This window comes from Chelon labrosus (assembly GCF_963514085.1).
Source record: "Chelon labrosus genome assembly, chromosome: 20".
Lineage (NCBI taxonomy): Eukaryota > Metazoa > Chordata > Actinopteri > Mugiliformes > Mugilidae > Chelon > Chelon labrosus.
This window is the reverse complement of record NC_140353.1, coordinates 8,696,565-8,752,068: the sequence shown is the minus strand read 5'-3', so window position 1 is coordinate 8,752,068 and position 55,504 is coordinate 8,696,565. Positions and strand designations below refer to the sequence as shown.

The following is a 55,504-nucleotide window of genomic DNA, read 5'->3' as shown; positions in this document are numbered from 1 at the left end:
ATGTGGTCGGAAAAAAATCCTGATTGACCGTGATCGGCAATCGCTTAAACGTTTGGTGAAATCAAATCGAAGAAAAACAACAGTAGAACTCAGGGCTGTGTTTATAGTGAAAGTTAGAGCATTTTCTACGCGTACAATGCGAAGGGAACTCAAGGGAATTAGCCTCACTATTCAGTGAGGCTAACTGGAAAAAAAGGCTTTCAATTTGCTAGGGAGCATAAAGATTGGACTCTGGAGCAATGGAAGAAGGTCATGTGGTCTGATGAGTCCAGATTTACCCTGTTACAGAGTGATGGGGGCATCAGGGTAAGAAGAGAGGCAGATGAAGTGATGCACCCACCATGCCTAGTGTCCACTGTACAAGCCTGTGGAGGCAGTGCTATGATCTGGGGTTGCTGCAGTTGCTCAGGTCTAGGTTCAGCAACATTATGTGACCAAAGAATGAGGTCAGCTGACTACCTGAATTTTTCAATGCCAGGATTTATTGGGCTCAAATTGTGAAAGAGTGGTTCAGGGAGCATGAGACATCATTTTCGCTCATGAGTCCAGATCTTAACCCCACTGAGAATCTTTGGGATGTGCTGGAGAAGGCTTCATCAATACATCATCAATACAAGATCTTGGTGAAAAATGAATGCAACACTGGATGGAAATATAGTGTGTGACCTTTTTTTTGGGTGTGTATATATACTTCACTATGTGAATAAGGGACTATGTATACAAATATTACTTCACTTGCATACATTTCCTGAACTAAACTCATGATAAAGCCATATATTCAAATTTCTTGTTTGACTTTGTTGACACGTTTAAGTCAAAGGTTTTACTGGGGCCATTTTAGAGGATTGTAAAATGCTTTATAAATTACTGAATGACATAAAGTATGAACAGATCCTAACAATATGAAACTTTCCCATTTTATCACTTACTTTAAGGGAATTATATCTATATTTTTATGGATAATATTTGTGTTATGTATGCCATATCTCATTAATGTCTGTATTTGCACGTTAAGCTGCTCACTTGTGCCTTTAATTGCACCCCGGGGGACAAATAAAGTTTTCTGAATCCGAATGAATTAAATATATAAAAGAAACACTGAAATATGTACCTTGGAGGTTTCCAAACCGACCTGTGCACTAAAAAGTTTATTATTATAAAAATAAAAATGTGTCCTGCAATTGACGGTATATAAAAAGGTTGTTGAATTTAAATAGAAGTTAAACGTGTCCTTCTTCATCTGCTCTCTGGTTGTCATTGCTGGGTTTCTCTCAACAGCGCCCCCTGGTGTCCGCGGGGGGGAATCGGCCCAGACAACACTGTACACCACCAGTGTGAAGATGGCGGAGGGTGAATTGAACGTGGACAGCCTCATCTCTCGACTCCTGGAAGGTGAACGATTCTAACACTGTCTATGATATGAATCAGAGACGGATATTTGCGCTGGTTGTGATGAACTCTAAGCGTTATCCTATAAGTGTTACCGTCGCCTCTCTTAAGTGCACACAAAGTGTTAGCTAGCTCGGCTAATGTCAGTGTATCGTAACGGTGGTTTGCCCGGCTAGCTGTGGCTAACGTTACCGTTAGCTGGCCGTGTTTATAAACACTGTTAGCAGTGAAACGCCTACATGTCTCCGTTTGCGCAGTAATGTGTGCGCTCCTCTGGGGAACTAATACAGCAAAGCGCGGTGTTTAATTCAACAAATTTTAATTAAACTTTCTGTCTGGTGTGTTTGCGGTATTCTGGCTCATTTATTTGCCAAATTGTGTGCGGCTGGTTTCGAGAAGAAGGAGCAGGGACGTTTGTTTTTTTTTTTGTTTTTTTTCGTGTGCGTTAAAATAATTTGTAACGGTTATAACGGTTATAAGTTAATATGTATTAACGTAAAATGCGTAAAATATTAGCAGCCTTTGCGTTTACAGGGATATGTCCGTATATTTATTTTAATACGGTTCACTTTCTACTGGTGACCCGTTTAATGTCACTTAACTGAGAAAATAAATCTGTTGACAGCAGCTATCCATTTTTTTTTTTTTTTTTTAATCTATTATGAGCTGCTAAATAATTTTATTTTTTGCGACAATTTAATCTGTTTGGGGGCAGATTGCTGAGATTCAGGGGACACTCATGCACACATTGTCAAATAAACGTCTCTGTGTTATACATAAAATAAAAAATGTACACCACAATGTTTATATATGCAGCTTAAAGCCATGCTTAGTGCTTTTGTACTTGGACCAAGTTGTCTACCATAGGGAGAGAGATGGATGTGCAAAAGTGATTTATTTTATTTATTTATTTATTTATTTAATGTGCTGGCTGCCCACCTGCTCCCGAGAAGCTTTCTGTTCCCCCCCGTGACATCTCCTTTTGAGTCAGACTGGACCACTACGGCAAAAATTCAGCTGTCCTTGGCATACTTTCCACCAGTGTCTCATCTGTGGCTCTGTTGCAGGGCCGATGAGACGCGGTGTTACGCTGGGATTGGTTATTTATAATTATTGCTGGTAAATGTTGTCACTCTGCAGCTGCTCTGCGTTTGTTACCGCTTTGGGTCATTGAAAACAGTGTAATATAATTGCGCCGCGGCCTGTTATTTATTGTGAGACTGAATCTCATCTGTAGTGTTTGTCATATCAGTCATCAGGAAATTGGGGTTTTCGACAGCTAAGGACAGTGACTTGTGGGTTGCCGTTTTTCTCACCCAGACATCTCTCATTCAGTTTTCTGTGGCACTTAGCTCAGACTGTGACTTGTTGATTATGTTGCTCATATCTTGATCTCAAGTTGGACTTTGCATCTTTCATAAGTGGTCAGTTTTATTGTGATCTTGTTGTCTGATTGACTATCATCACGTTGGCTTGTAACAAAACGTTTTTTAGTTGGATATTAAAGCTTCTTTTTACTACAAAACATCTTTAATGAGGTATCATAACCGCCGGCGACCTGTAAAGCGCGAAAAGGAACCCAACTTAGTTCCTTCTCGGTTAAGTCTTGAAATTACTACTTGTGAAGTACCACAGCAAAAGTATTTTTCAGCTCATTGCTATGCTAGGCTGTGATATTTGTTGATAAAATGAGTCTAGATCCAAAGAAAAGAAACGCAGGAATATAAGTTCTGGCGCCTGGTCTGAATACTATAAAAAAACAAAACCACAAGATGTGTTTAGATGCAAGATTACGTTAGAAGTTTGTCAGCCCCAAATTAATCCACAACTCTTTTAATAATTAAATAATTTTTTTATTATTATTTTATTCCAAAACTATATTTTTGAGAGGTCGGCGCTCTGGACAAAACAATCTGTTTGAAAACGTCAACTAAACTTTAGCCTTATGATAGTGTAATGCGTATTTTGCCTATTCTTTGACAACATTTATCAAAAAAATAAAAAATAATGGCCATGTGAATTAATAACCCTTGCATAATATATGTAGCATATAACATAAACCAAAATCAGGCTTTGTTGCACTGTTGTCTTGGTGGTAAAAATGTTTTATTAGCTGCGCACAGCTTTGCACAAAGTTGATGCCTTTGCTGCTTTTTTTAATGTTCAGCACAAATGTACAACAATCAGGCATAACATTAAAACCACTGACAGAAGAAGTAGATAGTCCTACACAATATTAGGAAGGTGGTGGTAATGTTATGCTGAGTGCTTTATCAAGAGATTAATATTTGTCTAAGCTTTTAAATGAGATGCTCTAAAATGCTTTGAGCCTTCAAGTTGCTTTCCGACATCACACAATAGCTCGCTGTGTTTTATGGCCTTGAGGGAAACCCAAGTCTCGGCGAGAGTGCTTACGTATTCATTAATGTTAAAACTTACAGTACACAGTGTTACTTTATCTAGGCACGTACAGTCACAACACACACATAAAGAGTGATTTGGTTTATGACGGCTGCAAATCCTTGCCATTGCTTCATTTTAGCCTTTGCCCCCATCAGTGTCCTTAAGAACGTAATCTCCTTTAAAGTGCCGGCCCGTAGCGCGTGAACAGTGAAAGGTCCGGCGTTAAAGCTGAGCGGGCTCAGCGTCCGAGCTTAACTCACTCTGCCCTGATGAGGCCGGCCTGTTGAGTAAAGAGCACTACTTCTGCAATTTCATGCTTCGTGTCGCTCGTGTGTGTGTGGAGCTGTGGGCGGTAGATGGAGTAGATGGAGTAATAAGGAAAATTGATGGCGTAAAACAGTTTAGCTTGGTGGAGCTCGAGTTGTTTTTGGCACTCACATTCACCATCTGTGAGGATCCATATTGCTCTGGTTTGCTTACTACTTTAATATTTGGTCAGATCACATGACTGATGAGCCTGTGAATGCCAGAGGGTTTTAATACATTATGTGAATCGCATGTGTAGCACGTGTGTATATATATATATATGTGCAGAAATGCATGCTCTTAGCTTTGGGAATTCCTCACCAGTATATCAGTTCTGTACAACTCTTTGTTTTTTATATATATAAAAAAAAATAATTGTCACCCTGTAGTGTAAGCCAATAAAAAAGTAAATAAACAACTTCCTCTCCTGACTAACACCCATTCGTTTCACCAAACTCCTTTTAGATGACTCTTTAGTGGGTGTCTCGCTTTAGCTTTAGGGCAATACCAGAATGGCTGGTTCTGACATAATTCTTCAGTTGTGGATTTTTTTTTTTCCTCACTTTTGTTTTCATCTTGAACTTTTCTTCTCCCCACAGCGCTTTGAATTGCTTTTTATGGCGTCAGACTAGGACTTAATTTAAATGCACCATGTAAATGTATTTCAGTGACCATTTCCTGTTTGTGTTGCGTATACCATAAATAGAGTGACACTGCTTAATTCACCTTTGGCTAAGCCACACCCTACAATGTAGATTGACCAATCACAGCCAAGAGAGCTCCCACAGGGGTCCGACACTTTTTCCACAGCGCTCCATTGACTTTAACGCAGACGTCTCATATTTTCGGTCTCGGCAGGCTATACTGTCGGTATATAGGCTATCCAGGGTGTGGATAAGCCCAATGATGTGCGCGCAAAACCCCGTGGAGCTAACCAAAACATCACCGTTACAGCTTAAGTTGCATAGTTGTTGATACGCTAGCACACGCTGAAGAAATACAACGTTATACGTGCGTAACGTTAGTCCGTTTGCTTCGTAATAACGATTATAGAAGTGAATAGAGACGTACCCAGCTTCGCATGAACAGTGTTGCTCCTTGATATTGTCAGTCCCAGCCTCCGTCTCGATTAATAGGATATGCGGTGGTTCATTTTTTGACTGTATGCTTTTGCCTCTGTTTGGATGCCTTGTTGTTCGTTGCGTTTCACTTGTATGTCCTGAATATAGCCTTCGAACGCATATTGCAGCCCCCTTTTGCCTACTTCTATCGGACACTTTATTTGCTGCTTTATAAAAGTTTGACAAAAGTTCAGCAGGAAGAGCTGTCACAGCATAAGCCATGTTGATACCAGAGCCTTATAGATAACCAGAAAACCACAGCCCAGAAGAGAATGTCGGACGTAGCAACAGTAACTAAGGGGGGCGGGGCTTAGCCAAAGGCGAATTGTTCATATCAGTATTATAAGACATACTTCAGCCTATTATTTATTTATTTGCATCTTGACATACTAAGCTTTCCACACCTGAAATAAAATCAAGTATATTAGATGTTTTTAAACAGCATAATATTTAACTTCCCCCCCAGTTGACATGACAAGGAAGCAGATTTTTTTTTTTATGTATGATCACCGTCTTCATATCTCTTGACTATTTCAGCTGCTGACTGTACGCCAACGTTTGCAATTCTCAGTCCTCTTTTCATCGTTCTAAGATAAATCTGCACCCAGAGCTGTGGCAGAACGCCTGAAAGTAGGCTTAAGCTAACAGTGCAACTACACAGCCAATAAAACCCACACCACCACTGCTGAAGATGCAAGCTGCTCTCATGTCCTAAGCAGTGGGTTTCTAAAGTATGCCTGAGACTAAGCCGCTTTAAGCTACAGAACCATTACACCCACAGTTCATCAGCTTTTAAGATAGCCTTTGTCAGTGTTAAAACATTGTTCTGTTAAGATGTAGTGTTGGGGGTTCCCCATGCTATTTTATGAAACGATAAGATTTGTTAAACGCGCTGACGTTGTGTTTTCTCTCTCTCTCTCTCTCTCCAGTGCGAGGATGTCGTCCAGGGAAGATAGTCCAGATGACAGAGGCAGAGGTGCGGGGCCTCTGCATCAAGTCCAGGGAGATCTTCCTCAGCCAGCCCATCCTACTGGAGCTTGAGGCGCCCTTGAAGATCTGTGGTCAGTGTTTTTCATTCTGCCTTTACACTTTCTAAACATCTCAGGCTTATTTATTTTCGATTACTTGGTTGTCGTTCTCTTGTTTTTCTCTCCTATAACCCTTCTCTGCTGTGTCACATATTCTGATGTAACATTTCCCATTTAATGTGTTTTTGAACTGAATGGTTTTATAAGCCCAGGAAGGAAAATACCCATTTCAGTTATTTTGCCTTCTAAATAGTTGACTCCTGAGATTGAGTGCTGTGCCACTGTGTGATTCCCCCACTGCCTGACATACACACACATTGCAAATGAGTAATCATATAAAATCTGAAATAAAAGGATCCATGCCTACAAACTGTGCAAAGAAAAATGTCAGCATTTTCTCTGTTTTCAGTGTAGTCACTAATTGAATTTACAATTTTCATATGGCCTTTCACAAATGACAAATAAACTGAAGACTCTGAAGGGCTGGGTGCACCGAAGGCAAATTCCCTCTCTGCAGAGCACAGACCACAGAGGCTGGTCTGCACAGCCCAGAGCTGCAATCAGTGTGTTTGATACAGCTCAGAGTTTACTTATGTAACCATGGTGGATAACACTGCCTCAGCCCGGGTCATATATTAAGTCACGACTTTGCTCTCTTGACTCAGCTGCCCTGCGTATATTGCCCAGCGGCACATATATCCACACATGCATGTACACAGGCTGTGCATCACCATTTTACGCTCATTTTTACATGGACAGGTTGGAGATGAGCGAAGAAGCACACAGTCACAAGTGAGCTCCTTCTCTCAGCAGCCAAAATAGCTACCGCTGTCACTATCTCTAGCCGGCTCCTGCATATCTCGGCACACTCCCACGTGCCTTATCTCGTCCCTACAGTGCAGCACTGAAACTGCAAACAACTCTGAACCTTCCAATATATGGGCCAGTTCTTGAAAACACAGCACACAAGCTCATACACTGTACACAGCTTCCCTCCTACACACCTTTACTGTGTGAAGTTGTTGTTTTATACGGTAGATCTCATACTGTATCTGAGATCGTTTGTATTTTAAGTGATTATTGCAGAGCAGCAGTTTGATCTCCAACTGTTGAGTGATGGTATCCATGTCTCATGTCTGTGAAGATTCTCTGTTATCCAGGACTAAAAAAAAATAACTGGACTTGTTTTGAGTTTTCTTGTTTCCCTTCCAAGTAGCTTCTTCAGTTTTCAAATGACCGGTGAGGAGCTTATGGTTGTTATTTGGAACAGCTGTGCGTGTTACCTGCCTGAAATTTACTTCACTTAGGTCAACAACCCGATACCTACCTGCAATTATATGATGTTGTTCAGATTAACCTGGGCGGTATCCTCTTTTTTTCCACAGTTACTGATTCTCTAATGTCCTATTAATGTCTAGAAAGCTCTCTTTGCTTTGTTGCCGAACTTCTAACCTCAGGCCGATTAGTTGCCTTGAACCCACAGCTCCAGTGGCAGAGTTTCTAAGCACCAGTGGTGACTATAAAGACCAAACCATGAACGTCTTTAATTATTTACTAAGGCCGCATGGATCGGGTTCAGCCCTCAGTCCCTCTCACATATTAACCTTTATGTCACTTGTGTTAGCTTGGCTATCATTTATTTATTCATATACATCATGAATGTTTTTATTCAGTGCTGTTGGTGTTCTTTGTGCAACTGTCATTTTTATGATGTGCTAAATGGTAATTTTATTGGGCGCATGATAATAATAGCACCATGCAATTACAGTTGCACAATTACAAACACGTGAACCTTTACAGGACCTTTGTAATTCAGAGCATAATGTAGTTGATTGGTTGACGTGTTGAGCTGAAAAAAAAAAAAAACACATGCATGCAAGCTATTCTGTTGGTCTGAGTTGAAAAAGATTCCTTAATTACTTTCTTGGGACTGACTGAGATGTAGCCCAAACCGTTGACAGTCTTTTTAGACTACACTTCCATCTGTTTTGAATGTAAAATTTTAAGGACAAGTGCCCCTTGCCAGGTGTCCATATGAACTTTCAGATGGGTTTTACTTGCGGTGACTATCCCTCCTGTTCACACTGGCCCTTAAGAGAGTCTGCATGTATGTGCTTCAGTGGAAGTGACAGGGGTGAGAAGAGTTTATCTTTTAATATGAACCATTTTGCATTAGTCTGAATTAAAGAAATTAAGTAGTTATCTTCCACCTGGTCTTTTCAGTCCTTCATGTTGAGCCCCATGTTGACTTAACACTGCAGCTCAGCTTGAGAGCGCTGTCCAGGGAAACATCAAGAGGAGTTTTGCCCAAAAAAAAATTGAAGCTTTAACAAGGACTGCGAAGTTTGTCTCCGGTTGAAAACGCCTTCAAAAAAAAGATCTCTTAATAGCCAGTATGAACAGAACAAATGATTACAGCACAAAACCAGTCTGGATGTTGTTAATTGTCTGTTGTTTTGAGGCTGAATTGAAAAGTGGAGAACCTTTCCTTTAATTAACAAGTCTGTTATTTTCTTGATTAAAGAGGCTGGAATAAGTTGATTGCAAGTCTGTTGGAGAGACTGAAAATAGATTATTTTCATGCATTCACCGTTATTAAATCACAGAGTTCAGCAGCAAGCTCTCATGGGGGTGACCTCAGCAAGACCTAGGAGAAAACTTTGCCGTATTATAACTAACATCACTTAGCTCAGCATTAGCAAATTAAAGCTGATATAATGTGTTGCTACATCTCTGAAATAAATTTCTGTTAATTCTTTATGGTTTCCTCATGGTTAAATCAGGTCCCTGAGTACAAGTCCTCGTTTATTTATATTGTTTACATTTTTTTTTCTTTCCATTTTGATGTGTATCATGACGTGTTACATGGATCCCTGTGGTGCTACATCTTGTAAATAACAGAGAGCACAATCTCTACTATAGTTATAAAAGATAACCCTGTTATTATGTGTTTCTGCTGTTACAAATGTTTCTTTGAGCGGTACTATTGCATGTTCCTCATACCTGTGTTCTACTTTCATGTGGGGTACTCTTTTACTAATTTCTTCTTGACACTAGATCGTGTGACATTGCACTTGATTATGAATTCATTACTGTCTAAGTACAAGTGCCCAAATTGAGTTTGCTTAACAATATGAATATCCATTTATATACCACATGGTGTAACAGGATGGACCTCTGTGCACTTTTATTCCCATAGAGCTACATAACGTGTTATGTTGTGTAGTCTTGTACATGCTCATTCGTAACACTGACCTCAGGGTCAGCATTAATTTGTGTGTTGTTGGTTTTGCCCCACTTTTTAAACCCTAAACGTCTGGGCTGTTTTTCCTCAGACATTTTTGATGCTGCAGAACAGGGAATTTAAATAATTCGCAACAATACCGTTCAGCGAGCTATAACTTGCGTAATGTTTCATGCAGCACCTCTTAGTGTGGAGCTGAGGGTAGCTGGTGTGAAACTAACGGTGCAGGTGGGCATGTTCAAACAAACGGTCTACAGCAAACTACTGATAGAATTTCAGCCTTGTTTAATTTTTCCGATAAAACCAGGATCAGTCAGCATCACCTGTGTGAAAGAGGAATTAAAAAACAATGTTAAAGCTGAATGAAAGAGTATCATTATATAATCCGAATTATCCAGGTTTTACTTACAAGACCACAGCTGAGCTGAAGTTAAACCTGCTCTTACAGAGATTACGGTCCGTGTTGCAGTGCCTGTGCACCCGTTTATCCAAATGCGGTTTTGTTACCGCACTCGCTTTCCTTTTCTGAGCAGACAATGCAACACAAATGAGCAATGCTAATTGTTTATTTTCTAGTATCCATTTCTGTTCTCGCGCTGGCACAAGCAGTAATCGTTATTCTCTCTGTGATGTCCTCTGTATTTACTCGGCCGTCTGTATTTAATGTGTTGTCCAGTATGTTCTGCTTTTTGACTGCCAAACTAAAAATATCTGTTGGTCAGAGTAGTTTTTTTTAAGTTTTATTGTCTAGTGTTTATGGATGTGAACTGTTTTGTCTGTGCTTCATCAAGTAAACAACAACAGAAACTTGACTAAGCTTAGTCTTGGGGCCCGTCCACACGGAAACGCAAAAACGCCGAAACGCATAAGTTTTTCATCGTTTTGGCCTTTCGTCCACACGTATCCTGTAAACGCATTGCCCTAAAACGCACTTTTCTGAAAACGGGTCCCAGGGTGGAGAAATTCGAAAACGCAGCTCTTCTTGAAACGATGATCGAAAACGGAGAGGGAAAAGATCGTTTTCGTACGTGTGGACGGGCCCTTAGTCTTTAAGCAAAGTCAGTGACGAAGCTTGAAGAAATTATCAATAGGTGTGGCAGGGTAACTTTCAAATAATATTGAGTGGAACACAAAATGTGTTTAGTAGGGCTGCAGCTATCGATTATTTTTGTCATCGATTAATCTAGCACTTTATCGATCGATTAATCGATTAATCGGATATTTTTTTTACGTTTTTAAACAACCAAAACAAATGATGCATAACGAAAATTATGTGGCTGTAAAATGATCAAGCATTTGCCTTTTATTTCTCAAAAAAACAGAGAACTCCAACTCCAACATTTGGCTCCAAAACTAAGCCCATGTATTGCAATTTACCCATTAAAAGTGCCAGTGCCAACAATTACATAACAATACAGTTAAGCGAACTTACTGTAAAACAAAAAGCAATTTGATTTATTAATATGCACAACAAGTTTCATGTTGTAATCTAGCCCTGAAATCAAAGTAAATATCCGTTTTATGTAGATTTCTACACCTGCAGCATTTACCATTAGGCTACTAACAAATAAAACATAATTTCTGGGGTGAGCCTATTTGCTATGGTAACCTAGCAACCTGTGTTTTTTTGTGAACGCGTGCTGTGCGTGAGGAAGAGTGAGAGAGATGAGGGTGCAGAGAATTTAGTAACGTCAATGATTCTGATAAGCTCAGGCCGGTCGCGTTCGCCTCGCGGCCGCTCAATTTGTGATCCGCTGCGTAAATCCTTCGGCCGGCCCGGTCGTCCCGATTGCCACTCCGCCCCTGAAGCTAAACATCATATCTAGTCAAACCGCATCATGACATCGCTACATACAGTATGCGATTAAAATCAGCGAACATTAATGTATAGGTTTAGGTTACGTTACCTTGTTTCAGCGACGCTTGGTGAAACAGCATGTGGATGTTTTCTGTTAATTTAGATGCTGGATCATTTGAGCTTGTCCTGCTGTGGTACGCCAGGTCTACTTTGCAGTATCTGCACTTTGTTCTCTTCCTTTTTTAGAATGTAATGATCCCAAACTTTAGACATTTTTTGCCGTTTATGGGCATCTTTACTCTCCGCCATCGCGCCAACTAAATTCAAAATGTATCACGCGCTAGTGGTGTGCTTCGCATAGGTGCTTCCAAAACAACGGTCCGTGTGGAACAATCAGATTCCTGCGCGTATAGTGCGCGTCATAGGAATTTAACGAGGCTTCGAGGCAGAGTTTTTGCCTCGACCAATTTTTGTAATCGAGTTAATCGAGTAACTCGACGAATCGTTTCAGCCCTAGTGTTTAGTATGTTGAAACTCAAAATCCTGACCTTCTACCTAAAAAAAAAAAAATCAAAAAAGGAATTAATAGTTTGGATTATTAAAAAGCTTTCATGTTTCTGTACCAACAGCCTGCGACCTGGATTATGTTGCTAGAGCACTGCATTAACTACCAGTGCTTACATTAAACCTCGAGAGGACAAGCCAAGTGTCAGGGGCCAAAGACAAAAAAGAAAGAGATGGTAAAAGATGAACCGACATCAGAAGCACTGAGAATAAGACAGAGTTAGACTTCAGACATCCTTAAATCTTTCATTGGCACAAGAAAGTGTCCTTGCATGCCACCCCAAGACACTGACAAAAATAAGTTTATGTCCGCTAACATGTAGGTTTTGATGCCAGGCTTGGTTTGGGTTATGGTGCATAGATTCCTGATGGGCACCGTGAAATAGAATAAGTCATGCCAACCAGTCTCATGTCTTCAATATAAAGTTTCCGATTTTGTTGGTCATTTTAATCTCGGAGCCAGACAGCTGCACAGCTTAACAAGAACTACTATTTCATTTTAATTTGTGTTCCTTGCCACCTTGTAATGAAGCTTTGCCATAAAAAGAGAGTGGCAGATGAATTTGCTTTCTGTTTTGGTCACTGCGAAGCCTGTTATTATTGCCCTGGCCTTTCTGGTAAAGCTCTCTTCAGTCATCTGTGTCTGGAGCACTTAGCCCAAATTAGAGCCACTCTTAAGTTGGTGCATGAGGATATAAAAGGAAGCAGGTCTTGGCTAGGTGATGAAGTGAGTCTCCTCTTTAGAGATCTTGTGCTGCGTTGAGAGCAACGCCAGCTCATCACTGCCTGACTGATGTCGAAGAGAGAAGAGGTTGACTCTAAATCCTGGGAGAGTAGTTAAATTAAAGTTTGTGTAGATATGAGTGTGTGTGTGTGTGTGTGTCTGTCCTTTATTTTTGTGATTAACCTGGATTGTGAGCATTCTCTCCCTTGGTAGCTCATTTCCCATGGGCCGCAGCATTGATCTGATGGCAGTTGTAATTCATTTTGTGTGTGTATCCTTCAGTGTGCTGCTGCACTGCAGTCAGTAAAGCAGAGCGACAGTCACACATCCCCACCAGCCCTCATGTGTGGTTCTAAAAATCAAAACAACTTGAGGGAGTTAGGATTTGTTATGCGTGCAGACATGGGACCAACTTCACTTTTAAATTGTCATATTAACACCTCGTCTTCCCTCTTTCCCGCTTGTCTTTCCCCTCATTTGTAGGTGATATCCATGGGCAGTACACAGACCTACTGAGGCTCTTTGAGTATGGTGGCTTCCCTCCAGAGGCAAACTACCTTTTCCTGGGGGATTACGTGGACAGAGGGAAACAGTCCCTGGAAACCATCTGCCTCCTGCTGGCCTACAAGATCAAATACCCAGAGAACTTCTTCCTGCTCAGGGGCAATCACGAGTGTGCTTCCATCAACCGCATCTACGGGTTCTACGACGAGTGTAAGTAGAACGAAACTCAGGCTGCGCATATACACACACAAACGCAGTCCTGAAAATGTGTGTTTCTCTGTTTCACCAGGCAAGCGCAGGTTCAACGTCAAGCTATGGAAGACCTTCACCGACTGCTTTAACTGCCTCCCCATAGCCGCTATTATTGATGAGAAGATCTTCTGCTGCCATGGAGGTGAGGAAGCTCACGCTGGCACTCGTTTCCTCCACTTGCCCCACATCTTAACTGTGACTTTTTGACATTTGTTGTACTTTTAATCCAAATATTTTCTGTCTCAGGGCTGTCACCTGATTTGCAGTCAATGGAGCAGATTCGCAGGATCATGAGGCCAACAGACGTGCCTGATACAGGTACGGTGTGTATGCTTAGGTGCTCATGCTTAATCCTGGGCGTGTTTACTTCCTCCTTGAAATTTAAGTTTGTGTGTAAAAAACAAACAGTATTTCTCATCCTGAGTGAGTGACTGTGGATCCACTGTGTTAAGCTGTATTTACCTCTTCTGAGATTTATGTGTTTATTGTCGTCATCTCCTCTATTTGTGTGTTTGTGTCTCTCAGGCCTGCTGTGCGACCTGCTGTGGTCAGATCCAGACAAGGACGTGCAGGGCTGGGGAGAGAACGACCGCGGGGTCTCCTTCACTTTTGGGGCAGATGTGGTCAGTAAGTTCTTAAACCGCCACGACCTGGACCTCATCTGCAGAGCCCACCAGGTAATTAGGACTGGCATTCAGTTTGAGAGCCTAGATATGGAGAGTAATTGCTTACAAAAAATAAAAATCGAATTGGAAGCAAATATTTCGCTTCTGCATTTGGCGTTTGATATTGATTCAGATGTAGGTGTTTCTGTGCACTCAACCTTGATAGCACAGTCGGACTCTGAAACTAGCTGAAGATCTGCTCCTCGGGATCGATCGGTGGAGGCGTCGGAATAACGTCATGTGTCTTCCAACAGGTTGTGGAGGATGGATACGAGTTCTTTGCCAAACGCCAACTGGTCACACTTTTCTCTGCTCCAAACTACTGCGGGGAGTTTGATAACGCAGGCGGCATGATGAGTGTCGATGAATCCCTCATGTGCTCCTTCCAGGTAGTGTGAAAACCATGGGGAGACGCGAACATTTAATTTTTTGGTTTGCCTTTTGTGATATTATCCCTGAAACACATTCATCTTCTCTCTCTGTTTGTCTGTGATGTCTTAAAGATCCTAAAGCCCTCAGAGAAGAAGGCCAAGTACCAGTACGGTGGCGTGAATTCTGGACGGCCCGTCACCCCACCCCGCACCACCCAAGCCCCCAAGAAGAGGTGAACATACTTCGGTGGCTCTCCTTCTTCCTTCTCACCTTGTCCCTCCCGGTCTGCCGTCACGGCAACCTCTGTAACTCCCCTGTATGGCGAAGATACAGGGCTTATCTAATTGCCCAAATCTTTCTCCCCGATTCCACTGACAGCTCTTTTTCTTAATGTGTATGTGTACATAAATTTGCTGTGACCAATCTGTTTTATTTTTTGCCTGTTTGTTGGTATTTTTGATATTATTAACAAATAATCTTTTTGGTGGTTTATCTTCCAACGCTATTTGAGGTTCGGTGTTGTGTAAGGACATGCCTTCTCTGTGTAGAGAGGCAATATGACCAAGTTCAAGAAATCCTTTCCATTTCTTTAAAAAAAAAAAATAATAATAAAAAAAAAAAAGCAATTAAACATTGTTTTGCCTTGACCTCTCAAAAACAGAGAGAATCCTTCCTGTGTGTTCCCTCTGGGACTGCAGTTTCCTTGCAATGCTAAATCAATAGACACAAACACCTTTTCATATACTCCAGTTTAACATTTTCAAGTCATTACAGGATGTGCAGTGCACTTTGTGGTTGCTGTGCACAAGCACATTTTATACATGTAACCAATGAGAAAGCGCACCTCCCCTTGAGTTGTGAAGAATGTGAACACACCAGTGAGAATGAAATATAGAGGCTAAGTCAGATTGTGCTTGCAGTGGACACACTCGATTGATTGCTCCGCTCTGCTACGCCTCCCTGTGCCTCGACTCCACTCCCACACGACAACATGCCACTTCTCAGACAGAGCTGGCACTGTCATTTTCCTTGGTCTGTTTATTATTTGCTCTCATCTCGATAATTTCCCCCGTGCTAATTGTCTTGACTTATAATTAAAGACTAGGGAGAAAGTTTGAGTTTTGTGTTCATGGAAAGTTAGGTACACGCAGATTTGTGCTTTGCAAATCTGTAAGGAGGAGATCATTTATTTTTGAGTGAGTGTCCGACTTATTAAAGTGTGTTTTTAAAAAAGAGGAAATGGACAAATATTCATACAAACCAAGACTCACAAAAGTGGAATTGTTTAGTGCAGTTTGTGTATAACACCCTGCTAACAAACAGTGTTGCTTTTTAGTAGAATGCCAGCTATCTTCATTTCATATCACCCAATCTGTTGAGGTACAGGGTGAAAACTGGTGGAGTGGGTGGCAGCACCAGGCTGTTATAGTCGCTGTGTGATTGTGTTGCCATCTGGTGTACGAATACAGTACTACAGTACAAACTAGTACACATCCAGTGTTGTAAATTTGAAAATAGACAGCTCAAGATAGGTACAAACTACAGGGAGGTACTCCAGATTCTCTGACCAGCAAGCCTGGTTAGTGGCTCAGCTTCAGCCTACTGCACATGACATGCAGACGAATCTTTGTGGAAAACAGTTGCCTCTTTGATTCTTTTTTGTTTCTTTTGCTCTTTGTTGTATGATTGTTTCTGTTGTGTTTCTATGTTCTCTATTCACACTGTTTACTTTTAATTGACATTAATTTATTTCCTTATCTAACGATCATATGAGAACAATGCGGTGTTACCAAAAGCTGTTTTGCAATTTGTACAAGTTTGTTTGAAAGTCTATAAATTAAATAAAATGGATGGAACCTAAAGTTGTTTTTTCATCTGTCTTTGTGCTAATCCCTTCACATGAATGTATGCTTCTATACTGTCAGTAACTCATAGACAGCTGCCGCTGCATGTTCTATACATGGTTTGAGCTCAACATTGTTGAATTGGCCTTAAGCAGGAAAAGGCCCACACAATCATATCACATATACAGTCAATAAGTCATTGTGAGAATTATTTTACTATTCTTCCGATGTGCTCATTTGAAGCAGTGTGACAGCTCAGGCAGCTTGACCTCCCAGTCGCCTCTTAGTCCACTTCAGAGCTCTCTGCATCGGCTCCAAATACAACCAAACAGTCAGCGACAAGAGAAAACATGGCATGCCCATGTGGAGATGAGATAAGATCCAAACCAAGATAAACCACAGAGCCACTTTTACAAAGAGGAAAGTGTAGTAGAGGCTTTTATGTGAACTGAGCTTTGAGTTCTGGGAAAGGGAGGAGACGGAAACAAATTCCAATTATCATTTTTTATTTTTTTATATGAGTATGTGAATGTTCTGTGTGTGAATCACCTGTTTACCCACAGCTGTAGCTGTCTTCCCATCATCACTATCCGCAGACCTCAGGTTATTAAAGTCCTGATGAGAAGGATGACTTCTTTTCTCCTTTCTGTGTCCAGAAGAGGGGCGTAACCGTGGTTCTTCCATTTTCAGTGTGACTCTGCCCAGTTAGCGCAGGGACAATTTTTGAATGCTTCAAAGAAGTCCTTATAAATATGAAATTATGATCAATAGATGTATTAAAAACAAATATGAGCTATTCGATTAACCCATTTGTTGGTAGGAATGTTAATTATCGCTGAAGCACAGTTATCTGTGATTGATTATTAGATGTTAACAGCAATACGCAGTAAAATAAATCAATAAAAAGTCAACAATCATGTTAATTGATGTGTAAACTGATGTGTCTGCAGTGTGCTTCACTTACCTTGCTTCATTTACTTTTTCTCATAATGGTAGTAACGTACTTGTATATATTTAAGCAGATTTTTATAAGTAAACTTGGAGACACCCGGAATGTTTATTTTCAAAAAAAAACGGACGATCCATGGTAATGCTATAAAAAAATAAAATAAAATCGTGTACTTTTAAGTGAAGATTTTTTTATTTTGTGTGTACGTGTAATACACCCTCCAACCGAATGGGGGCAACCGTTGTCCAAGATTCAATTAAACCGCCTCTGTGTCTGTTTGTGATTGGTAGATAGGCATCGCGTGTGAGCAGCCATAGGTGAGCAGCTGCCTATATGATATGGATTGGTCACAGCCTCTAGCTCTTGTGGTTAGTGGTTACTATCGGTTTGGAGCTCTGGCGCACTTCCGGGATGAGTTGCTATACCAGAAATGCAGCTTGTTGTGGTCTCTTCGGCTGAAAGAGTCGTTCCAGGAAAAGGCTTGGTGTGTGTATTATTAATTATCATGATGAACGTTACGACAAACGAAACTGTCGATTGACTGTTGGAGATTAAAACTAATGCTGAGTCAGTCCTGTCAGGTTCGGCTGCTTTTTACCAAGTCTAAAGTTCAGAGCAAATGGAGTTGAAGTAGCTAATGATGTTAGCTTGTTTAGCCAGTGCTGAACTATAATAAATGTCAAATCACAGGGGCATGCTGTTTCTATTAATGTAGCTTTGACCAAACATTTAATGGCTGCATCCTCTTAAATGTGACAGTTGTCTGCTTTTTATTTATTTATTTTTTCTTAGCCTCATGTGTACATTCAGCTGTTTGTCATTTAATTTATTTGTCACTGGACAGAAAAAAATAATAAATGGCAAAACGTTTAGTGATCAATGAAACGTTCAGCTAATGTTTTAAGCCGGTAAATAAAATAGTTTATGTTCAGACGTGAACATTTGCTGCCTTTGGGGAACTCCGTCATTGAAGTTGATTGCATTTTATTGATTCATTTTTAAATGATTCATAAAATTAATATTAATTATGTGAATAGCAGTTTAAGCATCTTTTCAGTTTGGACTCTTCATTTTTCACTCCTTTCTGACTGCCTATACAGTAAATGATTAGTGGATTAATCAAGGGAATAACATTTCGTAGCAAGTAGGGATGTCCCAATCAAAAATCTTTGCCCCCTGAAACTATATTGACCTTTTAATTTTCAGTATCAGCCAGTCTGAGGCCCGATCTGATCTGAAATTAACAAAATGTCCAGGAACAGTTGGCTAGCTGAAAAGCTGCCAAAAACAAAAAGAAGAAAAGTCTTTTTCTTCGTTGTTTCTTTTTGGCAGCTTTGCCGCTAGCCGGCTACCTTTAAAACAGAAGAGGAGAAAGGTGTTTTGATGCTACAAGGACTACTGATCGGGACATCCCTGGTAGCAACCCTTAAGTTCTTTTATAACACACATACATCCCTTCTTTCTTCAATCCTCCAGCTTCAGCGACAAACTGTCAACAACGACCTTCCCTCACTGCTGTCTCAACAATGAACTCTGGACGTCCTCAATCACCGACTGAAGGATGGCAAGGTTCAGGCGCAAATCTTGCATCACGTTAGTTGCTTTGGTGTTGCTCGTGTTCATCGTGACAGTGGTCTTAAAGGCGTTCACACCGGAGGACTCTCCGTTCAGAAACCCGGGAGGCGTCGAGCTTTTTCCAGACAGAAAGAAGGAGCCGGAGATGCAAAGAGACAGCGATAACAAGCCTGATGAGACCAAAACCAATGAGTCCGCTCGGTCAGACAAGGATGCCGAGCTGGAAGCGACGCTGAGGAAGTTCCCTCCTCCAAACTACAATGTCCACGCGTTCTACTACACATGGTTTGGAAACCCCAAGTTTGATGGTAAATACATCCACTGGGACCATCCCCAGCTGCCACACTGGGACTATAAGGTGGCACAGGGATATCCACAAGGAAGACACAGCCCGCCTGATGACATAGGGTCCAACTTTTACCCTGCTTTAGGGGCTTACAGTTCCAGGGATCCCTCCATTATAGAAGCTCACATGCAGCAGTTTCGTACAGCATCCATTGGTAACACAAATTTCATCTATTTGAATCATTTAGATTTGCTTTTGCTTTGAAACCAATATTCGAATCGCTGTTCATCATGATATTGTCAGTAACAATATTCATGGTAACTAAAGTGTAAAATAATATACACACATTTGTGCTATATGGTCACATGGTTGTTTTCTGTTAATCAGATTTAGTAGTCATGCTACAGCTGTAACTGTGATTATTTTCAGGCGTCATCGCTGTATCCTGGTATCCTCCCAACACGAAGGATGACAATGGCGAGCCAACAGATGACATTGTGCCTTTGTTGCTGGAGGTGGCACATAAATTCCATATTAAGGTCTGTATGTAATCAGCAGTTGTTTGAAAGTTACTGGCTTAGAGACTGATTTAAAAATTAAGCTCAGTGTTTTTTGTTATCCATGGTCTCTTATTTTTCTGTGTTTCCAGGTCGCTTTTCACATCGAACCATACAAAGGCCGGGACGAAGTCAACATGCTCACTAATGTCAAATACATTATCGAGAAGTGAGTGTTTCACACGTGCTTATCAAATCGCATTGCCCAGATCTTACACTCCCTCACGCCCTGTTCTGACCTGGGTGAATGAATGAATGAATGAATGAATGCGTCCCGAGGTATCGCAACGGAAGTGTTAAATGCGTCTCCAAATGTAACTCGAGATCCGATCACTTTTTCACGCCCTGTATGTAAACACCAACATTATTTGGAGTGCAGTAGAAGTCTCTACTGGTTCTCTCTCTACTGCTGTTTCAAAATCACAAACGGTGGCCATGGGGTCTTGGGAGAGATCATTTACATTTTAGAACAAACCATAAAGTCTCTCTCAGTCACTGAAAGCATAGACATTGTTAGATTTTGTTTGTTCAACAAGGTGTACTCATATTCATGAATTCAGCTATTGTATTAGGTATTTCCTGCTTAGATATATATATATATATAATTTGGTTAGTTAACAACTACAAGGACAAAATGTTTTAAAAGGTTATCATTAATGAAGAGGTAACTCTTAGGGGACGTTTTCAGCGGACCATGTTTGCACCTGTCTTCCTATTTGGTTGTTTATCTGATATATCTGATATCTCCCCTCCTCAGATATGGAGAGCACCCGGCATTTTTCAAGTACCGGACCAACACTGGCAAACTTCTTCCTTTCTTCTATGTGTATGACTCATATCTTATGAACTCTGAGCAGTGGGCCAAACTGCTAAAGCACACAGAGAGTAACAGCATCAGGGATACCCCGTATGACGCCATCTTCATCGCCTTGCTGGTTGAAGAGAAACACAAGAGGGATATAGTGACAGCGGGATTCGACGGTGTCTACACCTACTTCGCAACAAACGGCTTTTCCTATGGCTCCACTCAGCGTAACTGGGACTCCATTAGAGCTTTCTGTGAGGATAACAACCTGATATTCATTCCAAGTGTGGGCCCAGGCTATATTGACACAAGCGTTCGACCCTGGAACTTCCAAAACACTCGAAATCGCATCAACGGCAAATACTATGAAACGGCGCTCAGTGCCGCGTTGGAAGCCAAACCTGATATTATCTCTATAACATCTTTTAATGAGTGGCATGAGGGGACTCAGATCGAAATGGCGATTCCCAAAACAAGCCAGACGGTGTATCTGGACTATCTGCCCAACAAACCAGCTATCTATCTGGAGATAACTCGCAAATGGGCTGCAATATTTGGTGGTGAGCGCCGAAAATGGCAGCAGTGATCTCCTTTGGAGGCATGGCTATTGTTTATTCACAGTGGTATGATATAATTAAAGGAAGACTAAATGAAGTCCTGGTTTTTGAATGTGAAATGCAAATGAATAATTGTAGGAGAAAAGCCAAGAGATGTGCAGTGCCACAGGCAAAGTAACTACTACTGTTATCATAATTTAGGCCGCAGAAATGTACTGTATGTCTGCACTTGCAGGTGATTTATCGTGAAAGTTTCATTAACTCTTGTTTACTTTGCTGTCCACATTTTGGATATCCAGCGTTATCCGTGTTTTATCTCCCATCACTGTCTCCAGGCATGTTTTGGCTTTATTTCATGTGTGGCTATATTAAACCTCAGTAGAAATAAAGTGCACCCTAGAAAGGAGTTAAAATCTCAAGTAAACAAAGCAGTCTGCTGGCATAAAGCTGTTGCCTCACTCTGCATTCAACCCATATTACAATACAAGAAAAGAAAGAACACATTGCATACATTTAGATTTTTTTAGAGGCATGGCAGTCTAAAAATTAAGATGAGTCAGCGATGCAAACAGGAGAGCAAACAGTTTTTTGTGTTTTCTGTTTAATGGATACATGATGGTGCATTGTGTCATTGTGTTACAGTGTACGCACACATCGCCTGAATAAAGGTACCTAATTTGAATTTTGGACTGCCTTTGTGGCTGCAAAATTACAGTATGAAGTGAATAACGTTCTGCTAGAAAACCTTTGGACCTAGCATTCATGTGGATGCACATTTCCTGGTTCTTCTTTGGAAGATTGAAAACTGTTTTTAAAGCCAACTAAGAGACCATTCTCTCATGACTCTTTGAATTTTCAGCTCGTCAGATCACTTCAAGTGCTGTAGTATTTTTAGGCTGTCTTGGACATACAACATGGTAATGTCTACACATGCATTTCCACCAGCAGAGAACATGTTCTGTTCCTGTTAACCATTTCTGTTTTGAAACCAGATAACCAGTCCCCCTTGTAGTGAGCTGCATTCCAAGAGTTGCGCCCTTAGACGGTATAAAAATGGATGACATTACTGCTCCTCAAAAGTGAAGCCAAAACGAGAGCTGGAGGCTGGCTGCGCTATAGGTCATACACTCTACCTCCTCCATGTCAGTGGATGGTCCAAACACTAAAGCACGTCAAATATTATTTTTTTTCAACGATGGTTTTTTGTCATTTTAGGTAGTTAATATAGTTAAAGGGGAACTACTGTTTTTTACAACCTGGACCTTATTTCTGGCATAAAATACGATCGTTTACTCACCCATATAACTTTTGTGTAATTTGCACTCGTTCAGGAGATAATTAGATCAGCGTATAACCATATAGCGGGAGTGACTGGGGCACTGAAATGCAGCCTCTAAATAACGCATTATCTGCTGCGAAACTCGTTCATTTCACCAATGTTTTGTTATCATACGCTAGTTCTATTCCCCGTTGAGTCCTAGATTGACCTACAGACCCCGGATGATGTCTTCTGACCTGGATGATGTTGGCTTGTTTACCTAGCCTGGCTGACGCGACTGCACATCTCAATGAGATGCTGGTCTGGAAACTACGTGTTTATTTTCTCGTATTTGAGGCGTGGTTTTACAAATGCCAAGAGCCGTTTATTGGGCGCTACGAATGTCTATCAAATGCGCCTGGTAATTCCCATGCTGCCTTGCGCGCGATTCATAGCCAAAGCCTGTTGGTAGCAGAGCAAACACATCCTTCTTGGCAATGAAGACTTTCAACGCCAAACGTTGCTCTTTTTTTTTTTTTAAATAAACTTGCGTTCTAAGCTACTTAAAACACTGTCTAAGGCTGCATCGAACGGTAACGTTAGGTCCGCTGCCATGTTGGATTAACACACTACAAGCTTCGGTGTCGCGCATAGACGTCGTCATCGTCTTGCTGCCCCCCCCCCCCCCCCCCCCCCCGTTCTGTGATTGGTTCCCTATCTCAGGAGAAAATATGGGCGATGGTTTCCAGACTGCTTTTGCAGCGAGAATGAAATCGCGCGCAAAGCAGTATGGGAACACCCAGGCTATTGTTTACCTGTAATTTGCTAAGTTTTTTGCAACATGGCTGAATATTTTTCCGATTCTGAGGTTGTGGACGAACCATAGCAGCAGCAAATTACAGTCGCCGCTCAGAGATGACATCATCCAGGTTTTATTATGGACTCTGAACTCATTAAGGACTTTTATGACGGTCACTCACAGATGCCAGGTCTGTCAGGAGCCATCCCTAAAGTTGGAGTTGGTACTGTCATACTGAGAAAGTAAAGCTTGTCATGTTTTGCATTGTGTTATTTACGCATTTTTTTATTTTGCTGACCGTTTCCTTTTGTGTTTTAGTTAGCTTGTCCTTCTATGTTCCCGCTGTTGTCATTGTCTTCACCGCCCTGATTGTTTTCACCTGTACCTAATTTCCTCAGCGTGTATTGTTTGTTGTGTCTCCCTTAGTCCTTTGCCAGTTCAACCTGTCTCATGCCAGTGGAACCAGTGCCATCTCTTGTCTCTTTTTCTTGTCTCTTTGTCTTACGTGTTTTACAGTGTCTTGTCTCTTTCTCTTGTCTCTTTGTCTTGCTAGGTCATTATTTTACCTAGAGCTTTTGTTACTTCGATGTGAGCTTTTGTTATTTTGATGTGGTGGTGAGTGGTGTGGGAGTCCCACAGGGCACTGTGCTTTCTCTGTTCCTTTTCACCTTATACACCACTGACTTTGAGCACAACTCAGAGTCATGTCACATCCAGAAATTTATGTATTTCTGATTACTCTGCAGTTGTAGGGTGTATAAGCAGTGGACGGGACGAGGAGGGCTATAAAGGGCTGGTGGACAGATTTGTGGGGTGGGCTGGAAGGAATCACCTTCTGCTTAACGTGGACAAGACCAAAGAGATGGTGATTGACTTGAGGAGGGAGGGAACAGCTCCTCTGCCCCTCAGCATCCTTGGTAGGGATGTGGAGATGGTGGAGGAGTACAAATACCTGAGAGTGACCATCGACAACAGACTGAACTAGAGGACCAACAGTACAGCTGTGTACAAGAGGGGCTGTCACAGACTATTTCCTGAGGAAGCTGAGGACATTCAATGTGTGCAGCAAGATGCTGGAGATCTTTTGCCAGAGTACTGTGGCTAGCACCCTTTTCTCTGCTGTGGTCTGCTGGGGGAACAGCATTGCAGCCAGTGACGCCAACAGGCTGAACAAACTTATCACAAAGGCTGGCTCTGTCATTGGCTGCAGTCAGGAAACATTTGAAGTGGTGGTGGAGAGGAGGACACTGAACAAACTGTTACCAGTCATGGATAACCCTGATCACCTTCTCCACAACACAATAGACAGACAACGGAGCAGCTTCTCCAGAGGGCTCAAACAACTTCGTTGTTTTAAAGAACGCTACAGGAAATCTTTCCTGCCTCAAGCCATCAGTCTGTACAACTCCTCATCTGTGTGTAACAGATGATACTCTGGACTATTGACTAAGGTGGCACTGCCCATTTCCCTGGATTTATAGCTTTCCTTGGAATTCTAGTGTGGTGGGGTGGCCATATAAGGGATGATGATTGGCTAAGGTAGGGTAAGATTTCATGGTAAGCTAATCAGCCCGCATGGCAGTGTTCAGTTGGGCGAGTGTTGTTTACACACAAATGTGCGCATAGCAGTATCACACAAGCATCAGAGTTCGGAGCATTCAGAGGTAAAGTTGCTGTTTTCAAGGTGGAAGTATAGGCACTACTTTAACCTCATTGAGGTAAAAGGCAAGAACGTACACATGAAATGTACATTACGCTCAGAAAAAAACCTATAACATATATATATTTTTTTTTAAAAGTAACGCAATAGTTACTTTCCCTGGTAACTAGTTACTTTTATAGTGGAGTAATTCAGTTACTAACTCAATTACTTTTTGGGAGAAGTAACTAATAACTATAACTAATTACACACTCCAGTCTGGTAGTTGGCTAAGCGTGCATAGGGGTCAGAAGTTGGGTTGTTCCACTTTGGCCTGCCCCCCTTAAAACATTGTAATGGATCCACCTCCAAAGCAAAACTTGTCCATGAAGCGTTTTGCTCGTACCATGGACGTTATAAGGAGCACCATGAAGCCCAAGTGATTATTGTGTTTGGAGTTAATGTAGAAAAGAGAAGTGCATTTTGTTTCTGTTGTGCATCATGGAAATAGCAAACGAGGAACTAGAAAAAATTACTGACAGCAGCTGCAGCCAAATAAATACTGCACACTTAAAGGGGAACTACTGTTTTTTACAACCTGGATCTTGTTTCTGGCATAAAATACGATCGTTGACTCACCCATACAACTTTTGTGTAATTTGCAGTCGTTTGGGAGATATTTAGATCTGCGTATATCGATATAGTGGGAGTGAATGGGGCACCGAAATGCAGCCTCTAAATAACGCATTATATGCTGCAAAACTCTTTCATTTTACCAATATTATGATACGCTAGTGCTATTCCCCGCTGGGTCCGGAGTTAGCTGTTATCATCATCCAGGGTCTGTAGATTAACCTACAGACCCCGGATGATGTCTACTGACCTGGATGATGTCTGCTAGTTTTTTGCAACATGGCTGAATACTTTTTTCGATTCTGAGCTTGTTGACGAACCATAGCAGTAGCAAATTACAGGTAAACAAGCTGATCGTTGCAGTGCACTGCGCTCAGAGATGACATCATCCAATTAGAAGACATCATCCAAGGATTGGTGAGAAGAAACAACACAATCATTGTATTATAAAAATGTTTGCTTATTCAGGACAAACGTGCAACGGACCATTTCAACAGCAAACATCTTTACAGAAAGATGGTAGAGGCTAGATCCGATCAATGCAGCAATGCCACCGAACCCTAACCCTAACCAGAAACCTAAGACTAGCCCTAACGTTAACCTTAATCGTATGAAACCTGTGCCTAGACTTAACCATCCAAACAAGTGCACTGTGTCCCTTGTCCGTTACCTTGATCGGATCAAGCCTTTACCAAACCTAAATCCTGTAAGTGACGCTAACATCGGTGGTATCAATGACTCTGCTCCTAAATTAACAGGGCCAGTAGTGTTAGTTTGGCTTGCAGGATACGTTTACACGTTTGTTTTGTTGTTGTTGAACAGGGAGGTTGAAAGGTGAAATACGATTTATTCTCTTTCCAAAACCTAACTTCAAAACAAACCCTAAAAAGTGTAGGCTGTGGATAAAGCTATGTGGACGTCCTCATACCCAGTTGAACCCTTCAAAGATCGGTAGCTACATCTTTTTAGATCTTTAGTTTAGTTGTTAACTGTAAAATAATGTGATGCTACCATCATGTAGCGTAGCAGTTAGTAGTCATAGATTACGGTGACAGGCAGTGAGAGGGCCATGCTGACCCTGAGGGGGGTAGGGCAAGGGTCAATTGGCAGTGTTGGGGGGTGGGCCTCCACACGCACTGGACACAGCCCAGTAAAAATCCTCCGTGTTCAGATGAAAAGATGTGGCTGGTTGGCTCTCATGTCTTCAGAGGAGACGCGAGGTAAGTATTCACTCTCTCTGCACCACCAGTGTGATGACCAGGACCATCACACATACAGGGAATCGGCAAAGACTAAATTGGGACAGAAAAGGAGGGGGAAATGCTAAATACTGTAAAAATTGATACATTTGGGGTGAATACTTTTTGGAAATTAACACTGATTTGGACCGTACTGGTTCTTCTAGTACACCCCTCTACCAGTGTGTGATGAGTGATTCATCTACTCGTAGGGACATACAGACAGAACACAGTCAGTCAAGAAATACGCTTCACGTACCCCGCTGGTGAACGTGATGTTTGCTCTTCTTCTCCTTTTTCCTCGTCCCTTTCGTCTTCCTCTTTCTGTCCTGTGATTAAATCAGAACTCTCTGACAAATCAGAGCTGGACTCAGAGTCGTCCTTACAGTCGTCTTCACTGTCAAGCTGCATCTCGGACCCCCCCCCAGTAGCGGTTATAGGCACGGGTGAACTGGGCAGCCGCCCGGGGTGGTATTTTTTCATGATAGAAGGGGGGCGGCACGAGCACTTGAAAAAAAAAATAATAAATCTGCGCCGCTACATGGTTTTCTATCATCTGTCATATCTGCGTGGGGAATTGGCAAATTGGCGCCCCCTGCAGCTGCAGGCGCCCCTGCTTGCTGAGAAGGTGCCATGCACAGAAGGTGAGGTCCACTGTATAAAAGGGCTAAAGTCAGTCACACCTTGACTTTCTTCCATGTAACGCACATTTCATTCATAATATTATAAATACAGGCCTATAATTTCTGCACGTTTTTGTATTTATGAATTGAGAAATATAAGTGCGCTCGGAGGGGGTCTCGCGCAGAGTAATTCAATGTAGAACCGCCACTGCTCCCCCCAACCTCTTCATCATTTAGCGACCTCCTTGAGACTCGCCAAAGCTATGGATGCATGGATCAGTAGTTCATTACACCAGTTTGATTGGTGTAAGGTTGGAATGCTTTTTCAGAGAAGACGTCTTTACTATAGCTACTTTCATAACAAGCGTTTGGAAATTAAGAAATAATTCATTATTTGTGTGAATTCTACTTGAAATGTACAATCTATGTGGTTTGGTTGCGTTTTTACTCTACAGTTGATTACATTCACAGGTATGACACAACTTCCACACCCACAGTGTGCACACCCATCATCCTTTAAATAACCTGAAAGTAGCCGAGAATCTTCACTCACAGTCAGAGAGCTGAGTCCTGCAAATGTCAAGTTCTGTAGTGACATCTGAAAGTTTTTCCTCCAGGAACTCAGCACGTGCTTTCCACTTGTCCCTTTCGTCTCCCTTTGGCAGTTGGGGGCATTGTAATCTTATTTATTGCCTGTTTAGAACAGAACATAGCAATTTCAAAATTATCCACAATATTTAACTGTTTAAATGATGGTGTGTAGCCCAGCTTCCTTCCCTAATGTTATGGTTCGCGGTTACACTTTATTAGAAGGGTGATAAGACTGACATGACACTATCATAGAAATCTTGATGAACGTTGTCATTAATGTTGTTATAAATACAACATAATCTCTAATCTGACTGGGCCAACTGTTAAAAGTAGTTTGATTAATGATGCTATGTTTCCCATATGAATTTCAGTGTTCCTTTTTCCTTGTCGCGCTGCATTCCAAACAGCAGAACTTAAGCTTTTCAGACCTCCTACTTGAAAAAGTGCATTTGGAACCTCTTTTATAAACAGTGTATGATTGGAACGCCACCTAATGTCGGTGCTCCTACTCGGGAAACTAACTGGAGTTGTCTGCCATCACCTCAGACTAGTTGAATGTATGGTGGCACTGAAGGTCAAAACACAACAAAATTTCACAAAACACAACGACATTATAGATTACGGAAAGGGTAGGGACAACACTTCTTGTTTCTGATAATGAGGCAGTATGGAGATTAAGGGGAAACCACCCTGAGCAGCTGCTTATAGACCACCTTTATGTCATCGAGTGGCACGCTTGGCTTGGAGAAAAGCGTCGACATGGTCTGCTAGGCAGGCTACTCCATGACATGAGACTGAAAGACAGGTAGACTAACAGGCAGTGAGGAGACTGACAAGACAGAGACTGATGGAGATAGACAGACAATGAAGAGACTGAGAGCAATAGAGTAACAGACAGCGGAGTGGTTAAGTAATGCTTATTTACCACTGTTATGCATTTCCTAAGTATCCAAAAAGAATTCATTAATGGTTAACTAAATTTATTGAATGCCTTTGAAGCAGTTAAGCAGTTATACAGTGTTACCTAAGGGATACATGTTTACACTTCACGATAAGGGTCCAAAAAACATTCAGTACTGATTAACTAATGCGTATTAAGAAGTTAAGCATCTATAAAGTGTTATCAAAGGGATAACAGCTTCCTCCCACTGTCCAAAGACATGCTTGTTAGGTTAGTTGTTGATTCTAAATTGTCCGTAGGTGTGAGTGTGAGTGTGAATGGTTGTCTGTCTCTCTGTGTTAGCCCTGCGATAGACTGGTGACCTGTCCAGGGTGTACCCAGCCTCTTGCCCAATGACAGCTGGGATAGGCTCCAGCAGACCCTGCGACCCTTCACAGGAACAAGCGGTTACAGAAGATTAATGAATGAATGAATGAATGAATAGGGGTCCAAAAAGCATTCACTAATGGTTATGTATTCAGATTCAGATTCAGCATAACTGCCAGATTCAGGCAGTTTAAGGCAGCAGTGAGAAGCATAATGTGCAAGTACAGACATTTTAAGGAGCAAAAACCAAAAATGGGACCTGTCCAGGGTGTACCCCTGCCTCTCGCCCGATGACAGCTGGGATAGGCTCCAGCAGACCCCGGGACCCTTAACAGGAATACGTGGTTATAGAAGATGAACGAATGAATGAAACAAAAAATTGAACAGATACAAAGGATATACAAGTTACCATGACATAAATGTTTTAACTATCCAAAATGTCCATGGAGAATGTAAACAGACTGTATGAGTAAAGTGACTAAAGTGCAAATGTAACAGCAAATACTAGTTACTAGTTACTAGTTACCAGCTCCACTAGTTTCCCAGGGATGATGGTGGTGGCTGCTGTAGCAAGGTCCCTCTGCTTCTTGGAGAAGGTTACCGCCATCTCCTTGGCTTTACTGACGTTCAGTTCCAGGTGTGAGCTGTCGCACCACTCTATGAACTCCTGAAGAGCTGGTCCGTGGTGAAGCGAGGGGAGCCAACAGCAGAGACAGGAGAACGTCGATCTGCGTATAGGATGAAGGGCAGGGGTGATAGAACACAGTCCTTGGGGGAAGCCAGTCGAGGTAAAACGGAGGTCTGAGAGGGAGTTGTTGACCAGTACTCTCAACAGGTCCCAACCTGTTGGTGAGAAGGTACAGAATTAACTGGTCATCTAGGTGGAAGTGGGAGGAAAGTTTTGTGGCCAGGATGTGGGGGTGCCGGGTGTTGAATGTCGAGGAGAAATCAGCAAACAGTAGCCTGTCTGAAGAGTCGGGATGCTCCAGATGTTTGTGGATGCTGTTCATGATGAATTGGTCATGTCTTTGCATGACTGATGCCTTTTGATGTGCGGTATGCGAACTGGAATGGGTCAATCAGGGAGTCCGTTGCTCTGTTGCTGTGGTGTTTTATGATCCTCTCCATGTCTTTCATCTCTAGGGAGGTGAGAGCCATGGACCAAAGGTCATTCAGAGCTTTTATTTTACTTTTTTGGGGAATAATGATGACTGTGGAGTGTTTCCAAAGATGGAGGACAGTGCTACTGTCCATGGAGCTCTGGAACAGGGTCTGAAACACGCCCCCTCGTTGCTGAGTGCCGGGCTTTGAATGTAGAGTTTATGTTCTCAAGCTGGATGGTGCTGTCTCTCTCAAATCTGGTGTAAAAGGAGTTGAGGTCGTCAGGGAGGGATGTGCGGCTGCAGCCTTCCACCTGGATGGTTCTGGGGATGGTAGCAGCAGTGTTAGCTGAAGCCATGGTTTTGAGACCCAGTCAAGCTGAGCAAAGGTTCCCTTTCGATGACTTTCAGCTACACTTTATTCTTGTACTTCAGCTTGGCAGGATGGCTAGCTTAGCATGCAAGAGACCATGAGTCTATGTGTATGTGCATAACCTAAACTAACATCAACTTAACAATGTGGCAGAGCCAACTATACATTAACCTGACAAAAATGATAACAACAACTCAATACAAAACATACACAACATCAAATCAAAGTTTACAGTTCTATGCTTAGCTTAGCTTGACTAGGCCCAGGTCATATTACCAGTTTTGGAGAAAAAGTCGGTCTCTGGTGTGTTGCTCTTTGTTGCTCCTTGTTGCTCGCTTGCTGGTGGAAGGGTAAAGCTGGGAAAAGTTGGAATTCCAGTGTTGAAAGGCAGTCTTTGCCGTGTGGTCCTGATGGCACTCGTTGGAGGGAAACTGGCCACTCCTTTGAAGTAGTTTGTTAGCAGCTCGATGCCAACTAGCTGTGTGGCTCCTGTTGTTTGAAGGGTTAGCCTGCAAACCTTGTGTTCGGTGGCTAATAGAACTTGTGCAGAATCTTGGAAATTCCTCAGCAGGCTCTCGCGTCGCTGCTGTGAGGGAAAGGATGAGGTGCTGCTCTGGTTAGACTACCTGAGGCAGCCAGCTGCAGCTGAGCAGCTGGGGGTCCAGAGTGGAGAAGACAGTACGAGTGGAAGAGAAGAACAAGCCCTAAACAGAGCTTTTATATGACCTGATGACCTCAGAGGTCACTTGCAACAGTCAGCCAGTGGTAACTGCTGGATCAGGTTTCACACCTGGAGGATTGTGGGACTTTAGGGTTCCGGCGCTTTCCTTTGTCTCCAAGACAAAGAAAGCCACGTGGTCAAAACTTGGTTATACGTGGTGAGCCTCCATTGCTCACCACCAGGTTCAGGTCCCAACATTCCTTCTTCTCACTTGAGGTGTGGTTGTGAGAGCACAAGTGTCATGATAATGACGTCTGGGCAGTCTGTTAACCAACTGGGCTGTGGTTGACACTATCTATCTTAGCTAGAACATATCAAGTGACAAAACTGAAATACACATCAGCACATTGACATTTACATTGAAGAATGTCAGTGATGTAAATTGCTAGGCTAAGATTCAGAAAAAGAGTGGCACCTCCAAAGATAAAACCATTTCCAAATGTCCAAGAGTTTTGGGGTTCACTCATTGGATCCTTTTAGAATAATTTTTATTCGGTCTGATCTTAACAGAAATAACTATTTTGGCCTTCATGCAGGATGTCATCACATTTTCAAAATCTCTGTTGTCAGTGGCTGTATCATTGTTTGAGTGTGTCCTAAAATTTGTGTCGGACAAGGACATGTATGAATAGCAAAATACTACAGAGGAGTTGGTTCAGGTGTATTTGCAAAGTTAGACAGTGGATCTTGGTCCAATCAGAATTTAGGCTTTTCTCAGCTAATAGTGGGAGGTGTGACTATTAGTGCAGCAGGAGAAATGAGATAAACATACATCTGTCATAGATACACATATCTGACTAAAGCGTACATGTGGAATCTTATGACACAAACTGATGAAGTTACATGACAGTTTGAAAATGTAAGAGGAATCATAGGTAGGTTGGAGAATTGTTCATTCAGGTAGGAGTGGATAACTGCAGGAGGCCATGAAGACTGGGTAGGTTGATGAGACCACGACAACAGATGTAGTATGGGAGGGGAGGGTAGGGACACACAGCAGTTAACATGCTATACAGTAATAGCACAGAATTGCATGACTAGTAGTAGATAGGAAATTGGAGGGCAAGAACTCTGTGCCAGAGAAAAGAAAGTGGAGGATGCGAGAGAGAAGAGAGAAGAAAGAAAGAGGACATGTGTTCGGTGCCTCGTCCCCCAGCAGCCTAGGCCTATAGCAATCTTCTTGAGGATAACTACATATCTCTTCACAGTCTATTTCAGTAAGATGGGATGTCAGGTAACTGTTATTTTGGTCTCTCAGAGGAGGTTGAGAAGTTAAGATCCATTCCCATGAACTTCGGATGGGAATTGTTCCCATTTTCTGACTGGAGAGGGCGAGTGTGAATCGGAATAACCAGAATCACATTGACTTATTGACTGTGGTGGGGAAAGACAACCCGATTTAAGCCTTAACAGTTCCTCTTTGTGTGCACAAAGATCTGACTCTGCAAAGTAGCGCATAGCTTTCTTATTGGCCGTTGGTACCTCATGGAGGAGACAAGTAGTTTGCGCTCTAAGGGACTCTACTTCTTTATCTAGGGCTGCTTTGCTCTTAAAGGCAAGGCTGGAGTGTCTGTCAAAGTTCAGAAGCAAACATGTAAACGATGTTTGCTTTGGACTGCAGACTGCGCGTAGCACCTGTCATTCAGTAGAAATTCAACTTGCTAATGAATTCCGGGTAGCCGTGGTTTAGGCTCTGTGCAAGGGAGGAAATGAATTGCTATACACAGGGGTTTTCCATTGTTATGTGGGACAGAGGCAAGGTGTCAAAAACTACAACAAAGCAACAGGGTTAGCAATGCTATGCTAAGTAATGTACTAACTAACGTGCACCCAAATCGATCTAATGTACCTTTAACCTGCTACATAATATAAATGTAATGTGTGAAACTGACTTTTCATTTTGTTGTGTGGCTGTGGGTGCAGCCATCACATCCAGAGTCACTAGTGGATGTCACGGCAACATACTTTTGCTTATTTTACAGATTGCCTTTGCATATGCATACTTTAGATCATCTGGAGCATGACAGCAATCACTCAGGACTTGTCAGTTTTTTTTCCAGTATAGTTGGTCGGATTGTTACCTCAAAACACTTTCAGTTTAGCACTTTAATTTTTATTGTATATTTGTGGTTTAGGTACAGACCCGAGCAAGGTGGGCTGTGTAATTTTATTTATTGTTTTACCACCAGTGTTGACTTGAAGTTACCTGTTCAGCTGTTAATCCATTAAGAAAAATGAAGATGGAAATAAATGAGTGGTGATTGAATTGTGATTTATTTGTAAACCTCTGTGTATAATTTTAGACCCATGTGTTTCCAGAGGGTGGAGGATCAGTTTCCTGTAGCAGTTAATTTTCCTGGAGCTTCGTTTGGCTCAGCAGCAGGTTTGAACTGGAAATGTATTACACCTTGGTATGTGTTTCCAGTTACCTGCCGCTGAGACGATCAATTGAAGCTACAGGAAAATAGGCTGGAACCGTATGCCACCTTGGGACAACAGTTATGCACAGAGCCTAGAAGCAGCATAAAAACTGAAAATTGACGTGGAAAAGCGAGAAAAGATGACATATGGACGTCTCTTTGTGCAGCGGATTGAACAAGTACTTGTTTAGCATGAACTTGCACAACCCTGGGTGCTCAAAGTCATAAATCTATTGGATGGCACTCGGGCGAGATAACTGCCTGGCACTTGCACGATCCGGTTTGGGACTCTGGGCACTTTTGTTTCCCCACCCTCAATTGCTATGCAATGTAGTAACACTCACACTCCTTTTCTTCTGCTCTCCGCCTAGCCTCTTCTATGGTGCAAGCTCTATTGTGCTCAATTGATGTGTGTAGACTTCCTGTAACAGAAGGTTTCACGTTGTCCAATTGTCATCTGAACCATGGAAAAATTAGGAACTAGGAGAACAACAAATTGCGAAATTACAGGCTCAACAGTTACAGTTCAACGGACTGCATCCAGATGAATATTCAAAAGACACACACACACATAATATGTCTGTTACCATCAATAAGCATTCCACCAGTTCTCCGAAGGAATTCCAGAGCCCATCTCACCCTTCCCCTGCGTCCATATTTTAGTTTCTCTTTTGACGTCCGTGACCAGCAGTTCTAAACTAACCACACAACCAATAGCAGTTGTTTCAGCTTAGTAGCACGGCAGTGAGAAAGAAAAATGTTGGCTCTGAAATAATAACAAATACAATAATTACTTACTAAATTAACAGATGCAGCAAAAAAAGCCAAAGTTCTTGGTGCGTAGCTCAAGCTCAAATAGAACATGAGATCAATAAACAGGACATCACATGGCAGTGATGCCCAAACCAGGGGCCACATCCACACCCTCAGTCACTCTCTTAGTCATCCTCAAATACTATAAAATATAAGACCAAATTTCCCCTGAAATCAAATAATTTTATTATTATTTTTTTAATTTTATTTTTTATAATTCCATCCGCAAAGAGGCACAAATAGGAGTTTAACAGATGTAAATGTTTTTAGTCATTAACTCACTCAAAACTGCCACTGAACCGCATCTTCTCAAAAAGTACCCGTTCTCGACTTCTTAAAATACCTCCGTGCTATGAGGAAGACATTGCAATGGCGCACGTCCACATACGTCGCATCATATCGTGAGCGAGCATATTTTCTGTCAACGCACGACTCTCATCATTCCGTGGATTAGCTGTCCTCAGAGCGCACGTCCATCCGGCTGTTTTCAATGTGAGGGGTACCAAGCGGCCACACATCCCATCCCGACGGAGAAACTGACACCCGACACACGAGACTCTGTGAAAGGTGGGTTCCAAAAACTTCTGCTTGAATTCCTTGAAAAAAGTTTCTTGTAAATTGAAGCCAAGCGCATTTGACTGTCACTTGTTCTGCCGAATGAATGCGGAATTTTAGTTAATCGATTAAAAATGATTCTTTGTTATGAACTTTCTTTGAATTGTCTTTAGATTTATAATACGCAGAACTATACAGTATTAATTATTATGTCGTTTCTGATAGAATGAGCAGTACATTGTTGGTCGTGGAGAGCAGTGTATAAAGATTATATTTATAACGGTAAAAAGTATAGCGAATATTTTATTATATATATATATATGTATATATATATATATACATATATATATATATTCCAGTAATATCACTGTATAAATCAGCTTGTGATAGGGAGTCTAGAAGGGTCACTGCCTCAGGGATAAATACAGTAGGAATAGAATCAACTGCAAAATACAGTGAAATCCTTTTTTTTTTTTTGTAGTAGTAGTAGTAGTAGTAGTACTAGAGTATTGTAAATTGCATTATATTTCAATAGTGCTTTTTTACCTTAAGCTGCTGGCGTCTAAAATGGCAGTGGTGAGCTACTGAGGAAATGTTGCTACTTGTTTTAGCATGAATATGCAAAGCAACATCTGAAAAACAGTTAATATGTGTTGCTGCCTGTTTTTAATACTGTTTGTTTGGCACTTAAACTGCTATGAATGTAATGCAAAATATATATGGACAGAATAATAATAATAATAATACATTTTATTTGTGGGTGCCTTTCAAAGCACTCAAGGTCATCTTACAAAAAACAGCAAAATATAAAACATACAATGCAATTAAAATTAAAAGAAGATTTAAAAAGTAGATTTAAATGAAAGGGAAAACAGGTGATTAAGGTCTCAGATGGATTTGAAGTTTGTCAGAAAGTCTTTGCCACCGAACGCTCCGAAACCCTTAGTAAATAGCTGGGCAGGTAGGTGGTGGAGCAAGTTTAGTTGCAGAGGAGGAGCTCTGCAGAACGGCATATCATACAGTATGATGATTTAATAAAGAGGCCATTCAAAAATGCATTTAGAATTTTTGCCATAGACTAGCTGCACTTCAGACTTATACTGGTTAACCACAGCTGACTGCAGCAGAGACATCAGAAACATGATTGGCTCAAAGATATTATAACAGAACCTGAACTGCTCGACAGGAAACCACAGTCTACACAGTCAGAACGAAAGAGTCACAAAGCCTTGTGAGAAATTAAATTAAATGTGATTGCATATGAAGCCATTGTTACTGACAACATGGTTGCCAACAACTCAAAGTGTCTGCACATAGATTTACTACTCTCTCTCTCTTGAATGCTGACATTTATTCACTTTCCCCTCCTTCTCCAAAGCAGAACAATTACTCCCCTGTAACAGAACTTAATCCTAATATTTACAGAGAAACTTTATAAGCCTCATCACCATGTCTGAACTAGGCGGGCCAACATGTCAATAAACCAGTTTGATAACAAGTGCTGTAGATAGATTTGTTACCGGTGAGCTCTGTGCCGATGATAACCAACAATAAGTTTAGTTAAAAATGTAAAACTTAATCACTAGTTTGAACAAAAGGCAGTGACATCATATTTACAAGTAGTTGTATTTGTTTTTAGGCCGCCACGGTTTTTATTGTCTTATTATTTTTAGGGACCAAGCAAGAGGATGTGAGATGAAAAATATAGGACTGTGAGCACGCTGCAAAACGTTACCCGTAACTTTCTGTATTTACTACTTACAGTAGCTGAAATAATACTGTATTACTACGATCCTGTATATATACCATGGTTTATTACAATCAAGTTACAGCAAGGTCATGGTAAGACCCAAATATCAGTTTTCTTCCCCATGAGTATTTATTTTATTTTTTTTTCCATAGTTGCAGCAAAAAGAGATGAAGCAGCATGTACCGGGCCACGTAAACAAAATCCTGTGCTGTGCATAGGTGGTGGTGCCCATCATTTGTTTGACAGTAGACTACTGAAATTGTACTGTAATTATAATTCACAGTACATAAAACAATACAATAAAACAGTTACTGCGAAAACTATAATAATGGATAACTGGATAAATGATAAACAGCCTAGTCAGAATAAGATATCATACAGTTCAAAAAGCTCAAACAATGTTCTTAACCACAAACCAAATAAATAAAATATTAAAATAAATTTAATGAAGCGATTAGCTGATGGAGATCATGGTCAAATCTAAATGGCTGGGCTGGAAACTCCATAGGGAATAGAGAGAGAGTGACAGGGAGAATAAACTCTGATTATGTGTACAGTCTTTGCTGGTTGCCAACAAATTGGTCAGTGTTAACAAAGCTGTCTGTAACCGCCTATATTTTTGGAAGTCATTCAGCCTAACACTGTAAATCAAATCAATGACCTTAGCCAAAGAACAGTTTTATTCAGTTAATTCATCTCAGCTTTTAAAACTATTCTTAAAATTTATAAGCAGCAAAATTACAAGCATTTTATATATAATGGTGTATTATTTGGTGCTATGGAAATATTTTATCTAATAAAGATTGAGAAAAGAGTAGCCTTTATGTAATTTAATTATCTTAAGAGCGAGAGAAGCTCAACAGAGGTGAACACAGCACAGTCCGCTGAGGTCACAAAGTAAAAGGAGGTTTTTAACAAAAGGGTGTATCACTTCATCCTGAGACAGAGTCCCGTGTGCTGAGACAGTTGAAGTGAACATGGATCATTGTCATATAAAGCCTGAAGGCGACTGTGGCAAGGAAAAACTCCCTTTTAACAGGAAGAAACCTTGAGCATAACCCAGCTCATATGGAGGGACCCATCTGCCTAAGGCCAGCCGGGTAGAGACAGAAAAGAGAGAGAAGAGAACAGCAGGAGAAACGAGATAAGCATACATCTGTCATAGATACATATCTGACTAAAACGTACATGTGGAATCTTATTGAAAATTAGTGGAGAAGATCAGTTTGAATTCTTTCATTACATCAAGGAATGAAGCACGTCGATAGCTTTCATCGTTAAGCACTAAACACAACGAAATGAAACCGAATAGCCAGGCGGAAAAACACACAGACGGTTAGAACGCCCACAGAGCTTTGTGTGTTGTGTTGATCTATAAGAGATTAAGTGAAATTTGATAACCTGTGCAGCCCATTGTTAATGTAAACATGGGTGCCAACAACTTTCACAGTAATTTCGCTGCACTGCACAAACGGTACGGCCATTACAGAGTGTCTGCACATAGATTTACAATTCCTAACCTGTAGTAGACATTAATACTAAAATTTACAGAGAACGCCATAGACCACATCACCATGTCTGAACTAGGCAAGGCAACATCTGAAAAAACTGGTTTTGAAAGAAGAGCTGTGGATATATTTAATTACCAATGGGCTCAGGGCTCAGTATAGAATGGTTTGAACAATACTTCTATTCACATGCACAAGGAAGTAGTTTTATGTTTTTCAATGTACTGCCAAAGGACACGTTATGGTTTCATTATTGATTTTTCCAGTGATGTAAAGCAAGAGGATGGTGCGATAATACGACTGCCAACAAGTTGTAAAAGATTTCTTTGTGCATTACAGTAAATTACTGTATTTGAACTGTAATTTTAATGTAGCCGTGAATGCTAGCAGCATGCTTCAACTTCAGTAAAGTTGCAAGGCGGGAGACGGAAGTGGACGCATTTCCACACAGTATTTATTTGACTCAGATAAGGACCAGGTCATGGTGTATCCAAAAAAGGTTCAAAAAAGGCAACCTGGTTGTTAACACAACACGCAAGTTTCAGTAGGAGTTCCTATTTAAACCTCAATCTTCCCACCAGTCCCCTAGAACTGAAGAAGCTACTCGGATGGTGAAACGTCTTCTCAAAAACCTCTACATGTCCAGTTGCCTTTTTCTGAACCTTTTTTTGGCTATACCTGAAAAATCTACTTAAAGGGGAGCTACTGTTTTTTACAACCTGGACCTTATTTCTAGTATAAAATACCATCGTTTACTCACCAATATCACTTTTGTTTCATTTGCACTTGTTCAGGAGATAATTAGATCAGCGTATATCCATGTAGCGGGAGTGCTCAGGGCACCGAGACGCAGCCTCTAAATAACGCATAACGCAATCTGTAGATTGACCTACAGACCCCGGATGGTGTCTTCTGACCTGGACAATGTCGTCTCTGAGCGGCGCGCACCCGCTACGGTCAGCTTGTTTACCTGTAATTTGCTCATCATCCGGGGTCTGTAGGTCAATCTACAGACCCTGGATGATGATAACAGGTAACTCCGGACTCAACGGGGAATAGCACTAGCGTATCATAACAAAATATTGGCGAAATGAACGAGTTTTGCGGCAGATAATGCGTTATTTAGAGGCTGCGTCTCGGTGCCCTGAGCACTCCCGCTATATGGATATACGCTGATCTAATTATCTCCTGAACAAGTGCAAATGAAACAAAAGTGATATGGGTGAGTAAACGATCGTATTTTATACTAGAAATAAGGTCCAGGTTGTAAAAAACAGTAGTTCCCGGAGCAGTAACAAAGTATTTGTACTTTGTTACTTCTCACCTCTGAGCCTAGTCAGAATAATACATCATGCAGTATAACACTGTAAATCAAAAGGCAGTTCAAACAATGATCTTAACCAGAACAAAAAAAAATAAATATTAAGTCACGGTAATGCATTTTACAGTGAATGACTAGGCTGGAAACTCCATAATCATCCAATTAGAGAAGTGGGGATAGAGACAGAGCACGAGGGAGAACTGAAAACAAAATCTGATTATGTGTACAGTCTTTGCTACTGGCAGCGCGGTTGCAAACAACTTACAGAATTTTATCTTAATGCAAAGTACTGTAATTAAACTGTGACATGAGAAAGTAAGGCCATAAACTCCAGTTATTTTATTTAGTAGTTATTTACAGTTGGTTAGTGTCAGCAGTCAGTTTTAGCTGCTAGTTGGACTGGCAACGGAAACTGGCGCCCTTTGTAAGATTATAGCACGCAAGCAACATAGCAACAGGCTAACAGTTATACTATCTTGTTTCATTATTACATGCATAATATCAACACCATCTAGCAGCATACCTTCATCTCTTGGACATTTTTCCCTCCTCTTCTTTTCTCTTTCTTCTCCAGTGGGCACTCGATGACTTTGACCTCTTCTTCTCCATGGTGTTATTTTGGCAGTGGAGAATCACTGCATTACCCATTACCTGTCTGCAAGCCTATATTAACAGTAGAATGAATTCATTTTTTGTGATTTATTTATTATTTGTCGTGTCATTTTAAATACATAGTCCACTGCCCACTTTTCCCCACTTCCCACCGGAAATCAACCTAAACCCCTCCTCATTTTCCACCACGTCTGTGACTGAGATCTTCTGGCCAGGAAGCCGAAGGCTGGCTGCTCATCAGAAAGTTGGAGTGCACCTGGTTTAAACCGACAAAGTGAAATTGCGACAAACTGACGGGACACGGCATGCGGGGTGTCAGAAAACTGATCACACAAATCTAACGAATGTTCGGATTTAAAAAAGAAATTTCGAGGGCCTGTGACACCCATGACAATGCGCCGCTCTGGGCATCTGCCTATGTCGAACATACCTAAATGCGAAGTCACAAACTGGGACGGTCTTTCTGTTTTGCAGTGTGCTACAGGTTTTCTGTAAGTCTGACATGAATTACAACAGTTATAGTGTTGTGTGTTCTGACGTCAAGCAGCGGCGGCCTTTAGTAGATGTTTTGCAGACATGAAAGCCAAACTTATGATATTCTACACACAACCCAAGGACCCATTTCCTAGTAACATTGAACTGGAAATCACTGGAGACCTGAATGAAGGATTTTACCAGCTGTTTGTATCCGGATTGTATAGGTACGTATACAAGCAGTCCTCCGCGACCAGCTTCCTCAGCATCGACGCGGGACCTTCAACCACCTCCACCTACCACAGTGGTGATCGGTGACTCTACTCTATCGGTGACACATTAGGTTTAAAACAGCCATTACATAGTGGTTCTCCAGGGCAAACGTACTGGACATTGTTCAGCAGGTACTGTCTATTCTCATTGAAACTCCCCAGGCTGAAAACGTAGCCATAATGCTGGGTATCACTAACAGCGGAAAGTAATGCTTGGCTACAATGAAATCTATATTCTTGACCTGAATACATATCATAGTGTCTCACACGAGAAGCTAGGGAGGCTTTTCTGCAATTTTAATTGAAGCTTGAACACAAATTATTGTCGGCCGTAGCCCACAGCAACACCATAAAGACCGTCAGTCTGATACTTGCAAAAAACCCACAGCAACAATGTCAACTAATAGAACAAACAGAATTGAACGTAACATATGCACTTATCAATACTGTGCGCTGCAGTTTAGCCTATATAAATCGGCACCATCAGTAGCTTTTTATAGCACTTCACAGTATGTTGTAAGATAATACAGTGTAGCCAGAATAAAAAAAAAGTGCGGTATATCTCCAAATCCTTTGTCTATGTACCGCAGCTAAAGGTCTAATAACTGTAGACGATGTAATTCACCAACAAATTGCTGATTTGCAGACTCCTCTCTTTTACAGTAGGACGTTTGGTGAAGTTGTTAATCGACTGCCGTTGAGAGGATTTGGACCGTTCCTCTGCTAGCGTTAGCCTTTTCAGATGAGTGTGCATTGCAGTAGCACATCTGTTGTATTTCAGGACTGACTTACATATTCTGCATATCACAGTAGAATGGGCTTTATCTTAAGTATTTCCACACATTTGATGAACCGCTGCTAGTTTGCTGCAACGACCCACTGTCTTCTCGGAGGCGTCCATGTCGTTATTGTCACATGATGGGCGATAGTCGACTTCCTGCTTCCTGCTTCCTGCTTCCTATGTCTTTGGCACAGCAGTGAAGTCAACTAGTCAACTAGTTGGTACAATCCCTACGATCTACCAGCCATCAGCACTGTCTTTCACTGCAGTTTTAGTTCTTGCTTCCTTGACGACCAAAGCATTCTTAAGTCCTGCACTTTCTTTGACAACCTTTACCTCCATTCTTCCGATCACTCCAACAGAAATGATCAGTTTAACTCTGTCTGTCTGTCTGCTCTAAACTCCAGTGCGCCACTGAAGGTCAGGCGCAGGTTGGCAGTCAAAAAGCCGCCCTGGATAACTGACCTAATCTTCAATCACAAAAGGGAATGCAGAAAACCAGAGCACAGGTAGAAGAAATCTGGTCTGGTTGTTCGTTTTAATATCATGAAGGATGCACTTCTGCAGTTCAGTAAGATGGTTAAGAAAGCGTGATCAATTTATTTTACTCCGGTTCATATGTTAGTCAATCGTACTGCTCCAAGTGGACCAGTTGAAAGTGATGCAGACTGTAAAATCTTTTTATCCTAGTAGCTTGTTTAGTTGAGAGACTGGTGGGGAGTTCTGGTTTAAATGGGAACATCTGTGGGTGTAGTGAATCATAAACTTGCTTGACTAGTTTCTGTTAATGACCAGATATTTGCGTCTGTTAATTGCTATAGTTACTTACCTGTCATTAAAGGCGATGTCCTCTTTCTCTAACCAATGGTGCTCTAACCCCCCATTATCAGTCAGAGGCTCCAGTTTCAAGGTGTGAACAGAAGTTAAGACTGTATTGTAAACTGATGGCAGGTAAAATCTCAGTCCACCTCCCCAGATTGCAGATTTTTATGTTTTTGTGCAGCACTCTGTAATGCTGATTTGAAAGGTGCTATATAAATAAAGATTATTATTGTCATTATTATTAATATCACCTCACGTATGACTACAAAGTTCTTTTTTTTTTATGTGCAATCAGCTCTGTAGTGACCAAGAGCAAGGTGTGCCATGGAAAATTTTTATAGTCTCTAAAATAAGTTAGTGAGTCTGAACTTCACTTCCTCCTCATTACACAATACGTCTTTGTACTGCATGGATGATTATCTTTCAGCTCGCAGCAAGTTATTTAACCCCAACTGATGCAATGAGTAGCTTCTCATTTCTTAAACAACCATGTCGAAAGACACATCCTGTGGTCGTGGAAAAGATGTTAGGCTGTTTGAGAAGGATCAAATCATTGACATGCATCAAGCAGAGAAAACATCTAAGGAGCTTGTAGAAACTATTAAAATTGGGTTAAGAACTGTCCAACGCATTATTAAAAACTGGAAGGATAGTGGGTACCAGTACATCAGGGTAAGAAGAGAGGCAGTGAAGTGATGCACCTATCATGCCTAGTGTCTACTGTACAAGCCTGTGGGGGCAGTGCTATGATCTGGGGTTGCTGCAGTTGCTCAGGTCTAGGTTCAGCAACATTTTGTGCCCAAAGAATGAGGTCAGCTGACTACCTGAATATACTGAATGACTGGGTTATTCCATCAATGGATTTTTTCTTCCCTGATGGCACGGGCATATTCCAAGATGACAATGACAGGATTCATCGAGTTCAAATTGTGAAAGAGTGGTTCAGGGAGCATGGGACGCTATTTTTACACATGGATTGTCCACCACAGAGTCCAGACCTTAACCTTATTGAGAATCTTTGGGATTTGCTGGAGAAGGCTTTGCGCAGTGGTCAGACTCTCCCATCATCAATACAAGATGTTGGTGAAAAATGAATGCAACAAGATTAAGATTAAGTGTCTATTGGCCAAGTATACTTGTGTATACAAGGAATTTGGTCTCTGCATTTATCCCATCCGTGAATTAGTGAACACAAAGCACACAGTGAGGTGAAGCACACACTAACCCGGAGCAGTGAGCTGCCATGCTACAGCGGCGCTCGGGGAGCAGTGAGGGGTTAGGTGCCTTGCTCAAGGGCACTTCAGCCGCTTTCTACCGGTCGGGGGTTCGAACCGGCAACCCTCCGGTCACAAGCCCAAAGCGCTAACCAGTAGGCCACGGCTGCCCACTTAATCTTTGAATCTTTGAATACAAAAAGGGCAGAAAAAATATCAAGAGTAAAAAGTGTACGGTCTAAAAGATAAATAATAATAAAATACAATCTCCTGTCACCCACGTCCCTCACTGAGTCCAGAGAGCGGCCCAGGACAGAGCTGGACTTCCTGATGACCTTGTCCAGCTTCTTCCTCTCCCTCTCTGTGATGCTACTCTTCCAGCAGACCACTCCGTACAGAATGACTGATGCCACTACAGAGTCAAAGAGGGTCTTCGGGAGTATCCCTATCACTCCAAAGGACCTCAGTCGCCTCAGAAGGTAGAACCTGTTCTGTCCCTTCTTGTGGAGTGTATCAGTGTGTTGAGTCCCGTCCAGTACTTAGACACCAGTCCGCAAAGTCCTGCGTCATATATATTGTCTTAGCTTCACTGAGCTAGGCACCTCCACGGCAGGTTCTAGTATCCAGAGTAACATGTCCAGTTTCACCACGCCACTGTCCCACGGAAACAGCTTCACAAGCAGCGCTGCAACTCCACATTGCAAGCCCCTGTTACTTAAGTTAGTTGTCCTTTGTTGTCATTGAATGTCCGCAAATTATTCCACCAATAACTCAGAGCGAGTTGCTAGCAGTAGCAATCCATACTAGATGGGGGGAGTCGGCAGCAGCTAGGTAATCCTTGGTTAAACCTGCAAAATAGTTACAGCCTTCTAATATCTTAGCTAAACTTACTGTTTATTAGCCGAAAGTATTTTTGGTTGGTTGATTAAAGTAGCCTAAATATACTTTAGTCGTCCTTCTCTCCCAGCATTGGGCAACTCAACTTTCTGAACACATTCTTGATTTACGTTACATCCTACAGCCAACATAGCTAAAATCCATGTTGCAGGCATTATATCATCCCTTTTTTAAATCAGATAAAGTATCATTTTAACAGTACAAATGTCATCTCACGTTAGCTCAGAAATACCTGGGTTAGCTAGCTAGCTAGCAATCCCGCAATAATAAACAATCGTGGGTGAGGGTTAGAGTCAAAACATCTTGGTGCTTGGTGCTTGATCTGTGGGATAAATTAAAGGATTATTTTAAGGGATTATCTTATGTGACGTCAGGTGTTGCATTTTGCTATTTACAGCAACCCTGTATTAAAACTATGGCGGAAAGAAAGAAAGAAAGAAACTGTACTGTAAAATATTTCCATTCAGCCAAAATTGCCCACATACTGTATTTTACAGTGAAGAAGAAATAATACACGATACTGTACATCTACAGCAACATTTAACTGTGTGTTATATGGGACTGTCTTCTCTGACTGCCTAATTGATTTTCTTATATGTCTTACTTTAAATAATTAATTAGGAAAGCAAAATACATCACCTGTTTAATGTTTTAAAACCAAATTCATTCGCTTTTGGGTGGGTTATTTTACCTTGCTTAGTGAGTCACATTTAGAGTTGTTTATTGCAGTGCATTTCGTCTAATTTCATTTCAGTGACATGAATCGATTAATAAATGGGGTGACTATTTGCATAAACGAAGGCCAGTGAGTGGTGGTGGTGCATTGTCATCACTAACTAACAGACGCCCATGTACCATTACACAGGCTTGCCATTATCTTGGCAGAGTGAGGCGCACCCGTTAGATATAGTGGTTCCCCGCAGCAGAGCAATTTTGTTTGCGTTTTCAAATGAAAGCCTCGAGCAGACGTCTGAAGCCCTCACACGCCACGCAAATCTCAGCATCCCACATATACGCAAGAGCTCCGCAACAGCCTGCAGCTGCATTGACGGTAAACAGAGCAAGGTAGCGCATGGGCAGCCAGCAGGGAATTATTCCACATCGCATCACATCCCTGAGCATACATGGCGTCCTCACACACGGAGCCATGGATCTAGTGTGCAGGCTGACGAGGTAGCCGCCAATTATTGTTATTTTTTTATTATTACTATTATTATTATCTGGCAGCCATCGTTTTCTGCGTCGGTGTGCAGCAGTGGGGGGAGAAACGGCGCACATTGCTACGGTAGGTGTCGTTTTTTCAGGATCAAGACGATGGATGCGGGCTCATCCGAATCTATTCCTGCGACTACGGCGGACGGGTTACGGCTCGATTTTTTATTCCAAACGCATCCCCATCTTCCGTATGTTGCAAGGTGCCTTTGAAAGGGATGCGGACCTCTGAAGGAAATGAGGAGAATGCTCTGTTTTGACTGTCGAGATGGTGAGTATAATGTAATGCATGGATATGGCTTCCCCCCCTCCTCTCCCCGCACCCAGTGCCTGAGCAACGGTACCTGATTTTAACGGCGCATCCTCCCCAGCTAATTAGAAACGATCTCCGCTGTCAATGTCAAAACATAACCACTGGCTGCCTGTTAGTGTTTTTTTTTTTTTTTTTTCTCCCCTTCTTCTTTTTGCACCGCTTTATTTTTAAATTTTAACGCATGAGGTTTTCCACCATGTGAATGTGACTGGTATTTTAAATCGTGTGGGCTACTCTTAGCCGTCTTTGCGGCGTGAATACTATAGCCTGCATGTTTCAGCATCCTCCTCCACGCTGTTATTTATGTTCTTTGCGTTTGTTTTGTTTTTTCCCACCCCCGTGGAATTGTGGCGTTGTTTTTTAGCCAACGCGTAGAATATCCCCGCGGATTTCCACTGTCCTCGTCAACTTCAATGCACGCCGACAAGACAACCATTTTAAAGAGTGGCTCCACCATATAGCATCACGTTTTAAAATGACCTTCAGTGCTTGGTGGCTGGAAATTAGCTCTCACCTGCTGGCATGGAGTGTCCGTTTTCAGTCAGTGCAATGCCCTTTCTGACAGAGCGTGCACAAATCGTTGTACAAATCTATAACCAAGAGGTGTATTTTGCTGAACATGAGCTCTTTTGCCTGTAGTGTACCTGTTACTAAAAAAAAACCTTCTGGGATCTTATGCATCTCTGTGACTGATGCTGCCAAAATCTGTGGCTGCATTTATTTTTTCCCCCACTGCTTTCTGCTCTCCAGTCATGTCAAACGCTGCAGACTATACTCACCCATGTGGTGCTCTTTCTCTGCCCCAAATACATCACAATGCATTTACCAAAACCCCAGCTAGGTTGTTTAAAATGTGAATGAGCTGCACTGCTAGTTTTGTTGCTACGGAGAGCGAGCACAGTAACAAGACCGTGAGTCCCACCTATATTAGACTCTGGCCATAGCCATCACCATGGATATGCTATGACTTTACCACATACTGCATATTTAATAAGCCCGATTTGATCTCTATACAATCCCTCCTGAATATTGCATGTGTTTTTATATATATATGTATATATATAACATATGAAGGCATATGTGAGCTGCATCCTCTGTAAACCAAAGAGCAAAGAGCTTATCACTGCTGCTAACAGAAAGCATGTTTCTGCGGTGTAAGAGGATTTGCCCATGAAAACGTATCACCATGAGTCTTTAAAAGGAGTTATACTCAACTGTCCAGGTTTAAGTAGCCGTAGCGTTGAGACTGGTGGACCAAAGTCAAAGCTGATGGCACGGCTTTAGGGTTAGGTCTTAGGGTTAGGGTTAGGTTGTTGCCTTAGGTTGTATTGGGCAGATCCTACAAAGAATATCAGCATTTGACTTGTTGTTAGTGATTTAGTGCCATTACAGCGATATATGGGGGGAAAAAAATCTAAATCAACCCTTAAATGCTTATTTCTGCACTTTTCATATCAGTCTGCTTGTAAGGCCTCTTTATGCAACATGCAGGTGTGTAGAGCTGGTGAGGCAGGGGGTCTTTCTGCTCTCCTCCACCTTAAGATGGCAGCATACTCTTACAGTACATAGTAAAAATTAACAACAGCTGACCTTACATCCATGCTTAACTGGATCTGTTCAAATAACGTTGCTGCTCTTGTTATGTATTTCAACTAATTGAGAGATTGTTTGTGGAGATCAAGCTGCTGTCTGCACGTGCATTGCATTTAACCTCCAGACATGCCTTGTTTTTTTGTTTTTTTTTCCTGTGGCGATGTTTTGTTTTTTCTCCTTCTCCTAGCCTAATTGATCCCCTCTGATTCTCTCCCTCTCCGCTCACCTAAAGGAGGCATCATTAAGAAGACCTGTACATCCAAGATCAAGCACGCCACATTACATCATTGAGGATAATTACAATTCTGTGTAACTGCAAAGAAGCACCTGTTCTATGAGCACTTCATAACAAAGGAGACCGATCCAGTTGTCGATCCAACTTGGGAACTTGACCTTCCAATTGCCACAACCCCTACTTGTGCTTGGATTTCAACATTCAGTCAAAGACACCAGGTTTGTATAGCAATGTGATTGAAGAGCCTTCACAATTTTCGTAATAAACCCACAAAATATTGGTTGCATTATATACTATTTGAGGCACAAATTATATCAAAGAATCAATGACCCAGTATAATTGTCATTATTAATAAATAATGGTAATGTGCAAGACTTATACATGATCAGGTGATTAGTCTTCATGCTGTTTCCTGTTGATCATGACTTTATTCTGTGTTTTCTCTTTGCTTTGCCCCTTTTCAGGACAGAGTATGTCATCTTCACCTTTTCACAAAATCCTACGACCCCTTCTGCTTGGTATTGTCATTCTGGGATGCTTTGTGACTGTGTTTTTGATGTATTTTAAACCATCCACTAGCTGGTCCTGGTCAGGTCCTGTAGAGTCCACAGTATCCACAGACAAGAACCTCTTCTTCAGCAAGAGCGATAAAAACGTTACCACCGTTCTGATCTGGCTTTGGCCCTTCGGACAAACCTATGATCTGACCGTTTGCAGCTCCATCTTCAGTATCGAAGGCTGCTTCGTCACAGCAGACAGAAACCTCTACAACAAGTCAGATGGGGTCATCATCCATCACCGAGACATTGCTGGTGATCTGTCCAACCTGCCGCAGCTCCAGCGACCATCGTTCCAAAAGTGGATATGGATGAACTTAGAGTCGCCGTCGCACTCGTCCCAGCTTTCTGGTTTAGACAACTTGTTCAATCTGACTCTCAATTACCGTCAGGATGCTGACATTGAAGTGCCTTATGGGTCCATTGTAGCAGCAGAGAGTGAGGAGGACTTTGTACCACCCAGCAAAAACAAACTGATCTGCTGGATTGTGAGCAACTGGAACCAGGAACATACTCGGGCAAAATATTACAATGAGTTGTACAAACACATTGAGATTCACACATACGGACAGGCCTTTGGGGAGTACATCTCTGACAAAGACTACTTCCCCACCATCGCCAGCTGTAAGTTCTACATGTCTTTTGAGAACTCTATCCACAAGGACTACATTACTGAGAAACTGTACAACCCACTCTCCGTGGGCACAGTACCAGTGGTTCTTGGACCGGCCAGGCAGAACTACGAGAACTTTATCCCGGGTGGCGCCTTTATCCACGTGGATGATTTCAAATCACCGAAGGAGCTGGCCGATTACCTGCTGCTCCTGGACAAGAACGAGGAAATGTACCTCAGGTACTTCGAGTGGCGGCGACACTTTAAAGTAAAGAAGGCCCATTTCTGGGCAGAGCACACATGTCTGGCTTGTGATTACCTGCGTAGGCACAAGGAGTACAAGGCATTCACTAAGCTTAACAAATGGTACTGGGGTTGATAGTGCTTGAAGGGCTATGCAGCGTTTGCTATGCTTTAAGATTTTTGTCTTTCAGTAAATATAGAGGTTCATTACTGTTCTGTCTAAAGCAGTGTGTCATTCTATTGGTTCAGGGGCTCAATGTCGGCATCCAGCTTTTAATTTTGTTTTTTGCTAAGCCTTACTTTGCCTTCATTCATGTATTCTGATTTATTTTTTTTAAGAATTACAAATGCACTTCATTATATTGATTTATGTCTTTTTCAATTACTAGTATGTTTTTTTTTCATTGTATGAATGTTTCTGTACAACATTCATTGTGCAGGGTTGGTGTTTTTTCTTTAATGCGATATCCATGTGATTCATGAAGAGGCACACAGCAGAAAAGCTGCAGAAGGAAATCTACACGAGTGCAATCATGTCATATTGAGTTCGGGGATTCTGAACTCAACATTACATATATATTTATAGATGCTTCTCTGGATTCCTTTGTTTACACTCCTGTTTACAGCACTATACCACACGCTCAAGATCATTCTACAAAAAGATCAATATCTGTAGATATTGCATCACTTTTAAATGTTGTTAAAAAACTGAGCAATGCATCTCAACAGCACTCAGCAGCTACTGACATGACAGTTCCAAGAAAGTACTGTGCAAAACCATGTGAACATTTTATGCAAGATAAGCTGGGACTTCTCTGGCTCACACATGTTTTAGATTATCATTTTGATATAAATTCAATGTCAAAGGGACCATTGATGTAAATTAGTATGAATCCAATTATTTTTCTTATGGAGTATGGTTCCAAATGCCATCGTCAAACTTGTATATAAACCTTGTACAGACTAAAGCATCAATTGACCCTTTGTTGCCCCTCTGATTGGTTGCTGACCCACCAACCAGAGGGCTCCTGCCATGGATACCATTGCTAATACTAACTGTACTTCCAGTTAGACAAACTGAGCAGCAAACTCTTTTGTCAAAGGGTCAATTGGATCAAACGGGCCCACTAACAGATCATTCCTGTATGTGCAACAAACTGTGGGACCTCAAGCCGTCTTTTCATTTATAGTCAAAAGAAGCAACATGCTGTATATATTTTTAATGTTCAGATCTCTTTATAACATGCAAATGTTGTCAGGAAGTGAATGTTATTTTTATTTCGCTGTATCTTTGTAAGTAAAGCCTGGTGCTTCAAAAGGCTGTGAATCAAGTTGAAAGGAGAGAGACACTTGTGAAGGATTAACGGAGAGAGAATCCAGTTAGATGTGTGAGGTGGACGTTTTCATCAAGGGAGGCAGTTTCACATTCAAGACGTTTTTGTATTAGGTGGTAATCCTCTTGGCATGACCCAATTGAAAAAGTTGTGCCAAACAGCAGCAGAGATTATAGCACTTTTATTCATGTGGAGTTGTGTGACTCACTGTGCTGGTGGCCGTCTTAGATGGATGCTATTGTGAGCTCAGAATCTGTCATTTAAGACCTTGGCCGGTCCTACGGATTAACTATGAAACTGCCACTCATGGTTTCATATTGTACAGTCCAATCTCATGTATGAAAACAAAGCTTTCTTGTCCAATGTGGTTGGTAACTTAAAGGAGTTAGGTTTTTTTTGCGTGTCGTCTGTGTCTTTCATCCTCTTCCCCTTTTCTCTTTTTTTGCACAAAAACATGAAGAGCTGATACGTCTCTGTGAGTGTGTCACAGCACCCGACAATGAATCGAGAAGTCTCTGGATACCGTGTGACCTGATACTGATTTTGCCGGTGATCTTAAAAACACTATATTTTGGGTGGGATGAAATACAGGTGTGAATTCTCCTGAAACTCTGATTTTCTGCCAGTTAACTGAAATAATCAGTGGGCCGGTCAGTACAAGATTTTTGCCAAATCATTGTATTTTGCCAAATGTTGTGTTTTAACTGTAGATGTCACTGATGGTGTCAAAAAGAAAAATAAAGATATGGACAAATGAGCAAACATAAGTGAATCAAACATTTTGTAAAGGAATGCCTGATGATGGATTTGATGGTAACTGAAAGTATGAAAAAGTGCAGTTTACCTTAGCTTGGATTAGATTAACCCAGTTTAGTTTTGGTAAATGGGGAAACGTAAGGTACTGCAGGACATAGATGGTGTAACCTATGCACATAGCCAATGCCGGTGCAAGTCACTTATGCTTGTGCGCTCATCAGTCTGGCTCACTTTGTAAAAACACCACCCAAATGCTAGTCAACACTGTGTCTTTTTTTTTTGCCAGTCGGGTTAATTTTTGTTTCTACTTCGTGCTTCACTTTCAACAGAGGCAACTGAAACGTTCCCCACAATTTCACAGAAGATGAGTCATACAAATGTTTGCATCTCCAAACCTCAGTTAACCTTTCCTTGATGTGTTCCATCTTTATTGATCCAAAACGATCAATTCGAAAATTGAGATGAAGAAGCACCCGGAAATACTAAAGCAGAAACACACTACTACCAAGCGGACCAATCACAGCTTTGTTCTGTAATGTGCATACACTTACTCTCACAGGTTTGTTTGCATTTTGCATTATATTTGGTTACAATTCATACACCGACATTTCCACATAAAATCAGACTCAGACAAGTATAATCAAGTTAAAGGTAGTTTATTTTAAATGTGCATTCTTTAAACTAGTTTAATTGTTGAGTTACTCACCACGCCCACCATGGTTTCCAGTGACAAAAGGACGAAAGTTTGGCTCACTTCCTGCATTAATGGTCTCTGTGACCTCATCAATGAGGTCACTAGACTAAACCATCTATGGGGGTGTTTGGTAATTATGTTATGGGTTATTGGTGTTTTGAGATTTGGTAGAGATGGTAAAAAAAGGAAACTAAAGTTACAGGCTAAGGTGACTGACTATTGTGTGTAAAGAGTAAATTTACAACCTTTCCACTTACCTTTTCCAGAGGAGACGGTGAACGTACCTGCTCCATGGTATTCACCAATTGTATGCCAGTCAAACGCTGATGGACAGCACTATATAAGCATTGCTGGCTCTGGGAGGAGAGGAACCATGTCCATGTAGCTTTCCCTTCCCTACGCATTCCCTACGCTACGCTACGCTATGCTACGCTACACTACGCTACACTACGCTTTCCCCATGCCTACCCTATTCTAACCTATGCTATGCTACGCTTTCCCCATGCCTAGCCTACTCTACGCTATGCTTTCCCTACGCCTACCCTATGCTACGCTACCCTAAGTTGCTATAAGTTTAATTTTATTCAGTTAAGCCTCGTTAACTATTTATTTTTGTATATCTTTGTAGATATACCATTTTTTTTGGTTACATGTATATTATGGTGACACTTTCTTTTGTAAATAAGCACTTCTTTTGGATTGGAAAAATGTTTTTGAGTCTGCCTCCTACTAAATACTACGGCTCTGGGAAGGCTCCCCAACTGGTGGTCTGAAATCATTATCTTGTCCAATGTCTCCAAGTGTCCAGACAAATGTGGACAAATTTGGCCTCCTTTTGGCAGTTGGGTGGTTGTACACACCACGTCCTCTGACATATCCTATCCTTTCTCAGTTGCAGCGATTGCACATTCACCATTTAATCACTCCAGCATGATTCACTTCGTCCCATTATTCATCATTTGAGGAATCCAAAATAGAGTAAAGGGAACTCAACGTAGTGGCAAGGAACTTTAACTACCACTTACTAGCGTCTTGGCGGCAAGTTCACCTTTGGCGTTCACCAGTTGTGTAGGCTACAACATAGGCTTGGTGCTGAAGTATAAACCTAGCTTAACTATTGTAAAATAAGCTGACCTAACTTTACGTGCAAGGATTTCTGCCCTAGAACCATCCAATAAAATTTGCAGCTAAAGGCACAGTTTTTATTTTCTGTCACTGTCTAACACAGACTAAACACTGAGCTAGTAAGCTTGTCAGGACACACTTCTTCTCTGTGTTTGAAAGGATAATTTGCACATAAAAGACTCTGATAGCACATGTACAATATGCAAATATCTGCCAGCAGCTTCCAGAAAAAGAAAGGTATAAGGATGTCCCTTAGGCGATCTTTGGGTGTGTAGTCGTTCTTATCACGATCTTTATGTCACGGAACTTGGCAAATATATTGACACCTGATTGTTGCCAGCTCAATTATTGCGAATCGAGCTGCCTCAGTATATATGTTTGACAGAATTAATGCCTCTAACACAAAACACAACATAAAATGTGTTCTTGCATGTATAGTAAATGTGATTTCCACAGTCCACTGTCCCACTGTGCCATGCAGTGCAGCTGTTGGTATAAAAAGCTATCCGAAAGCCCTGCTAAGTGATTGATGAGAGGGAGGGGGAGTGTGTTGTGGGGGTAACGCCACGATCCTCCGGCTGTTGTTAGTTACCCCACATCCTCGTTAGCACTCTGGTATTTACAGTCGTTTCCACCGCCACACAGAGATGACACATCTTTGTCGAGCTCTCCCAGTCAACGCTGCGCGTCAGAGTGTATCTGTGTTGCCGGGATCAGTAGCGCGAATAATCCATCGATGTCAGTTGAGGATTAATGTGAAAGTTCAGGTGGTGGTGGTGTTGGTGGGGTGGGGATGTCCCTCTGTGGAACTCAAGATAGTGCCGCAGAGAAGCAGTGGATTTCATATTTACGTTGTTAAATGCCATACAGGACACCCTTCCTTTGATAGATCAATGTTTGCAGCATGTGTCTGAATGGCTGTATCATGTTTCTGAAATAACAGTGGATTAAAGGCACATGTGTAATCCAAAGAGGGGGGGGGGGGGCACTAGTACTGATTCCACTCAGCTATATGCATGCTAGACATGTTTTAGCATCTTTCAGCTTCTATTTTTGTCAAGCCCCCAACTTAAATGCTTTGGTACAGTCCAACAAAAAAAATATTATTTTCATTTTGGCTGTTTCAGGCTGCTCTTTTCTGATAGAAAGTTGTACAAATGCACTGTGCACCTCCAGATTAGCGCCAAACTGCAGAATCCCAAAGTTAACGTGTAATTATATTTGATGTCAGTGTCAAAGGTAATAATGACGTGTTGCTGCTTGCAGGGACGTTGTGAAAATGCGAGCAAACTATTCATTGTGTGCACCTGTGCGGAAGGTGAATCCATACCCAACTGAATTAGAGTTCTTTTCACTCCCTCTGCACCACCCAGTCAGCTTGTTCAGTCTGTTTCTTACTTGCTTCCCTGCCTGCCCTCTAGTCTACGTGGTGCAACTCACCAAAGCAGTAAATTAAACCGCTCCGACTAGATTTCTGCTGTGCCAGGGTGATGAGACATATATGATACGTTGGAGCATTTATTGTTTGCTTGTCCATTTATGCACAAAAAATTTGTTCCCTGAGAATGAACCTATTGTTTTGTTTTCCAGGTATGAGCTTCTTTTGTTACGTGATTATTGAAATCTACAAGGCATGGTAAGAGAAGAACATTTTAATGCGTTGTGCATACCTAGGAGTAGACAATTTTCTCTCCTCCTTAGTGAATGCAGCTCATATGTCTGGCTCTGTGACAGGTCCTGTCACCCACTCATACCATGACTCACTTTGGTGAGAACTGGGGTGTGGATGGGGGGGAAGAGTTGGTGGAGGCATTACCCGGGCACTCACAGGGCCTCCCTGAAGGGGTGTAAGGTTTTGTGAGACTGTAGACTTAGTAGATTGTATCACCTCGCCCCCTGCAACCCCCTATGTGGCTATCCAGTTCAGTTGAAAATACAGCGATGAAAGCAAGCTCTCCACGTTGCAGAAGAGCAGAGGCCTGCTCAAAGGAACAGGTCTGTGTGAGTCCCCTTATTAACTGCTAGATCCGCCCCTCATCTCAACCTAATGGATCCCACTTACGCTGTCATCACCATGCCAACCAGCTGTCAGCTTTGGTGCAACAGCTTTTGTGCTTCAGAGAGATGCAACTGTGTCTTGTTGATCCGTCTCGTCGCACAACAAGTCATCCACCTCAAAGGAGCCACCAAAGTAAATGCTTCTCT

The 55,504-nt window shown here is 41.7% G+C and overlaps 3 protein-coding genes across 7 annotated transcripts; all 3 read left to right on the top strand.

Annotated features, from left to right (window-relative positions):
• Nucleotides 1-1,296: 1,296 nt before the first annotated feature.
• LOC311505967 (serine/threonine-protein phosphatase PP1-beta catalytic subunit-like) lies at nt 1,297-16,232 on the top strand. Its single transcript, XM_084569810.1, has 8 exons — nt 1,297-1,392; nt 6,149-6,280; nt 13,061-13,291; nt 13,371-13,475; nt 13,580-13,651; nt 13,859-14,010; nt 14,253-14,387; nt 14,502-16,232. The coding sequence occupies exons 1-8, from the start codon at nt 1,341-1,343 to the stop codon at nt 14,604-14,606; spliced, it is 984 nt and encodes a 327-aa protein (XP_084425936.1). The 5' UTR covers nt 1,297-1,340; the 3' UTR covers nt 14,607-16,232.
• A 1,264-nt stretch (nt 16,233-17,496) lies between these two features.
• manea (mannosidase, endo-alpha) lies at nt 17,497-22,073 on the top strand. Of its 3 annotated transcripts, none has more exons than XM_084569360.1 (5): nt 17,497-17,647; nt 18,640-19,046; nt 19,454-19,563; nt 19,674-19,750; nt 20,339-22,073. In XM_084569360.1, the coding sequence occupies exons 2-5, from the start codon at nt 18,725-18,727 to the stop codon at nt 20,970-20,972; spliced, it is 1,143 nt and encodes a 380-aa protein (XP_084425486.1). In that variant the 5' UTR covers nt 17,497-17,647; nt 18,640-18,724; the 3' UTR covers nt 20,973-22,073. The 3 variants fall into 3 exon arrangements, with proteins under 3 accessions (XP_084425486.1, XP_084425484.1, XP_084425485.1); XM_084569358.1 differs by having other exon boundaries at nt 18,640-19,238; XM_084569359.1 differs by having other exon boundaries at nt 17,497-17,744; nt 18,640-19,238.
• Nucleotides 22,074-34,862: 12,789 nt separating this feature from the next.
• Nucleotides 34,863-51,618, top strand: fut9a (fucosyltransferase 9a). Of its 3 annotated transcripts, XM_084568872.1 has the most exons (4): nt 34,867-34,985; nt 44,027-46,107; nt 47,975-48,195; nt 48,442-51,618. In XM_084568872.1, exon 4 carries the CDS (start codon nt 48,450-48,452, stop codon nt 49,524-49,526), a length of 1,077 nt encoding a protein of 358 aa, XP_084424998.1. In that variant the 5' UTR covers nt 34,867-34,985; nt 44,027-46,107; nt 47,975-48,195; nt 48,442-48,449; the 3' UTR covers nt 49,527-51,618. The 3 variants fall into 3 exon arrangements, with proteins under 3 accessions (XP_084424996.1, XP_084424998.1, XP_084424997.1); XM_084568870.1 differs by lacking the exon at nt 44,027-46,107 and having other exon boundaries at nt 34,863-34,985; XM_084568871.1 differs by lacking the exons at nt 34,867-34,985; nt 44,027-46,107 and having other exon boundaries at nt 46,116-48,195.
• The last annotated feature ends 3,886 nt before the right edge of the window (nt 51,619-55,504 follow it).

Coding starts and splice junctions, on each gene's coding strand:
- LOC311505967 (XM_084569810.1), top strand. CDS start 1,341: ATGGCGGAGGGTGAATTGAACGTGGACAGCCTCATCTCTCGACTCCTG. Junction 13,292..13,370: donor CTACGGGTTCTACGACGAGT/GTAAGTAGAACG, acceptor CTGTTTCACCAG/GCAAGCGCAGGTTCAACGTC. Junction 13,476..13,579: donor GATCTTCTGCTGCCATGGAG/GTGAGGAAGCTC, acceptor TTTCTGTCTCAG/GGCTGTCACCTGATTTGCAG.
- manea (XM_084569358.1), top strand. CDS start 18,725: ATGGCAAGGTTCAGGCGCAAATCTTGCATCACGTTAGTTGCTTTGGTG. Junction 19,239..19,453: donor GTTTCGTACAGCATCCATTG/GTAACACAAATT, acceptor GATTATTTTCAG/GCGTCATCGCTGTATCCTGG. Junction 19,564..19,673: donor CACATAAATTCCATATTAAG/GTCTGTATGTAA, acceptor CTGTGTTTCCAG/GTCGCTTTTCACATCGAACC.
- fut9a (XM_084568870.1), top strand. CDS start 48,450: ATGTCATCTTCACCTTTTCACAAAATCCTACGACCCCTTCTGCTTGGT.